This window comes from Crinia signifera, chromosome 5 (genome assembly GCF_055691185.1).
Source record: "Crinia signifera chromosome 5, ASM5569118v1, whole genome shotgun sequence".
Taxonomy (NCBI): domain Eukaryota; kingdom Metazoa; phylum Chordata; class Amphibia; order Anura; family Myobatrachidae; genus Crinia; species Crinia signifera.
The window spans coordinates 330,276,386-330,348,474 of NC_139221.1; the positions used below are offsets into that span (position 1 = coordinate 330,276,386).

At 49.4% G+C, this 72,089-nt stretch overlaps 2 protein-coding genes across 2 annotated transcripts in view; both read left to right on the plus strand.

Moving 5' to 3' along the window:
* Positions 1-2,177: 2,177 nt before the first annotated feature.
* On the plus strand, positions 2,178-33,951 carry LOC146005630 (fucolectin-like). The gene is made up of 3 exons (XM_083144987.1): positions 2,178-2,296; positions 9,923-10,205; positions 33,625-33,951. Exons 1-3 carry the CDS (start codon positions 2,221-2,223, stop codon positions 33,791-33,793), a joined length of 528 nt encoding a protein of 175 aa, XP_083001113.1. The 5' UTR covers positions 2,178-2,220; the 3' UTR covers positions 33,794-33,951.
* A 33,698-nt stretch (positions 33,952-67,649) lies between these two features.
* LOC146005632 (fucolectin-like) overlaps positions 67,650-72,089 on the plus strand; it is a 12,514-nt gene continuing 8,074 nt past the window's right edge. Inside the window, exons 1-2 of the mRNA XM_083144988.1 lie at positions 67,650-67,775; positions 69,025-69,307. Of these exons, the coding sequence (XP_083001114.1) occupies positions 67,703-67,775; positions 69,025-69,307 (356 nt within the window). The 5' untranslated portion in view covers positions 67,650-67,702. The remainder of the gene's footprint in view (positions 67,776-69,024; positions 69,308-72,089) is intronic.

Genomic DNA, 72,089 nt, shown 5'->3' on the forward strand with positions numbered 1-72,089 from the left:
CATAGGATGCACTGGGGGCAGACACAGTCACACTTTATAATATAATATAACGTCCTATCTGTCTGTAGCACTCAGAGCTGCCGGAGGTGCTGTTATACAGATGTGCTGTGTTATATATCCCATAGGATGCACAGGGGGGGGGAGACACAGTCACACTGTGTAATATAATATAACGTCCTGTCTGTCTGTAGTACACAGAGCTGCCATAGGTGCTGTTTTACAGATGCGCTGTGTTATATATCCAATAGGATGCACTGGGGGGAGAGACACAGTCAAACTGTATAATATAAAATAACGTCCTATCTGTCTGTAGTACACAGAGCTGCCGGAGGTGCTGTTATACAGATGCGCTGTGTTATATATCCCATAGGATGCACTGGAGGGGAGAGACACAGTCACACTGTATAATATAATATAACGTGCTATCTGTCTGTAGTACACAGAGCTGCCATAGGTGCTGTTATACAGATGTGCCGTGTTATATATCCCATAGGATGCACTGGGGGGGAGGGAGACACAGTCACACTGTATAATATAATATAACGTCCTGTCTGGCTGTAGTACACAGAGCTGCTGGAGGTGCTGTTATACAGATCTGCTGTGTTATATATCCCATAGGATGCACTGGGGGGGGGGAGAGACACTGTATAATATAATATAACGTCCTGTCTTGCTGTAGTACACAGAGATGCCGGAGGTGCTGCTATACAGACGTGCTGTGTTATATGTCCCATAGGATGCACTGGGGGGGGGGAGAGAGACACACAGTCATACTGTATAATATAACATCCTATCTGTCTGTAGTACACAGAGCTGCCAGAGGTGCTGTTATACAGATGTGCTGTGTTTTATATCCCATAGGATGCACTGGGGGGGGGGGAGACACAGTCACACTGTATAATATAATATAACGTCCTGTCTGTCTGAAGTACACAGAGCTGCCATAAGTGCTGTTATACAGATGCGCTGTGTTATATATACCATAGGATGCACTGGGTGGGAGAGACACAGTCACGCTGTATAATATAATATATCGTCCTGTCTGGCTGTAGTACACAGAGCTGCCGGAGGTGCTGTTATACAGATGTGCTGTGTTATATATCCCATAGGATGGACTGGGGGGGAGGGGAAATAGACACAGTCACACTGTATAATATAATTTAACGTCCTGTCTGTAGTACACAGAGCTGCCAGAGGTGCTGTTATACAGATGTGCTGTGTTATATATCCCATAGGATGGACTGGGGGGGGGGGGAATAGACACAGTCACACTGTATAATATAATATAACGTCCTGTCTGTAGTACACAGAGCTGCCATAGGTGCTGTTATACAGATGTGCTGTGTTATATATCCCACAGGATGCACTGGGGGGGGGGAGACGCAGTGACACTGTATAATATAATATATCGTCCTGTCTGTCTTTAGTACACAGAGCTGCCATAGGTGCTGTTATACAGATGTGCTGTGTTATATATCCCATAGGATGCACTGGGGGGAGAAACACAGTCACACTGTATAATATAATATAGCGTCCTGTCTGTCTGTAGTACACAGAGCTGCCATAGGTGCTGTTATACAGATGTGCTGTGTTATATATCCCATAGGATGCACTGGGGTGGAGAGACACAGTCACACTGTATAATATAATATAACGTCCTGTCTGTCTGTAGTACACAGAGCTGCCATAGGTGCTGTTATACAGATGCGCTGTGTTATATATACCATAGGATGCACTGGGTGGGAGAGACACAGTCACACTGTATAATATAATATAACGTCCTGTCTGTCTGTAGTACACAGAGCTGCCATAGGTGCTGTTATACAGATGTGCTGTGTTATATATCCCATAGGATGCACTGGGGTGGAGAGACACAGTCACACTGTATAATATAATATAACGTCCTGTCTGTCTGTAGTACACAGAGCTGCCATAGGTGCTGTTATACAGATGCGCTGTGTTATATATACCATAGGATGCACTGGGTGGGAGAGACACAGTCACACTGTATAATATAATATAACGTCCTGTCTGTCTGTAGTACACAGAGCTGCCATAGGTGCTATTATACAGATGTGCTGTGTTACATCCCATAGGATGCACTGGGGGGGAGAGACACAGTCACACTGTATAATATAATATATCGTCCTGTCTGTCTGTAGTACACAGAGCTGCCATAGGTGCTGTTATACAGATGTGCTGTGTTATATATCCCATAGGATGCAGATCTTCCTCCTGGCGATACTGATGGCTGGAGTGCTGAGGCAGAGCCAGTGCTGCAGTCCCAATCCTAAAGGTATTGTATCGTATCGTATTGTATTTGTAATTTATTTTTGGAAGTCTTGAATGGATTTGTTCAGAGCCGGCCCTAGCCTAAATTACGCCCTAGGCAAGATTTTGACTGTTGCCCCCTAGCACTGCCACTAGTTCCGTCTCCCCTTTCCCAGCACCATCAACCCTCATCATAGCAGTCATCATTTTGGTGTCCCTACCCGCAATATTTTAAATAGAACCAGCACACCCATTCGGTGCCTTTTTTGCTGAAAATTCGTCTTATTTGCATTGTTATGACAAGCACACACAAGGAGCTTCTGCTGATTAAAATGATATGCAGCATGACTATATTCTGTGTGCGACTGTGGCTGTACCTGCATACGGAATGCTATGTTACAGTGATTTCCATGAATACACTATTTCATATGCAGATACAGCGTCACTCACACACAGAATATAGGCATGCTGCATATCATTTTAATCAGCAGAAGCTGCTGATGCCCCTAGGCATTCCAAATGCCCTAGGCAATTGCCTAGTTGGCCTATGCCTAAGGCCGGCCCTGGATTTGTTACTGGAAAACGTTAATTTCAGTGCAAGGAATGTGCTAGAACCTGGGATGGCTGTGACACTGATGGTGTCTATTTGAGAGCCTGAAGTAGAGAGAGAGAGATGTGGGATTTATTATTATTTTATTTATAAGGCGCCACAAGTGTTTCGCAGCGCCGTACAAAGGAACAGTACAGGGAGACAAAACTTGGCATAACATTGAATAAATAACAAAAATACAGTACAAATAAAGAGCGCCACAGTACAATACACATTACAGCTTAAGGGTGACATTCTATGGGATGAGATAAATGCGCGTTTTTTTTATCGCACCACTTCACACTTTTTCAAATCGCAAGATTGCCCCGTTTTTCACATATTTAATGAGATGCGAAAAACGGGCCAAATAGTGCGAATAGGTGCGAGGTGGTGCGAAGTCTTTAGTCCTGAAAATGTGCGATTTTCATGTCTGAAAATCGCACGTTTGCAGGAAAGCGCAAATAAAATTTAAAAAAAACGAGCGCGGGGTCCCCCGCCAGAGCATAACCAGCCCCGGACTCATTGAGCCGGTGCTGGTGACATAAAATCAGGGTCCCCGACAAATAGGGGTCCCCTTGATTTCATGAAACCAGCACCAGGCTCAAGGTCCGGCGCTGGTTCCCAAAATACGGGGGACAAAATAACTAGGGGTCCCCCGTATTTTAAGAACCAGCACCGGACCCAACCAGCCAGCGGGGTAATGCCACAGCCGGGGGACACTTATTATATAAGGTCCCGCGGCCAAAGCATTATCCCCGTGGCTGGTCAGCATGGGCAGGGGTCCTGGGGAAGTGGGGACCCCCCCAATGAAGGGGTCCCCCCCCCTCCAGGACTTACCAGCCCATGCTGAAAGTCCGGGGCTGTCCCCGATGCCCCTGGGCGGTGGGCATCGGGCTGATGGATTGTGTAAAAAAAAAAAAGCAGAAAAACTATTGTTTTCTACTGGCGAACTATGAGTCCCAGCAAGCCTCCCCCGCATGCTGGGACTTGGAGAACCACAAGTGCCAGCATGCGGGGCATTAAAGGGCCCGCTGGCACTTGTAGTTCTACAGTACAAAAAATAGTGAAATAAAACACACTGACACCCTGAAAAATAAAAGTTTAATACACACATAACACACACACACTGATACTTACCTACCTTGAGCCCGTCGGTCGGTCCCTGGATCCTGGGTCCGGGCTCCGGGGCTCCAGGGCAGAAGAGTCCGGTTCCGGGGCCTTGGTCCTGGTTCTGGGGCTGGTCCTGGGGTTCCGGGGCTGGTCCGGGGTCCAGGATCCGATGAAGTCCACAGGGGTACCTGAGGAAGGAAATCCTACTCACCTGGTCCCCGGCGACGACAACGGCATCCTCTCCGGCAGACGCGCTGCTCCCGGCTGCTGTGGTACCCGCTCTCGGACTGAAGAGGCGAAGAGATTTTCATCTTCCGCGCCTATTTGTCGGGGACCCTGATTTTATGTCACCAGCAACCGGCTGGTTATGCTCTGGCGGGGGACCCTGCGCTCGTTTTTTTTTTTATTTTAACAGTTTTTTTATTTTTTTTTTTTCACCAGAAACCTGCACAGAACATTGCGATCTGTGCAGGTTTCTGGCTAATTCGCCCATCAGAACCTGGTCTGATTTTTGGGCGAATTATAGTCACACTTTATACAAATCGCATACCATTAAATATGCGATTTGTATACTTTTCCAGTGTGTCCAACTTGTTGGCAAAAATCGCATTTTTTTCACATTTTCGGACCTCATTAAATATGCGAAAATGTAAAAAAATGCGATTTCGGCCGTTTTTGCGAGAAAATCCGCAAAAGTCTATTTTTCGCATTCCATAGAATGTCACCCTAAATGTAAGTAGTGAGGACTCAATTAACATACAACTAAAGGCTTGAGGCCAATGATGGAGATGAGTATGCGGACAAAGATGGTCACTGAGTGTTGGAGTATAGGAGAGCTGTGAGTGACATGTGAAGAGAAGAGGGCTTGACAACAGGAGGGAAGAGGGCCCTGCTCGGAGGAGCTTACAATCTAGTAATTTTGCAGTAAAGCTACACTACCTAGGACACCTGTTAGCCGCTTGGGATATCCAGTCATGATTGCCTATTCCTTTATGGAGCAGGTTAGTTTCTAGGGCCAGGCAAGCCATGCAATCACAGGGGGCACAGTGGCCATTGGTACTGTTTCCTTCAGCCGGTCAGGCCAACACTATTGACAATGTCTTACCCAAAATGGCTGCCGCCTTAGAAGTGAAACTTCTGAAGGAAGCTAGAGTAGGTGGCATTTTGGAGATTACTACAAGAGGCCAGAGAGATGAGGAAGGCTGTGGCAGATGCAAAGGTGGGAAGGAGTAACAGCATGCTGAATCAGCCCCTGACCATGATCAGGTGTGTGTGTGTGTGGGGGGGGGGGGGGGGATAATAAGGTGCAGGGGGCATTAGTATGTGGGGCATAATAATGTGCAGGGGGCTTTATTATGTGGGGCATAACAAGGTGCAGCGGCATTATTATGTGGGGCATAACAAGGTGCAGGGGAAATTATTATATGGGGCATAATAATGTGCAGGGGGCTTTATTATGTGGGGCATAACAAGGTGCAGGGAGAATTATTATGTGGGGCATAATAATGTGCAGGGGGCATTATTATGTGGGGCATAACAAGGTGCAGGGGAAATTATTATATGGGGCACAATAATGTGCAGGGGGCTTTATTATGTGGGGCATAACAAGGTGCAGGGGGCTTTATTATATGGGGCATAATAAGGTGCAGGGAGAATTATTATATGGGGCATAACAAGGTGCAGAGGGCTTTATTATGTGGGGCATAACAAGGTGCAGGGGGCTTTATTATGTGGGGCATAACAAGGTGCAGGGAAAATTATTATACGGGGCATAATAATGTGCAGGGGGCTTTATTATGTGGGGCATAACAAGGTGCAGGGGAAATTATTATATGGGGCATAACAAGGTGCAGGGGAAATTATTATATGGGGCATAATAATGTGCAGGGGGCTTTATTATGTGGGGCATAACAAGGTGCAGGGGGAATTATTATATGGGACATAATAAGGTGCAAGGCACATTAATGTGTAATATTGTCCAGGGGCACTATGGTGTTGGAGTAAGTTAGTCTTTACAAGGCCACGCACATTGCAATAAGGCCACACCCCTTTTTGGAATCATTAATAATATTTTTACAATGTTGAGGGGTTGCCGGGGCACTTCTTCTTGTGTGTTCACACCAGGAACAGCCCAATATGGCAGCCAATCACCTGGGAGTGAGGCAGATTACCATTACACACATGCTACAGGGGAAAGAAATATCCCCTGTGCACCTGTCTCTCATCCCCTCTGTGCACCTGTCTCTGCTCCCTCTCTGTGCACCTGTCTCTGCTACCACTCTGTGCACCTGTCTCTCATCCCCTCTGTGCACCTGTCTCTGCTCCCACTCTGTGCACCTGTCTCTGCTACCACTCTGTGCACCTGTCTCTGCTCCCACTCTGTGCACCTGTCTCTTCTACCACTCTGTGCATCTGTTTCTCATCCCCTCTGTGCACCTGTTTCTTATCCCCTCTGTGCACCTGTCTCTGCTCCCACTCTGTGCACCTGTCTCTCATCCCCTCTGTGCACCTGTCTCTGCTCCCGCTCTGTGCACCTGTCTCTGCTACCACTCTGTGCACCTGTCTCTAATCCCCTCTGTGCACCTGTCTCTGCTCCCACTCTGTGCACCTGTCTCTGCTCCCACTCTGTGCACCTGTCTCTCATCTCCTCTGTGCACCTGTCTCTGCTCCTGCTCTATGCAGCTGTCTCTGCTCCTGCTCTATGCAGCTGTCTCTGCTCCCTCTCTGTGCACCTGTCTCTGCTCCCACTCTGTGCACCTGTCTCTGCTCCTGCTCTATGCAGCTGTCTCTGCTCCCACTCTGTGCACCTGTCTCTCATCCCGCTCTGTGCACCTGTCTCTTCTACCACTCTGTGCACCTGTCTCTAATCCCCTCTGTGCACCTGTTTCTTATCCCCTCTGTGCACCTGTCTCTGCTCCCACTCTGTGCACCTGTCTCTCATCCCCTCCGTGCACCTGTCTCTGCTCCCAGTCTGTGCACCTGTCTCTGCTCCCTCTCTGTGCACCTGTCTCTGCTCCCACTCTGTGCACCTGTCTCTGCTCCCACTCTGTGCACCTGTCTCTGCTCCCACTCTGTGCACCTGTCTCTGCTCCCTCTCTGTGCACCTGTCTCTGCTCCCACTCTGTGCACCTGTCTCTGCTCCCGCTCTATGCAGCTGTCTCTGCTCCCACTCTGTGCACCTGTCTCTGCTCCCTCTCTGTGCACCTGTCTCTGCTCCCACTCTGTGCACCTGTCTCTGCTCCCGCTCTATGCAGCTGTCTCTGCTCCCACTCTGTGAACCTGTCTCTGCTCCCTCTCTGTGCACCTGTCTCTGCTCCCACTCTGTGCACCTGTCTCTCATCCCCTCTGTGCACCTGTCTCTGCTCTCATTCTGTGCACCTGTCACTCATCCCCTCTGTAGCCCTGTCTCTGCTCCCACTCTGTGCACTTGTCTCTGATCCCCTCCGTGCACCTGTCTCTGCTCCCAGTCTGTGCACCTGTCTCTGCTCCCACTCTGTGCACCTGTCTCTGCTCCCACTCTGTGCACCTGTCTCTCATCCCCTCTGTGCACCTGTCTCTGCTCCCAGTCTGTGCACCTGTCTCTGCTCCCACTCTGTGCACCTGTCTCTGCTCCCACTCTGCGCACCTGTCTCTGATCCCCTCCGTGCACCTGTCTCTGCTCCCAGTCTGTGCACCTGTCTCTGCTCCCACTCTGTGCACCTGTCTCTGCTCCCACTCTGTGCACCTGTCTCTCATCCCCTCTGTGCACCTGTCTCTGCTCCTGCTCTATGCAGCTGTCTCTGCTCCCACTCTGTCCATGTCTCTGATACCACTCTATGCACCTGTCTCTCATCCCCTCTGTGCACCTATCTCTGATCCCACTCTGTGCACCTGTCTCTGCTCCCACTCTGTGCACCTGTCTCTGCTCCTGCTCTGTGCACCTGTCTCTCATCCCGCTCTGTGCACCTGTCTCTGCTCCCACTCTGTGCACCTGTCTCTGCTCCCACTCTGTGCACCTGTCTCTCATCCCGCTCTGTGCACCTGTCTCTGCTCCTGCTCTGTGCACCTGTCTCTCATCCCCTCTGTGCACCTGTCTCTGCTCCTGCTCTATGCAGCTGTCTCTGCTCCCACTCTGTGCACCTGTCTCTCATCCCGCTCTGTGCACCTGTCTCTGCTCCTGCTCTGTGCACCTGTCTCTCATCCCCTCTGTGCACCTGTCTCTGCTCCTGCTCTATGCAGCTGTCTCTGCTCCCACTCTGTGCACCTGTCTCTCATCCCGCTCTGTGCACCTGTCTCTGCTCCCACTCTGTGCACCTGTCTCTGCTCCCGCTCTATGCAGCTGTCTCTGCTCCCACTCTGTGCACCTGTCTCTGCTCCCACTCTGTGCACCTGTCTCCGCTCCCACTCTGTGCACCTGTCTCTGCTCCCATTCTTTACACCAGGCATCATTCATAGGGATGAGGAGGTAAGGGATGGCAGACAGAGAGAACCAGGCATGTCTCAGAGGGGTGAGGAGGTAAGGGATGGCAGAAAGCCAGGACCAGGCATGTCTCAGAGGGGTGAGGATGTAAGGGATGGCAGACAGCGAGAACCAGGCATGTCTCAGAGGGGCGAGGAGGTAAGGGATGGCAGACAGTGAGGACCAGGTATGTCTCAGAGGGGTGAGGAGGTAAGGGATGGGAGACAGCGAGGACCAGGTATGTCTCAGAGGGGTGAGGAGGTAAGGGATGGCAGACAGCGAGGACCAGGTATGTCTCAGAGGGGTGAGGAGGTAAGGGATGGCAGACAGTGAGGACCAGGTATGTCTCAGAGGGGTGAGGAGGTAAGGGATGGGAGACAGCGAGGACCAGGTATGTCTCAGAGGGGTGAGGAGGTAAGGGATGGCAGACAGTGAGGACCAGGTATGTCTCAGAGGGGTGAGGAGGTAAGGGATGGGAGACAGCGAGGACCAGGTATGTCTCAGAGGGGTGAGGAGGTAAGGGATGGGAGACAGCGAGGACCAGGTATGTCTCAGAGGGGTGAGGAGGTAAGGGATGGCAGACAGCGAGGACCAGGTATGTCTCAGAGGGGTGAGGAGGTAAGGGATGGCAGACAGTGAGGACCAGGTATGTCTCAGAGGGGTGAGGAGGTAAGGGATGGGAGACAGCGAGGACCAGGTATGTCTCAGAGGGGTGAGGAGGTAAGGGATGGCAGACAGCGAGGACCAGGTATGTCTCAGAGGGGTGAGGAGGTAAGGGATGGCAGACAGCGAGGACTAGGCATGTCTCAGATGGATGAGAAGGTAAGGGATGGCAGACAGCGAGGACCAGGTATGTCTCAGAGGGGTGAGGAGGTAAGGGATGGCAGACAGCGAGAACCAGGCATGTCTCAGAGGGGCGAGGAGGTAAGGGATGGCAGACAATGGGGACCAGGTATGTCTCTGAGGGGTGAGGAGGTAAGGGATGGCAGACAGCGAGGACCAGGTATGTCTCAGAGGGGTGAGGAGGTAAGGGATGGCAGACAGCGTGGACCAGGCATGTCTCAGAGGGGTGAGGAGGTAAGGGATGGAAGACAGCGAGGACCAGGCATGTCTCTGAGGGGTGAGGAGGTAAGGGATGGCAGACAGCGAGGACCAGGTATGTCTCTGAGGGGTGAGGAGGTAAGGGATGGCAGACAGCCAGGACCAGGTATGTCTCTGAGGGGTGGTAAGGGATGGCAGACAGCCAGGACTAGGTGATGAAGGTTGAAAGATTCTGGCAACTGAAACAGATGTTATAAACACTGCTGTATTATGTCTAGATAACACTATTAAATGGTGCATTATCGTTATTATCGGCAGCCTGGCACAGGAATGTGTGACTAAGATTCCATCTCTTGTGACCACCATCCCAACCATCTATATACATTGGCATACAGATGCCCGTGACTAATCATTACTCTGTTATACAGTATAATATTGTGTGACTCCTGACCACCTCTTCCATCTTGTTTCAGGCAGTAATTTAGCCAGGGATGGACAGGCCACACAGAGCTCTCTCTATGACTATCCCATAAAGGGTTACCCCAAAAACGCCATTGATGGCAATAGAAATGGGGATTTTAACAAAGGCTCATGCACTCACACCAAACATGAGAATAATCCCTGGTGGAGACTGGAACTCAGGAGAAGCTATAAGATTGGAACCATAATTGTGGCTAATCGGCAGGAATGCTGCGCTGCCCGGATTGTGGGGGCCGAGGTCCGTGTGGGGAACTCTCCTAGCAACAACAATCCTGTGTGAGTACCAATAGCAACAGAAGCATTAATAAAATCAGGTATATTCCGCTGCTCCTTACCACCCATAATGCAGGCACTGTGATCCACCACACCGCCCACTACCTCCCCATGTCACCCACGCCATCATCCTTCCACTTACTGCCTCCCTATTTCACCCACTCACCTTCTCCCTGCCTCCCCATGTTATCCTCTCCCTGCCTCCCCGTGCTATAATCTCCCTGCCTCCCCATGTTATCCTCTCCCTGCCTCCCCATGTTATGCCTCCCCGTGTTATCCTCTCCCTGCCTCCCCATGTTATCCTCTCCCTGCTTCCCCATGTTATGCCTCCCCGTGTTATCCTCTCCCTGCCTCCCCGTGTTATCCTCTCCCTGCCTCCCCGCGTTGTCCTCTCCCTGCCTCCCCGCGTTGTCCTCTCCCTGCCTCCCCGCGTTGTCCTCTCCCTGCCTCCCCGCGTTGTCCTCTCCCTGCCTCCCCGCGTTGTCCTCTCCCTGCCTCCCCGCGTTATCCTCTCCCTGCCTCCCCGCGTTATCCTCTCCCTGCCTCCCCTCGTTGTCCTCTCCCTGCCTCCCCTGTGTTATCCTCTCCCTGCCTCCCCGCGTTGTCCTCTCCCTGCCTCCCCGCGTTATCCTCTCCCTGCCTTCCCGCGTTGTCCTCTCCCTGCCTCCCCGCGTTGTCCTCTCCCTGCCTCCCCGCGTTGTCCTCTCCCTGCCTCCCCGCGTTATCCTCTCCCTGCCTCCCCGCGTTGTCCTCTCCCTGCCTCCCCGCGTTGTCCTCTCCCTGCCTCCCCGCGTTGTCCTCTCCCTGCCTCCCCGCGTTGTCCTCTCCCTGCCTCCCCGCGTTGTCCTCTCCCTGCCTCCCCGCGTTGTCCTCTCCCTGCCTCCCCGCGTTGTCCTCTCCCTGCCTCTCCGCGTTATCCTCTCCCTGCCTCCCCGCGTTGTCCTCTCCCTGCCTCCCCGCGTTGTCCTCTCCCTGCCTCCCCGCGTTGTCCTCTCCCTGCCTCCCCGCGTTGTCCTCTCCCTGCCTCCCCGCGTTATCCTCTCCCTGCCTCCCCGCGTTATCCTCTCCCTGCCTCCCCGCGTTATCCTCTCCCTGCCTCCTCGTGTTGTCCTCTCCCTGCCTCCCCGCGTTATCCTCTCCCTGCCTCCCCGCGTTATCCTCTCCCTGCCTCCCCGCGTTATCCTCTCCCTGCCTCCCCGTGTTATCCTCTCCCTGCCTCCCCGCGTTATCCTCTCCCTGCCTCCCCGCGTTGTCCTCTCCCTGCCTCCCCATGTTATGCCTCCCCGCGTTATCCTCTCCCTGCCTCCCCGCGTTATCCTCTCCCTGCCTCCCCGCGTTGTCCTCTCCCGTGTTGTCCTCTCCCTGCCTCCCCGCGTTATCCTCTCCCTGCCTCCCCACGTTGTCCTCTCCCGTGTTGTCCTCTCCCTGCCTCCCCGCGTTATCCTCTCCCTGCCTCCCCGCGTTATCCTCTCCCTGCCTCCCCGCGTTGTCCTCTCCCGTGTTGTCCTCTCCCTGCCTCCCCGCGTTGTCCTCTGTTAATGACGATTAAATATGACCAGAGAGACAATAAGTGAAAAGCGCTGGTTACGTAATAAGTCCGCAACCAACGTACCCTTTATACCTAACTACGTGCGAACAAAGCGTAGCGCAGCGTAGCGTACCTTTTATTGTATTATGTACACCAAGAACCAATACCTTAATCAGAGATTACTTCGCAGTACTTTGTCTCTAATCTGCGAATATACCTTATCGGACAGTGTCCGTAATATACCTTGTCGCTATTATGCGAATAAACAGACACGACCACTGTATAGAAATAAGGAGATAAGAACTCCTGAAAAAGGTTGTATTTAAGTCCCTAATGGACAAAAGGGGGTTACAGAAATAAGAATAAACAGGTATAACAAGTAATACAATATACTAACAATGAATACTAAACAGGCTCTGCTAAGGGGAAAGAATACAGATACAAGACACAACCAGCCAACTATACAATAAGTATAAATACCGTTAATGCAACCGTTACCCGTCTCATCAAATATGCGAAGTGCAGTCCGGTCAGAGCTCACTATCGTTCAGGGCTGAACTATAGTCCGGTAGAAAAGTCATGGGAAGGTAGATGTGCCGAAGAGACCCTGGCTGCTCTGGGTCGCCTATCTTATAGGGTCAGAAAGGGGAGGTCAAAGGCCGTTCTCATTGGTCAGAGATCATATGTCAGGTCCACTGTGATTGGGGGTTAGACGCTGCACCTGGTCTGAATAGGTGCAGGGGAGTGAACTTTAAGAGTCCTTTGTTTGATGGTTTCGGCGTCAGCAGGGATAAGAACTGGTTTCATCTAGTTTCCTTTGTTACCTACTTTCAACAGAAACTGTCTCTGGAATATGGATTATGTCCATAACTATCGGGCAGTGTATATTGCGAAATATTCGCAATGACCGGAATACTTCGCATAATGAACTGAACGGAACGGTACTAAACACGATACAGACAGACGGGTGCAGGGCTAACTAAGCTATGTGTGGCGTTCTAAACCTTTAACTATATTTCATTTCGTGTAAGTGTGTTATTATGAATTTATGTGTGATAGTATGTCTACTCTTCTGGTCCACTTTGTCACACATACTCGGGTATGGAAACTTTATTTGCGCAACTCTGCGAACCAAAATGGCGGCCATACTATCACAAAATGGCGTGTGTGCACCTAGACTTCCACAGTCCACCCTTTAACAGTAAATATAAAACTGTTACAATACAAAACATTTCACACGACAATACAGAAATTCATAATCCTAACAGAGAAATTGGGATACATGAATTAAACATATAAGGGGAGTAAACCATCTGCTCTCGGCCGATCCAGGATCATGGATAAACGATGGGCCGCATTTATCGAACAATCTACTCAGGGTCACGAAGGATAATGTACAGTTTTGGGATCAAAATAAAAACAGGGGTGGTTACAACATATACACGTTTTTCAGATATGGCATCCTTTGGTAGGTATTGTTTGTGACAACAGACCCTTGAACTCTTTGTTGTCTCTCTTTTTGGTATGCTTTTAAGTATGATGGTATTATCACTATCAAACATCCGGTCCTGGGTAATGTATCAAGTTTATAGATTCTACCTTGACCTAAACTGGGATGGGTAACACACTCTCAGAACTCTGTATCGTCCGTCCAATGCCTGGCAGCAGTGCGGCGGCGGTATCCTTGTGTGACGACCCCAGGCTCATAATGTGCATTACTTTTGCCTCATGTATTTTCCGCCTTGAGAAAGGCAGCGTTTAGAGCTTTGCACGGGTCCTGGGGCCACACACGATTCTGCGATCACACAGAAAGCACGCAATAGCAAGGTCCAACGGAACCTTTATTACATAGAGACTAAATAAACATGTAAACCGTAACCACACTATGTACATATATATACAGGTAGCATTAACATTAAACACAGTTATGAATAGACCAATATGACTAGAACCACACAAAGCAAGAACCCCTCCCCCAATACCGGGAATATCCACCTCAGGGAATACTTGCGTCTGCTGGATGTTGGTTGCTGGGAGGGCGATGATGGTGTCCTGCTGATCTTGGCCTGCGCCAATCACTACTCCTGGGAGTAGGGCACCCTGGAAAAGTCACCCAGCTCCTGCTGGCACACTTAAGCCCGGCACCTGTGATGCTCTGGTGGGGGCAGTACGCTTGGCTGTGTCCCCATCTACCAGCACCAGGCGGACAGGCTTGGTTCCTGGCAGCCGCCTCTCTCTGCAGTCTCTCAAACTCAACAACAACCCCCACCCCTGGTGCGTGCCCTCTTCAAAACTTCCATCCTCCCAGAATGCTCCGCTCCCCTGGTGACCTCACGGAGTGTCCTGATTGGAGGGATTTCAATCCTGCTCTTTAGAAGGTGTCTCAGAGCTATGTGGAGACCCCCTGTGGTTTTGGAGACATGTAGTCTGCAATGACTGCCCTTAGAACAAAGGCCAGGTAATTATGCTGATAAGGAAAATGTCCACTTTGGGATTGTATAATGAGCCATGTTAACCCCTTGTAGTCATTTGTGATGTCACAGCCCCCTCAGCTGATTGCTGCTTCCTGTGCAGGGGGGTTGTGAGCGCAGGGGGAGAGGGGGGGTCAGTCCTGGCTTTCCCATGTATCACTCACACACTGGATGGCAGGAAATTGCACACATGCAATAAACAGTACATTACGGAGACAGACATCTATCAGGCTCAGGGGTATATGCCCTGATAGGCACAACACTTATAAGAACAAGGGACTACTTCCCGAAATAACTGGTATCTAATAAAGTCACATTTTATTACTATAGAACACACAGTCCTGTGGATAGCTCCATTAGGGTGAGAGGCACGGCTCCCAGGAGGTTGCAGTCTATGAATTCAGCTAAGAGGGTGTCTGTGTCTCTGGGCTGTATTTAGGAATTTTGGGGTGTCTACCCCCTCATGATCCAGGTGCGGGGGTGCCCAAATGATGGTTCATGACACACCTCCCCCTTCCTAAATCCGGTCAGAGGGGCTAGCTCCGCGATCGGAGCCAGTCAGGATGACCGGGCCCAGAGATCGCATGCGGGCATGATCCCGCTCATCCTGTCGGGACAACCCACAACCCTTTGGGCGTTCCTTCTTCCTCTTGGGTTTGGCGAATCGTCCCAGGGACTGCGGGTCAGGTATAACCACTACCCCTGTGGCCTGGGCCGACATCACCCCTTTCCCGCCTGGGTCACCCCAAGGTGTGCATATGTTACCTTTGGGGAGGACCGGCTCCTGGTCCGGGTGAGTGGGGTCTGAGGTCAGCAGTTTACCATTTGTAACACACCTTCCCGCATCCCCGTGACCGGGTTTTCCCCTGTCATGTGGAAAGCTTTCCTCCTCGCCTTCCCTTTTGGTTGTTCCTCCTCCCTCCGCCTCTGGCGCAACTGGGAGGGGCTTGATCTGCACACTCAGACCAGCATCATGGAACCTGGCCGCTCTCAACAACAGTGCTGATGTTGGCTGTAGAGGAGTGGTAGGTACCGACAATGTTCCTCCCTCCAACGCCTTCACATCCACCCCACTTGGGTCGGAAACCTCCCCCAGCCCCGGAAACTGTTGGGCCTCCACTGGGCAACCTTCCATCCCTGTCTGTTCATCCACCTCGCAGGGCCTCAGCACACTCTGCCCCCACCTGCCCCTAGCAATAGGCAGTGGCCCAGGGAATTCTCCTCCACCCCATGGCTGCAGAAGAGCAGGGGGTATCTGCAATCCTTCTCCTGCTCTTCCCTCAAAAGCTTCCCCCTTTGGGTCGAACACCTCCCCCAGCCCTTGGAACAACAACTGCTGGGCCTCCCCTGGGCAAACTTCCATCTTCCCCAGGGTGCACTGCTTCCCCAGCCTGGCTATGAGAGGGACTGGTGGGGTGGCATTGTACGGCAGCACTGCTGGCATCTCCCTTACAGCCCCAGGTGCAAACTCACAATCTCTTGCTCGTGCCATGCTGGGTGGTGAGGTGTCTTCCTCTGAGGCGCAGGGGGGTGATGAGCTATGCCTCTGACCATCCCCTCCATGTTTGCTTGCTTGGCTGCCTGTTGGCTGCAGCGGCTCCCCGGGCACATAATTACAGTTAGTCACTCTTGCAGGGGACTCACAGTAGCGCTGCACCCCAGCCTCTACTCCCTGCTCTGGCACCCCGGTCACGTACCTGCCTTTTAACTTCAGATCCTCCTGGCTCTGATGGCTAAGTGGGAACAGTCCTGGATAATCCTTCTGGGGGGGTGGAGCGGCGGAGCACACACCAGACCCATTTTCTTCCATCTCCCCCTGCTGAATATGCTGGGGATCCTGTGGCAAGATGCCCTCATTCGCTGGGCCGCTGGTGGTCCTGTAAGGGAGAATTACTGCCCCCTCAGCTGGGGCACAATCATTGCAGACCCCCTGGCCGCTAGTTTCAAAGTCTCCATCTCCCACATCTGCAAAAGGGAAGATGTACTGCCATTCTTCCTGGGGTGCCATTTTTGGGTGCACCCCCATCCTTTGGCTAGCTGCTTGGAGCAGTGGCTGACCACTGCTTTGTACCTCCTGTGGCGAGGACTCAGCAATCACAGCCCCAGCCTCCGAGGTCTGCTCTGCTCTGGGGCTATTCTCTGGGGCAGCCCCTGCACTGTATACTGGCACTGCTCCATCTATCACGGGCTCCGTGTGCACCAGTCCATCATCACCATGTGGGGCCACAGTGCCCAGCTCTGCCACACTACTTGGCACAATGCAGGGGGAATAAATATCCTCTTCCCGATATCCATCTGCCACAATCACAGTCCATGATGATAGGGCTCCTTTAGAGTCCCAGGTCCCTGGTGCGATATCGCAGGGACACTCCACAGCTCGTTCCTCATTTCCCAACTCGCTGAATGGGAACAGTTCTGTGATTTCTCCCGGTGTCAGAGGGGAATTTAGGTCAGTGTCTCTGTGCGGATGCACAAGCTGCAGCAGCCGACGTTCCTCTGCCTCTACCCTCTGACACTGGTCCAGCCACTCTGGAGAATTCAGCTGCCCCTGTGCTAGGGCGACTCTCTCTGCATTCTCATAGCAATGCAGGAGACACTGCAACTGCTCCTGGACACTTCTCAGTTCCCCTGGACACAGGACCCAGTTTCTATACGCGCTGAACGCATGTAGCGGGTCCTCTTGCTGCTCGTACACCCATCGAATAAGAGTGCAGTGTGAGCGGCCTTCAGGGGGTGTGCTGCATCGTAGCCTCCATTCCGCAATTAGGTCCTCCAGACTCATTCTTGCTAATGGAGCTCCAGATTCTGCAGGCCACAGATCCTCCGCCTCCCCCCCTGGGATCTCGGTAGTGGACCCCTCGGTCATCCACCCCGGTGGCACCATCAACTCCTCCTCCCTTTGAGTTCTCTTCGCGGGCTCCTTCCCAGGACCCACTTTACCCGGTGCTGGCACGCTGGCCTCAGCGACCCGGCTTCTGTGCATTAGCTGATGCGTGGCGTTACTTACTTCTGTGACAAAAGCCTTCCACGCCACCGTATGCAGCAGGTTCCATGCAGCAGCCTCAAATACATACTGCTCAAATTCATCGGTCAGGTAAGCTGCTTTCTCCTCTGTAGTAGCTCCTGTCCATACATTAATCCACCGATATGCTGCTTCCCAATCCTCCCAGAGGGGCTGCATCAGCGTGGATGGACTGCTCAGGTCCCATTCCTCAGCCAGACGACTCCATGACGATTCCTCATCTATGAGCCTCACTGCTCTGGGCAACTGTGGGCACCTCTTGCCTCTCTTTAGACGTTTCTGTCCTTTTCCTGGCCCCATTCTCCAAACGTGCTGCACTAGTAGGGCTTGGCCAGCGTCACTTGCTGAACCCCCTCACTTCAGCTTCCGTTTCTGGGCCACGGCACACTCCACCATTCTCACGCTTGCAGGGAAAGTCCCCTGGACAAGCAGGCACTTAAGCGGAATTCTTCCCTCGCGTAATGCCCTCGCACAGGAACCTTTTTCTTCCTCCCCGGTGTTCCAGCTAGGTTTATAAGAGCTCTGCTCTGTGTGGTTCTATACTACTGGGTTACGGACTATTGCGCCTTTAGAGCTTGGCCGCATACCGATACGGACCCCTGGCTCTGCCCGGACGTCGGGCCTGTGTGATCCCCACTGCTTGCCACCAATTGTGACGACCCCAGGCTCATAATGTGCATTACTTTTGCCTCATGTATTTTCCGCCTTGAGAAAGGCAGCGTTTAGAGCTTTGCACGGGTCCTGGGGCCACACACGATTCTGCGATCACACAGAAAGCACGCAATAGCAAGGTCCAACGGAACCTTTATTACATAGAGACTAAATAAACATGTAAACCGTAACCACACTATGTACATATATATACAGGTAGCATTAACATTAAACACAGTTATGAATAGACCAATATGACTAGAACCACACAAAGCAAGAACCCCTCCCCCAATACCGGGAATATCCACCTCAGGGAATACTTGCGTCTGCTGGATGTTGGTTGCTGGGAGGGCGATGATGGTGTCCTGCTGATCTTGGCCTGCGCCAATCACTACTCCTGGGAGTAGGGCACCCTGGAAAAGTCACCCAGCTCCTGCTGGCACACTTAAGCCCGGCACCTGTGATGCTCTGGTGGGGGCAGTACGCTTGGCTGTGTCCCCATCTACCAGCACCAGGCGGACAGGCTTGGTTCCTGGCAGCCGCCTCTCTCTGCAGTCTCTCAAACTCAACAACAACCCCCACCCCTGGTGCGTGCCCTCTTCAAAACTTCCATCCTCCCAGAATGCTCCGCTCCCCTGGTGACCTCACGGAGTGTCCTGATTGGAGGGATTTCAATCCTGCTCTTTAGAAGGTGTCTCAGAGCTATGTGGAGACCCCCTGTGGTTTTGGAGACATGTAGTCTGCAATGACTGCCCTTAGAACAAAGGCCAGGTAATTATGCTGATAAGGAAAATGTCCACTTTGGGATTGTATAATGAGCCATGTTAACCCCTTGTAGTCATCTGTGATGTCACAGCCCCCTCAGCTGATTGCTGCTTCCTGTGCAGGGGGGTTGTGAGCGCAGGGGGAGAGGGGGGGTCAGTCCTGGCTTTCCCATGTATCACTCACACACTGGATGGCAGGAAATTGCACACATGCAATAAACAGTACATTACGGAGACAGACATCTATCAGGCTCAGGGGTATATGCCCTGATAGGCACAACACTTATAAGAACAAGGGACTACTTCCCGAAATAACTGGTATCTAATAAAGTCACATTTTATTACTATAGAACACACAGTCCTGTGGATAGCTCCATTAGGGTGAGAGGCACGGCTCCCAGGAGGTTGCAGTCTATGAATTCAGCTAAGAGGGTGTCTGTGTCTCGGGGCTGTATTTAGGAATTTTGGGGTGTCTACCCCCTCATGATCCAGGTGCGGGGGTGCCCAAATGATGGTTCATGACACCTTGATTTTGAAGATAACGGATAGTGGGGGGGAGACAAGAATAGGACCCACAACAATAGAGAAAACTGAGAAAGGAAAAATTTGGTTAGTGATCCTTCCAACCTGTTACCAGTGGGGTGTGTCACAGTCCCTTTTGTAGCTTGTACAGGTTGCTTGACCTTAGCTGCTCTCCAGTCCTCCCGAAATGGTGCCTCTTAGCGATTTCTTTCTTTCGCCCTCGAGTGTAAGGACCTTTTGGTTTTCTGTTCCTTTGACAGTAGGACGAACGTACCCGAATCTCTCTCTCTGCGACTTTGTTATTGAGGTAGTGCTGGTCAACAAGATCTGGGGTGGTCCTTTCCAAAGGTCTATCAAGCAACCTGTATATGGCAAAGCAAGGGAAACAACAACAACATCCCCTGGTTCATGGTTATGACAGTTCACAACAGGTGTCAACAAAGTCCTTTTTCTGCAGTTTTCCAGGTGTGGATACATCACTTGCATTTGTGGTCTAGGATCTCCTTGTGGGATTACCATAACCTGTGGCTGCCCGCCAAGCAATGTTTCGATGGGGACCAATGAGGTGGAGTTCTGAGAGTGATTCTACTACTACAAAAGAGATTATGGGGTGTACCATCAGTCCCTGAAGGTTCATACATGACTTAAACCTTTCATATATATAAATATACTTGCATACTCAAGGGTGCTTCTGGGCTGCTATATCTATACACACAAACGTCAACACATTTAAGCTGTCATGTGTATTGAACTGTGGTGCTCTTTATTTGTACTGTATTTTTGTTATTTATTCAATGTTATGCCAAGTTTTTGTCTCCCTGTATTGTTCCTTTGTACGGCGCTGCGAAACACTTGTGGCGCCTTATAAATAAAATTATAATAATAATAATAATAATATATATATAAAAAAAAATAAAAATAAATAAATAAATAAATAAATGCTTCTAGAGTGGACTGTACGAAGCCAATTTTGTATTACCTGCAGAGGATCCTGCTGGAGGAGGGATGTGGAGATGGCTCTGTGGGAACAACCGTTGCAGTTTCTTTCCCCCAAGACAAGTAAGGCATGATCCTGTCGTCTTACCTGTCTGTGGGCACGCCAGAAATTTCGGACTAATTTTCCACATACCTCCCTTGTCAAGACAAGTCAGGCCATGGGCTATCTCTGTCCTGACAGTTTGGCATGTTCTCAGAGTCACTGGTTTTCCTTGTCCATCTTTCTATTCCTGTCCACATCCCTTCGGCTTCCAGACTGCTTCTCCTGCAGGGGACACAAATCTTGTATTTCTATGTGAATATACTGACATTTACAGGGGGGGACACAAACATTATCCGCAGAGCGCATGGCTCACCCAGCTGCCTTGCCAGCATGTTCATTATCAAGTGACACTGAATCCTCATCGAAGATGTGGCCTTTACACTTGATAACAGCCACTCTGTCCGGCAGCTGTGTGACTGTCAGAAATCTTTTAAACTTACAACGCTTGCGCCACTGGAGTGCCAGCTACTGAAACAAAACATCTGAGGCGCCATAGGGCCTAAGATCTTCTGTATTACCCCAACAAACATACTTGGAGTCGGCATGAATATTGGCTGTTTTTCTCTCAGTTCGCAGTACTATTAATGAGACTGCTGTTGCTGAGTGAGACGTCCAATGGGTTCAGCCTCTACTATGCCTTTTCCATCTATTACGGTATAGCCAGTGTACAATATTCCCTCTCGGTGTTGTGAATTACCTCTTCCAATGGGTTGTTACCACCCTTTGGGGGCATGCTGCAAAAGGTCTGACTCAAACATGTCATGCAATCATATTCGTCTCGGCTCCCACTAAATTCCACCATTCCAGCAACCTCAGCACCAATCCACCCTTTGTGCCTTTGGCGGGCACACCTGGTAAGAGTGTTGCTGGGTTTACAATATTACCCATTTTACATGGTAACATCAATGCAAGTTCCCATTTAGTGAACTTGGCTGATGAATATTTTTCACATGTTTAGGCAGAATTTTAGGAGTGTCCAGACTATATGAGGAGCATAAATAATTAAAACACACCCCAACACCACATTCTCAGTTTTGTTTACCAGTAGTGCTATGGCAACTACACTGTGTAGACAAGTAGGAAGTGCTCAAATAATAGGGTTTAATTGCACACTGCAGTACGACATTGGTCAGGCTGGCATCACCAGGTTTCTTACGTCACTATATCTGTCGCCCCCTCAGCAGGTCTAATATTCTAAATCACATGGTCTCTTGTGTCAGTTTTACCCATGGCAAAAGCTGTAATCAGGCCTGTTTCTCCTTCTTTATCCACATCTGTCTGTGAAGACATGGGTATTGTGATTGCACCTATTTATATGTAAATGAGTTTTACAACCCTTTTCATTCTTTGTAGAAGGGGAATGCTTTGTGCATTACTTGGACTGCTTTTCACAAGATGGTGGCTGTGGTTGCCCTGGGTAACATTAGGAGTAATGCTTAAAGTTATTGGGACTTTGTTCAAGTTTTACTGAAAAATATCTATATTGCGACTACTCGCTTTACAGGGTACCGCATATTCACAATGGTATTTCTCTGCTGGGAGTGCGACAGATTCTTTGAACTATTTATCTATGATTTGTGGGTTTCTGGAACAAAAGAGTAGGGGAAGGAGAAAAAAATTGGAAAAAAAAAAAAAAAGAGAGAGAGAAAAACTCAAAAAGGGTAGAAAATATTAATGACAGTAATGTGTACATTTATTTTCAACCGAAAAATTTTTCTTTTATTTTGATGACACCAGGATTTTGCACTATGGGGGAATTGGCTCTCAACTATTTGGTTCTTACCCTTTTCAACTCCTGTTCTGATTTGTAAGCCCTCCCTTTCTTTCTGTTTCCCAGTGTGGTTGTGACTATGGGCTGTGTCTAGGGGTATTTAGCTAAAAGTTCTCTTTTGGGAACCTTGTTATTTCACTGGGTATTTTTCCAGCTCAATCTCAGATTTCGAATGGTGAGGCTGTACTTTGGGGCGCTATACTTTCTGTTTTTAACAGGGTTTCTATTGAAGCTATGGTTGCCCTTGATCCTGTGTCCTTCCCATCTTTAGTTCAAAGGGAACTCGGTATTTGTGCTGTAGTTTTTAGCTACCTTAGATGGATTTGACTCTATAACAGTGGAATACAACATTAGCCTCTGAGGACTGTCCAGCATATCTTGCACTTCTTGTGTAAGATTTCTAGGAGTGTCCAGAAATACCCCATCAGGGGTGCAATAGATGACACATCCCATTTTACATAGTAAATCTCTACCCAGGAGGTTAGTCGGGCCGCTGCAGCCAACAGAAAAGAGTGTTTGGTATGCAGAGGCCCGCTTGTAACATCTGCTGGTTTCGTCAGTGGGTAATGCTGTATTTTTCCTGTTACCCCAATTGCTGCTACTAATTTGCTTGACACAACCTAGACCAGGAGGGAATGTTGTTAACGGGTTTGGTACAAAAAAACTTTATATTTAAACTATTCCACTTACTCATATCTGAGGCTCCTCCCTCAGATATTGTCTTATGTTACCTGGATGTGGGGTGTATGTGTGTCCTACTCCCTGATTGCATATATGTGTCATGCTTAGGGCGGCGTTGGCTACTAGGTGGGGCTATGGCTATGTGTTGAGACCTACCTGTCTTCTCCCATTGTGTCTCTCAGTTACTTACATATGTGTTATGTTTTCTATGGTTACTTACCCTGCAATGTCTGGCTATGTGTCCATTGTTTCCACATTTGAAACATACTATTTGGTTTTGTCTTTCTGTCATAAATCGTTTGTCCAGATCAACAGCAGATTTCTTTAAAGTGTGTATTGACATCTGTCTGCAGTTGGGGTGAATGGTTTCTATGTTGGTTCTCAGATTTTCCCTAAGACCTTGTATCAGCACAGAGACAATCCCTCCCTTAAGATGTATGCTGTCCCTGGGGCTGGGGATACCAGAGTGTTTTGGCAACACCTGTAAAGCACGGTTGAAATATCCGCTGGTGGACTCACCATCTTTCTGTGTGATGGTGACCCCTAGGGTATTTTCAACTGTCGCTGGGAAATATACACCCAATTGTATATTTATTAGGCGTATATTTTCCTGGTTGCCCTGTTCAGTTAAAATCTTATCGCCCTCCACACCACTGTCTCGAATGAACTTCTGGACATCTATGTGTGAAGGGAGGCAAGCTCTCAACATGTATCGCCAATCCTTATTGGTGGGCTCATCTTAATTTCCTCGCTCCCTTACAAATTTCTGACACTTTGCCAGATCTTTGCTGGGATCAGGGAAATTTTTGATGATTGAATGACGTTCCAATCGTGTCCATGTATTGTGCATGTCACTATCCTTTACAGGCATTACCTCATCCCCGCCTCCCCGTCCACAAGGAGGTTCCACTGTGTGCAGAGGGTGGATCTGTATCCCCCCTGCACCATTGGACAACATCCCAGGAGCAACTATCTCTGTGCTGTGTTGTGTGTACTTACCTGTGTCTCCAATCGTGTTCCTGGCATCAGCCATCTCCTCGACCAGAATGGCAGCAGCAGCTTGGGCTGTCTCAGCCTCTCTCTCCTTTCCGCTAGCTTCGCAAGGGATGGCTGATGTCAGGAATCTCCCTTGTGGATCTGTATCTTGCTTATAGGGGGTAAAAACAGGGTACAAGTTAGCAATGGATACATTATTACTCATGTCTTTCTTATGAGTCATTAACCCCTTCGGCACATATGGGGGCGGGGGAGCTGATTCTATTGTGGCAGCGGTTGTAACGGTTGCATTTTTATTGTGGCTGATTGCGTCAAGTATTGCCAGACCTCTGGTTCCCCATTGTTCCTGTCCTTCCTTCTGCCACAATTTAAGAATATCTATATGCTTCACTCTCTCCTTACGACTGGAGAGTAGGCATATTTCATCTTTTACTGCTGTCACAAGAAAAAGGGGGGGTGACTAGCACTAACACTCATTCAATTATCACAATTATGTTAACCAACATATTTCTAATAGCTGGACCATTTGGTCCTATCAATGCCTCTCGTTGGTGGTGCTCCCATGAGTCATAGGTAGTTACAATATTATGCAAGAAGAAAAAGGATGACTCTTTTTTTGGGGCACAACTTATAGTGATCTATTATGATCTTTCAATTATACATGAAAAAAACCCTTACTCTTATTACAACAAAAGTCACTGCTGCATGAGAGGAGTATTACAAGAATTACAATTTTTATACGATTTTTTGATGCATATGGGTAAGGGGGTGGGAACACCAAATAAAATATAATATGCTGGTACAAAAAAATATCCCTGCAAAAATTGCTGCAAAAATTGGTTAAGTGTTACAGCCTTGGTTTAAGATGATCTCAATGTTGGGATAGTATCCCATGAGGCATTGATATAACCAGACTGTGGTTTATATGAAGTGACAAATGGTGCAAAAAATATAAAAAATATATATAGAAATAATAAAGAAACAATTATATACAGTAGAAATGAAAAAAATATTTATATTAAATATTAAAATTGGCGAAATATCGTTGTTTGTCAGGTGACAGTCACAAATGGGTTACCAAGGCTTATGGTCCTATGGTAATTTCCGACGCAGTGCCTAAACTGTAATTAATTAGTCTGGCGGAGCTATAAATATAGTTATTACAATTATAGGAGGGCAGATAGAGAATGCAAGCTGATCTCCTGATTCTCAAACCATTCCTGCTTTCCGGCCGTGTGCCACTGGGGCAGTGAACGGACCGGATGAGGGGGTGTGGTATTGTATGAGATCAGTTTGAGATCAGTGGAAGAAAGAGAATAGGGATCTGCTGTTGCAGCCCGGGTCCAGTATCACCCCTGTTAGAAGATCCAGCGCAGGGGGTCAATCTGTAACCAGGTGCAATGAGAGTCCCTTAGATATTAAGATTGCAGGAAAACCCCTTTAGTGAGGAGGGGTTTGTAAGTACATATACTCAACATTTCTCTATACACAATTAATTTGCTTAAATACGCCAGGTCCTATAAAGTATCTCCAAAGATTGCACGTATATGTTTTTTCCTTTAGTGCAGATAAATTCTGCAGTCCATATCTATAGCAGATCGTTAGCTAGTGAATGACTGGAAACAAAGTTCTTTTCTGATAGATACACATTTAGCATAACACAGTTATCACAGATGGTGAGACATATCTATCCTTGCTACTCTGTATTTAGCTGTATACCATATATGGCTCTACCTCTATGCCACAGTGAATACGTGTGTGTGTCTCTTGATTCCTTACTGTGTGTTCGTAAGAATCAAAAAGAGCTGCTGCCCCAGGCCAGTGTGAAATTATTTGCCTCAAAATACAGACACAAATGCTCTGCTAAGTGTGCCACAAAAATAAATTAAAGTGGACTCATCAGTTAAATCCTGATAATAGGGCTCTGCAGCTCAATTTAAATGCCACAATCGCAAAAAAAGAGAGAAGAAAAGAACAAATACATAGCCGTGCCACATATATGGAGTATCAACAAGGGATAGAGCAGATCACTTAGCGTGCACGTTTTCTAAGTCCCATTCTCCAGCGTCAATCTAGCCCATCTGCTCCTGTCACCCGTCTCTGGACGCGCGTTTCGCCTGAGCTTGTTCACCTGTGTTTGCTGTGAATACAGCAGCGTGTTTTGTACCCTTTACTTTTCGCGGGTGTCTTGTCCCCTCCTATTATTGGGCATGTGTATAAGGCATACTGACTGTATAATAGGTTTACCCCGCTGTCAATCTATTTCCCCGTTCATTTATTCCCTCCCTCCCCACGCCCCGTCTCCAAGCTCCGTGCTACTCAATCACATATTACCTGGGGCTTCCCTCTGTCACGTGGTACTCAGTGCGTGTCGCGTCATTGCGAGTGATCGGCTCATGTGAAACCATGGTTGCCGTCAGCGTGTGTCTCGCGTCATCCTAAGGGGGAGCGGTTAGTACCTGATGTTACTAAGGTTACCATCGGCATGTATGGCACGTCATCTGGAGGGGAGTGTTGTTGCTATGATCTTTGTTTATGACATATCATACGGAGGGGAGTATTATCACTATGATCTGTGTTTACGTCTGTCAATCACTGCGTTGTTAGCCATAATGGCTGTTTTAGTCTGGGGAGTGAGTACGGCTATATTGCTAGCCAAAATAACAATTTTGATCTATTCACCTTTTTCGTATTTTTTGGCATGTTTTGGTATATCTGAGGAGGAGAAGGTGGAATAAAGGGGAAGCGGGGAGAGAGAAAGAAAGAAGGGGGAGAGAGATTTTCTATTTCACATTGTGGACATTTTATTGCCACTGATATTTCCTCCTATCAGGAGATTGAATATCAGACACTCTCCCACCCAATATGTAGAAGGGATGCCTATACATATCTCATGTTATCCTTGTTATTCTGTCCCACGTTGAGCCTCAAGGAATTTGTTTATATCCACTGTTCCTAGCTACAAAATAATTCAGTCATCTCCAAAGAGTTTTTTAGATATAAGTTTGTTAAATTGTTACCATGCATACATATAATAAAAGTAGAAAATTAAAAGAAGGAAATTAGTGTCTTGTGTGTGTACTTGTATCTATATACAAAGGGTAAGTGACAAAAAAAAAAAAAAAGGGGGCAGTGAAAAAATATATTAATTAAACATACAAAGTTGGTGCTGAACAAACCATGTGAACAAGGAAGAATTGATGGTGAGGTGATTGTTGTGTTATCTGGTGACTTATTTATAAGATATCATTCTTATAGGGGAAGTGATAAATAGATATATACTTGTGTGGGGTGTTTATAAATCAATTGGTTAGGTGATGCTAAATATGGTATTAAAATATACTAGACATGTGAGTGCTGTTTAATAAAATTGTGAGGGTGTAAGTAACCATTATAGGTAGTTGCTGTATGCAGCTATGGTATATGTTCTATACATATTATTCCGTCCTTATTGAAACTTATTTGATCCTCTTTATTATTCTATCAGGATCCTTGATTGGAGTTTCTGTTCGTTCTGAGTGTCCTGTCTGGTAGGTATTTTTTACATCTCTGGGTATATCAAATAGTTATCTCATCCACATCTTTCTATAAGAACACTTGGTAGTTTATGTACTCATTAAGTCCCTTGGGAGTAAGGGCATTGAGTAGAAAGGTCCATTCGCTTTCTCTTTGTAAGAGGGTTTTCTGAAGATCGCCCCCTCTGATCCCAAGTTTGACTCTTTCCAAACCAATAATTTTAGATCCCTTGAAGGAATTTTGATGATGATAATGGTAGTGGCGAGCAACTGATGTCAGCTTTTTGAACTTCGTTAGATCGGAAATAGAATTCCTGACTGATCCCACATGTTCCAAGATCCTTTGTTTTAATGCCCTGGTCGTCATTCCTACATATCTCATTTTGCAGGGGCATGTAATGCAGTATATAACCCCTGTTGAGTTGCAATTTATAAATTGTCGTATCTTCTTCACATTGCCGTACCGATCCTCCACTTCTCCACATTTCTGCATGTATTCACATGCTTTACAGCTTCCGCATGCAAAAGATCCCTCTGCTATGTCTGATTTTTGGGGTCTCCTCACAAAGTGACTATGGACCAGTTCATCTTTCAGATTTTTAGAGCGACGCCAGCTCATGGCTACTCTATGATCCAAGACATCCGAGAGATCTTCATCTAGGAGAAGTACTGGCCAGTGTTTCTGGATTGTTTCTTGTATGTCCTTCCACTCCCTGCAGTAATTTCCTACAAATCTTATCTTGTTAGGCTCCTCCTTCTCTTTCTTTTTTGAGAAGATAAGAGCTTCTCTATTCGTGAGGGTTACTGCTTTTTTAGCCTTCTTAATTGATCTCAAACTATACCCTCTTTCCCTTAGTCTCATAGTAAGATCTTTGCTTTGTTCCTCAAAAATTCCATGGTCTGAGCAGTTCCTCCGTAGCCTTAAGAATTCCCCCTTGGGGAGATTCTCCACTGTAGGAGGAAAATGGGAGCTAGTTTGATGCAGTATGGAATTTGTCGATGTTTCTTTACGATACAGTTGTGTTTGAATAATTCCATCTTTCCCTCTATATATCTTCAGATCAAGAAAGGGAACTGAATCAGGACTCAGGTAGTGGGTAAGTTTGATATTAAGTTGGTTGAGATTCTTTTACTGCTGATAAGATTTCTGGATCGAAGCTACCAACACTGGGAAATTCTAACTTGCTGCCTTGTGTCATTTTTCTCCATTTATTTTGGTAAACAACTGCGAGTTCACCGTGCTTCCTGCACATAATAAAAGCAGCCGATCCTTTTGGCCGGCTTGCTTCCTCCCTAACATGCACGTTATCACAGCGTGACCCGTTATTACCCATAATTACAGGAATAAACGTTCACAGCTTAATAGATATCGGTGGGTTATTAATTATCTGAGAGCTCCCCAAACACTCACTTCTACAGCTTCCTAGAACATCCCACAGTCAAGCAGGTGCGAAGGATACGAGGTACGATACTCAATCACCAAGTCTTTCAACTAGCAGCAAACTTCTAGCCAACTTGCTTGGTGCGGCACAATTTTTCCAGGGTATAACAAACTTGTTTTCCTATACCCCCAAAAATTGGATTTCTAAAGTAGCTAATCGGAAACAAGTGCGTTCCGATGTATCTTCTTGTACCCTCCTAGCGGAATCAATTCCACTGAAGGGGCAGTTCCTATGGGCACGTCGTCACGTGAACCCTGTCCTACCCGGACTGTCCTACACTGGACTACACTGCGCTTGAGTCGTGTCGTCACACACCCGTTCGCCTCAGTTATTTTTCACACTGGGCGCTGGTTACACCTTGGTCTTATGCATATATTTGAAATATTTCTGTACAGAAAATCTTCCCAGGCTGGTAGCTTTTCACTAGATACTTATGCAGGTATAAATCCCTTATAATACGCTATAGGAATCTATTAAAATAATGCTTGAGTTGCTTGCTTAATGAGAAAATGAACAAAAAGAAAAAAAAACTTATTTTCTCCTTATTTAATCACCACCTTATCCACAGTATATTGCTATACTGTTTAAATAAAGCTAGTGGTTCAATACTGTTCACCTTTGAGTTCCTATGTGTGCTGCATGTGCAGTACCAATGAACAGCCACGTGTGTACATGCGCTGTTCACAGGCCGCCGATGAATCGGCCACCCACGTGTTCTATAGTATATTTGCAAGGTTGCACTCGGGTTTCGCTATACGCAGTAATTGCGCCTAAATGTGGAATAAATCCCTTAACTCCGTCCGAAAGTTACGTATCAAGATGCGAAATAAATCCCGCACTTAATCCGTAAATCACGTACAAAGATGCGAAAATTTCCCGATATGGGCACGTGCGCGCGCACCTTGCGTAATACACAATAGACGCTTTACGTTACTGCAAAAAGGCCCAGGGCTTGTCGCCACGTGGCGGAGTCTCTGGTTTTGCAGTAACTAACAATAAAAGTTATAGTTTTGCACAGAGGGGATCCTCTATGTACTATAATAAACACAGACTCCACGTGTGCGAACCTTATCGCACGTGGTACATATACTATAATAAACAAGCAGCCCAAGACACTATACCCCGTTAAACTACTTGTGGCAGGCAGAAGTACAGTTTACTAAACACGTAGGTATGATATGCTTTAAACACGTGGCTTTCACTTATTGTGCTCCGGGTTCGACGCTAGCACTTCCCGAACCCCGCACCGCCGCGGACCCGGCCTATCCAGCAATGGATAATACTTCCACCCTTTTGCTGGTATAGGTCGGGTCGCACGCCTGGTACTGAGTTCTGGAATGTGGAGCGGACGGACGCGCCCCCAATTGTTAATGACGATTAAATATGACCAGAGAGACAATAAGTGAAAAGCGCTGGTTACGTAATAAGTCCGCAACCAACGTACCCTTTATACCTAACTACGTGCGAACAAAGCGTAGCGCAGCGTAGCGTACCTTTTATTGTATTATGTACACCAAGAACCAATACCTTAATCAGAGATTCCTTCGCAGTACTTTGTCTCTAATCTGCGAATATACCTTATAGGACAGTGTCCGTAATATACCTTGTCGCTATTATGCGAATAAACAGACACGACCACTGTATAGAAATAAGGAGATAAGAACTCCTGAAAAAGGTTGTATTTAAGTCCCTAATGGACAAAAGGGGGTTACAGAAATAAGAATAAACAGGTATAACAAGTAATACAATATACTAACAATGAATACTAAACAGGCTCTGCTAAGGGGAAAGAATACAGATACAAGACACAACCAGCCAACTATACAATAAGTATAAATACCGTTAATGCAACCGTTACCCGTCTCATCAAATATGCGAAGTGCAGTCCGGTCAGAGCTCACTATCGTTCAGGGCTGAACTATAGTCCGGTAGAAAAGTCATGGGAAGGTAGATGTGCCGAAGAGACCCTGGCTGCTCTGGGTCGCCTATCTTATAGGGTCAGAAAGGGGAGGTCAAAGGCCGTTCTCATTGGTCAGAGATCATATGTCAGGTCCACTGTGATTGGGGGTTAGACGCTGCACCTGGTCTGAATAGGTGCAGGGGAGTGAACTTTAAGAGTCCTTTGTTTGATGGTTTCGGCGTCAGCAGGGATAAGAACTGGTTTCATCTAGTTTCCTTTGTTACCTACTTTCAACAGAAACTGTCTCTGGAATATGGATTATGTCCATAACTATCGGGCAGTGTATATTGCGAAATATTCGCAATGACCGGAATACTTCGCATAATGAACTGAACGGAACGGTACTAAACACGATACAGACAGACGGGTGCAGGGCTAACTAAGCTATGTGTGGCGTTCTAAACCTTTAACTATATTTCATTTCGTGTAAGTGTGTTATTATGAATTTATGTGTGATAGTATGTCTACTCTTCTGGTCCACTTTGTCACACATACTCGGGTATGGAAACTTTATTTGCGCAACTCTGCGAACCAAAATGGCGGCCATACTATCACAAAATGGCGTGTGTGCACCTAGACTTCCACACCTCTCCCTGCCTCCCCGTGTTGTCCTCTCCCTGCCTCCCCGCGTTGTCCTCTCCCTGCCTCCCCGCGTTGTCCTCTCCCGTGTTGTCCTCTCCCTGCCTCCCCGCGTTGTCCTCTCCCTGCCTCTCCGCGTTATCCTCTCCCTGCCTCCCCGTGTTATCCTCTCCCTGCCTCCCCGCGTTATCCTCTCCCTGCCTCCCCGCGTTATCCTCTCCCTGCCACCACAGGTCACAGTTATAAACTTAAAAGTTGTACCCTTCCGTGTGATGTGTGAGAAATGAAGTGATCGCATCTTGTGGGGTTCTGTGCTCATTTTCAGGACCAGATTTGTTACTAGGCCTTGAGGCACACACCTAGGGGTGGCACCTATTACGGGCAGCAGTTGTCAGTCTGAGGGGGTATATTCAATCCTGGGTCACGACTGTCCCGAAAGCCGTCACCCTGGCTCATTTTCGTTTTGTTCAACAGCATATAACCAGGCGGGATTCAATGTCACACCTGCCGATCGGTGAAAAGGGGGCGATTGTTGAGATTCGCCCGTTATCGGGACAATTCCCGGCCGTTATAGTCAAACCCGTTCTGTCGTTCTGCCTCTTCAATGCTATCAGGAAAGACAGCATTGAATATGCGCCCGCCCCTATTTTCCCTGTCGAAAATAGCAACAAGGATTGAATACCCCCTGAGTCACTGACTCTTTTATTATGTGCATGGCCGAGTGGGCAGTGGGGAGTGATTAGCAGTGCCACCACCGGCATGGTTCATGATGGCGGCAGTACAGCACGTCACTCGCTGCTGCCCACTCGGCCAGGCACATAATAAAATAGTCACATGAATCACGGTCCCGCGTCCCGGAGGCTGCTGTGTATAGAATGGGTGTGCAGGGGCGGGAACAGCTGAGCTGGGTCCAATACAAACTAATGTGTGTGACATCATCACACCACACGCCTAATAATCATCACACCACATGCCTAATAATCATCACACCACATGCCTAATATGGGAGGCAGCCAAATATGTTGTGCCTAAGGGCGGCCTGACCCCTAAATCCGGCCCTGCTCATTTTACTGTCGGGAGTGGTCCCATAGTATAATAGTATGAGAGTCCCTGTTATAATTGTATGACACAGACTGACTGGGCTCCGCCACCATCTCCTCCTCTTCTGCCTCACAGGTAGCAAGTCTACCATCCCCATTACCATAGTGGTGATCTGGACCTGGACAACTGTAACAATGAAACGTTTCGCTGGAGAAAATAACTTGGAGAACATCCTCTCCAAGTTATTTCCTCCAGCGAAACGTTTCATTGTTACAGTTGTTTGAATATTGACCCAGTATGACATTTATATCGGCATCACCAATGGTGACCTCCTACTGTGACCTTTGTGAATGTCGACATATCGGTCAGGGTCATAACGTCGGCAAACTCTATTTAATATTGACATAAATTCATGAGGCTCTTCATCCAGAAGGAAGCGGCAGACATGTCTGAGTAATTACCTGCCAAGTCACAAGGGAGGCATTACCAAGGATGCGACAGCTTAAATGACCAATCTCATGTACTGTACAAGCAGCTGCTGATACTGATTTGCTGCTGGCTAGGACAAAGCTCTGCTAAAGGGGAGAAGGAAGCTGGAATGGTGGCTCTCTTTAATGCTAGTTGAGTGTAAGAGCTGGGCAGCAGGGGCTAAGGGAAAATGGCCACCCTCTTGGCAGGCTACAAAAAGATGGCTGCCATCAACCAATGGGAAATCAAGGCTCTGTTCATAGGAATTAACAGTGGGGAAGATGTATTGAGCCCGGTGTGGAGATAATGTGGAAGGAAATGACGCACCAGCCAATCAGCTTTGTTGGAAATATGACAGTTGTTAGTTGATTGACTGGTGCGTTATCTCCTCCCACTTTATCTCCAGTTTATCTCTTCACCAGGCTTAATACATCTGCCCCAGTGCAGGTTGTGTACAGTACATTATACTTTCTAAGGATGGCCATCGTTGCCCTTGACATCGATGTTTGCCAAAAGTGCAACTGGCCATCGATGGTGTATAACTATGCAATGGATGACCATCGATGTTTCTATATATAGATGGTCATCCATTATCTTTGACTGATTGGCATGTGGACCAATCAGAATGCAGGGGTGGGGCTTCACGGGTGTCCTGGGCGCTCCGCCCAGGAAAAAAACAAAACAAAACTATTAATTTAAGCTTGACATCGATGGTGGGAAACCATCTGGTTCTCCCCATCAATGTCATAACTATTCGACATCGGCCATAAACCATCAATGTTTTCTAAACATCGATGGCCATCCCTAAACTTACCCACTCTATGAGTAGCAGCTGGGCACTATGGGAGGTCGGGCCAGCTTCACGCCATCAGGCCACACCCCTGCCACGGGTGATAATAGTTGTATAACGGGTGCTGTGGAGGGATCTCCAGCCAGTCACACTACAACTCTCCTCTTCTCCTTTATCCGCAGCTGTGGAGTCATCTCCGGGGCCGGTCACATCGCCACGCTCTGCTGTAACGGGATGGAAGGTCGCTACGTCAGCGTAGTCGTTCCTGGCGCGGGGAAGTACCTGCACATATGTGAGGTGGAGGTGTATGAACACGAGCAGGAGCCGCTGCCCAATCACGTCTGCTGGTAGCCGTCGGCCATTATACCCTGATATGTGCTGAGAAACAGGGACTGGTCAGACGGTACTCGGCCTGTATAGTGTATGCTGCACTGCATTGTGTATATAGGGAGGACGCACTGCATTGTGTATATAGGGAGGACGCACTGCATTGTGTAAATCCTTTGTCACATTGTTCAGCATTAATAAAGTTTCCTGTGTCATCCCTGAAGGCTGCCTGACTGATTTATCCATGGACTCAGTAAATCTCTATGCTCTAATGATCTGTCTATGGACATTTTGTGTCGGCATCTTGGTGTCCCCTGCACTGAGGTAGTGACACATGTCAGGGGAGCTGATACCACATGCAGTAAGTAATGATGATAGGTATATGTACTCTGTGCCTGATCCTGTGGTAAAGGTACTGAGGCTGCAGTTGCCAGATGGCACAGAACCATGATGTACAACCACCGGCTAAGTATTGGAGTGACCTGGAGCGTGAGCGGCCGATTTACTAACAAGATTTTCACTAAGATGTTTTCATACCCATATCATGTTATTTTAGATAGAGAGGAGCTGTTTGGATCTCCTGAAATGCATACCCGCTCGAATATCGGGAACCCGAGGTGATCCGAGCCGCAGCTCAGATCTCCCCTCTGCCTTACATCTCCATCTGAGCCAATATCTGGAGATCCCACTGTCTGGCCTTGTGGTTTTGGCTCAGCCAGATCCAAAGGTCCCATAAAAATCAATGAAAATCAATGGGCTGGTGCTGAAGATGGAGCCACACTAAGGACGCTGCCAGTACATCTGGCACCCCCAAATCTTTACACACTATCGGCACCTCCACACTGCCGACACAGCCGGCACACCGCCATCCCCTCACTGCCGATAATGCCGGCACCCCTCCCTCTGAGGACCCCACACTGCTGACTGGAGTGGGAATGGAGCAGTGACATGCTATAAAATCACTAAACTGTATGTAATGGGAGCTAGTCACCTGTCCAAAAGATTATAGATCTGAGAGATGAAGAAGAAAGAACTGAGAGATGAAGAAGAGAGAACCCGAAGGTGGAAGAAGAGAACTGAGAGATGAAGAAGAGAGAACCCGAAGGAGGAAGAAGAGAACTGAGAGATGAAGAAGAGAGAACTGAAGGAGGAAGAAGAGAATTGAAGGAGGAAGAAGAGAACTGAAGGAGGAAGAAGAGAACTGAAGGAGGAAGTAGAGAACTGAGAGATGAAGAAGAGATAACTGAAGGAGGAAGTAGAGAAAACTGAAGGAGGAAGAAAAGAGAACTGAGATGAAGGAGAGATCAGAGAGATGAAGGAGAGATCTGAGAGATACAGTAGAGAAAACTGAGGAAGGAAGAAGATAGAACTGAAGGAGGAAGAATAGAACTGAGAGAAGAATAAGAGAGAACTGAGAGATCTGAGAGGTGAAGAAAAGAGAACTGAGAGATGAATAAGAGAGAACCTGAAGGAGGAAGAAGAGAGAACTGAAGGAGTAAAAAGAGAACTGAGAGATGAAGAGAGAACTGAGAGGAAGATTTATTAAGCTCAGTAAAGTGATAAAGTGTCTGGTTTTTATCACGACCTGTCATTTTTCAAACCAAGCCTGCAACTTCACAGTCAGGAGCTGATTGGCCGGTGATAAAAACCAGACACTTTATCACTTCACCGAGCTTAATTAATCTGCCCCTGAGAGATGAAGAAGAGAACTGAGAGAAGAAGGAGAGAGAGAAATAACAAATGAAGAAGAGAAAAACTGCAATTAATTATGGGATTAACTAAGGGGTGAAGGAGAGAGAATTGAGGGAATAAACATGAGAAAATCGAGATTTAGGAGAGAGAAACAAATGATAAATTACTGAGAGGTGAAGGAGATAGAACTGGGAGAGGAATGAGACTACTGAGAAAGGGATAAAGAGACAACTGAGAGAGAAAAGGGAGACCTGAGAGAGGATGGAGAGTTTACTGAGGAAGGTTAGAGAAGTGAGAAATAAAAGAGAGATCATTGAGGAATAAATGGGAAACAATAGATATATTAGAGAGGATGTGAAGTGGAGTGAAAGAGAGAACTGAGAGAGGAAGGAGAGAGAACTGAGGAGTGAGAGAGAACTGAGAGAGGAAGGAGAGATGAAAAAGAGCATAATATAGGATGAAGGAGAGAGAACTGGAAAAGATACATGAGAGATAACTGATATATGAAAGGAAAAAGAACAGAGGGATTAAGGAGTGACCTAAAGGAGGAGACAGACTTTATTGAGGAAGGATAGAGAACTGAGGAATGAAGGATAGAGAACTGAGGAATGACCTTAGGGGCAGATTTATTAAGCTCGTTGAAGTGATAAAGTGTCTGGTTTTTATCACCGGCCAATCAGCTCTTAGCTGTGTAGTTACAGGCTTGGTTTGAAAAATGACAGGTAGGAGCTGATTGGCCGGTGATAAAAACCAGACTCTTTATCACTTCACCGAGCTTAATAAATCTACCCCAGAATGAAAAAAAACAGAGATGAAGGAGAGAGAACTAGGAGAGGTAGGAGTAATTACGGAGGGAGGGAGGGAGGGAGGAGAAACAACTGGGCATAATGGAGAGAACAGAAATGAAGGAGAGAGAACTGAGAGATAAAGGAAATATTGTTGAGAAAGCAGAGAGAACTGAGATAAGGAGAGATAACTGATAGATTAAATAGAAGAAATAACTGAGAGCTGAAGAGCCCTTGGGAATGAAGGAGAGAGAACTCAGGGATGAAGGAGAGAAAACAGATATTAAGGATAGATAACTGAGGGATGAAGAAGAGAAAACTGTGAATAAGGAGAGAGATTTGAGAGGTGAAGGAGAAAAAAAGAGATGAAAGAGGGAGAACTGGAAGAAGGAGAAATGACTGGGGAAGGGAGGAAGACGAGAGAAGTGAGTACTGAAGGAGAGAGAACTGAGGAAAGGATAGAGACCTGAGAGATCCAAGAGAAAAAACACAGATGAAGGAGATATTACTGAGGGAGGTGGAAAGAGAGAGAAATGATGGATGGAGGAGATGAAACTGATGGATAAAGGAGGGAGAACTGAAGGAGAGAGAATTGGAGGATGATAGAGATGGAAATGAGAGAGCGGAGAGCACTCCTATATTATAGGATAGAGCTCTGGAGCAGTTTGAGCGGGACAGTGGGAGAGACTCCTTGGTCAGCGCTGACAGTTCCTATGTGCTGGAAACAATATGGCGAGAGACCTGCAGAGGAAGTTCCAGCAGACAGTCTTGCGGTTACTTTGCGTCTGTGCGCCTGTATTGAGAACCTTAATATTAATGCTTACATAAACACAGCTGGGATAAGTGTGTGGGTCACCTCCTGACCATACTAGAAGGTGCTGACAGAACCCTCAGGACATCTGAATGATGTTCCTGTTGCAGGAAATCACCATATGTCAGCACTTGGGCAAAGCAGAAGGATCTTGGGCAAGATTTAATTTCACCTTATCATGTGCACCCCATGAACTCTGACCATTCATACCTATGAAGGCAAGGTAATACTAGTCCAACATGTCCCTGTAGAAGTATAATCCACTATAAATAAGAATATACTACCAACAAGACCCTGACCCGTCCAAATAATTCTGGGTGGTGGACAGTAGATATTCCTCCATAAAAAAATCTAAAATTTGTAGCATGTGAAATATCCCCTCCTGTGTCATACAAACCACTTATATTCATGTACCTCAAACATAGAGGAGGCACCACATAGAGTATTGTTATTAGAGTAAGCGTATAAACACATGAAACCTAGACAAACGCTTACAGCTCACCGAACTACGAGGTAACAGTACACGCCATAGACAGAGAGTCCCCCCGATGTGCCAGGAGGGTGTGGTATAGCTCTCCAACAGTCTGGATTATGACAGTTGGTGGTCCAACAGGGGGGGCGAGTGCAACGCTGCGGGCTCGGTGGCTCACTGCACTCGCCACAGGTTGTATTCTCACTCTATGGGGGTCGTGGACCCCCACGAGGCAGAATAGAACTTGTAAGTCGGGATCCCGACTGTCAGGCATTCAACAGTTGGCATTATGACATCGGTCAAGAGGGCATTCGGCACCCTGCCAGGATGTAGGACTCCTCTAGCAATGACAGCTGCAACGTTAGGTAATGTTCCGATGGTCATGGATTTCCACAACCACGCCAACACTGCTGCCTGTTTGGCCCATCTGAGTCCCCCGACTGTCTGCCTCCACCCTCCACTGGTGTCTTTGGGCTCCACCAGTGAAGGCTGATGTCCCTGTAGGTACCCCAGCGACTGCCTGTTCGTGTGTCTGTCCCTGGCAGAGCGTCTGGCCCGCCTTCTGTATGGCTCTCTCCACGTCTGCTGGTTCCATTTGGCTTGGATTATAGAAATCGGACATTAGTCCCACATTGGGAGTTTGGCAGGGCCTCCAAGCCTCTAGTTAGTAACACCACAGGAAGTGACTGCTATCTGCCTAAGAATTCACCGGAGACTTTACCGGCCTCTGCCGCTGTTTCATAGGTCCCATGAGTGTCCTTATAGATGAATGTCAGTTCTTATACGACAGGGCATAGCTGCAGCATACATGGAGTATTCATTGCACCAGAAACCACCCATACTATGAACTCTGACGCCAGGGTTGTAGAATTGCAGCCTCTAGAACAGTGTTTTTCAACCACTGTGCCATGGTACACTAGTGTGCCTTGAGCTGTTCTCAAGTGCGCCCCCAGATCTAGAGATGCCCAAACCGGTTTACAGCCACCATCAGTTCAACTGTTATTTACTGGTGTCGTCCTTTCATATAAAGGGCCAATGTATTTTATTTCTGTTACCTGTGGGGACCAGTGTGATTGTTTTTTTTTCTGGGGCCAATAGGTTTGTATTTTTTCCTGTAGGAGCCAATGTGTTTTGCCCTGTGTGGGTCTCAAGGTGTGCCTTGGCAATTTAACTTTAACTTATTTAGTGTGCCGCAAGGTAAAAAGGTTGAAAATCACTGATCTAGAATCATGAATCACAGGTTCAACTCTACAACCGGATGCAGCTGGTCTAAGCCAATGTCTGTAAGATCTGGATCTGGTATTTATTTATGGCTATCCTCGGACAATGACCTGGAACCACATAAGGCTGAGCCAGTGATCCCAGGAGAACATTGTGGGTGGGAAATACTAACCTCGTGCGATACGTCCCACCACACAGCACGCTTAGACTAATGGCATACATTCTAACATATGCGATTAGTACCGCAAAGGACAGACCTCGCCATAAGAGCCGCCTGTGTGATCAGCGCCAGTCACTGGACTCCCAGGTTTATGACCCATGAGTACATCTGTGCACGTACAGAAGGAGGAGATGGCTGCTGGGGATGCTGGGAGGATCTATTGCCAGGCTTAGTACATAATGAAATGTGAAAAAAATGAAGAAAACTGAATTCTTACTGCATTTTTCCTTCAGTGTATATATATATATATATATATATATATACTAGGTGATTCATCACGCCCTACGGGCGCTCTTCACACCGTCGTAAGGGGCTGCGCCTAGGGTGGCCAATCCCGGGATCGGGATCGGCGGGATCCCGGGATTTGGCCTAAAAAACGCCGGGATTTGAATCCCGGGATTGGATCTTCCAATCCCGGGATTTCGGGATTATATGCGCATGCGCATATCTAATGCCGGGCAGCGTCTGAGCGAGTGCTCAGACGCTACCCAGGAGTTCCTGATCCCCAGACTGCAGTCTGTAACTGGTATGGGCAGTCCGACCTGCGCAGCGTGACCTCTGACCATCACGCTGCGCAGGTCGGACTGCCCATACCTGCTCCAGAATCATCTCTGACCTGGAACTGGTCCTGGCAGCGTCGGCCGCCCGCTCTGCTGCCCGCCCGCTGGACCGGACCTGGCAGCGTCGGCCGCCCGCTCTGCTGCCCGCCCGCCCGCTGGACCGGACCTGGCAGTGTCAGCCGTCGGCTCTGCTGCTGCTGCTACCGCCGCCGACGCCTCCCGCTCCTGTCTGCCCTGCTCCTGGCCGCCGGTGTAAGTAAATGAATGTGCGGGGCGGCTGAAGCAGGGGGTGGACTGGGCTTCTTGTTTTATTGTAGCGTGTTTTTTGGCCTAAACTGAGTTAGAGATGCCAATCCCGGGATCCCGGGAATCCCGGGATTGAGCATTTTTCAATCCCGATTCCCGGGATTGAAAAAATGCCCCGGGATTGGCATCCCTAGCTGCGCCCCCTTAATTTGTGAACATTTGTATGTGAGAAATATGGTTAGAATTGTATGTAAGATGCCTGTATTGCAACTTGAGTTATAGGTGAAATGTGTTACATAGAGAGCATATGATGTGGAAGGGGTGTGTATTGTTTTGTTTAATTAAAAAGCGGTTACAGAGTAAGATGTACATTGATAGTGTGGATGGTACAGTGACATTTGTGGGTGTGGGGGGGGGCTGTGTGTGCATGTTGTTTAGGTGTGTGTGTGCAATAGTATAGTAGGGTAATTCTGAGTCAGTGGCTCCCTACTGGCGGAGGTCACGACACAGGAAAACAGGAGGCTGGGTAGTGATAGGGGTGTGTGGGCATAAGGGGGACTAAAGAGGAGGGTGGGAGATACTGTGCAGCTTCTGCCAGTGGGTGAGGGTCCAGCGTGGCAGTACAGGAGTACAGGATGGTGGCCCTTAGTCAGTGTCTCCTCCTACTGGGTGGGAGTTCGGGTGCATGAGAGCAGGAGGCTGGGCTATGAGGCATGATAGGGGCATGTGGGCAAAACAGCGTCAGCGACTCCCCAGTGGTGGAAGTTACGGTTCAGGAGAGCAGGAAGCTGGGTAGTGATAGGGGTGTGTGAGTATACGGGGGACTAAAGAGGGGCTTAGGGGTGCCGTGAATTGCGGAAGGGGCGCGGGGGTGCCGTGAATCAAGGGAGGGAGGGGGCGCAGGTGTCGGTGAATCGCGGGAGAGGGCGGGGGTCCGCAAAGCGTGGGAGGGGGCGTGAATTGCGCAAGGGGGGGTTGCGAATCGCGGGAGGGGGGGTGCGCGGGGGGTCCGTGAATTGCGGTAGGGGGGGGGGGCACGGGGCGCGATGAATTACCTAGTTGGTTATATATTCTTGTAGAAGGATGGTAGGATGTTGCTGTCATTCAGAAGCATTTACATAAACAGTAATAGTAGCAGTAAAAGGTCTGAATTAAAACACCTACAGTAAAACAGAACAGGTGTTATATATTATACAAAGAATTGGTTGATGATGTGTAGGTTGACGTGCACATAGTTCATAGTTGTCACTGGAAAAAAATTGCTACAAGAAAAAATCAACACAGAAAGTTCAACACATGTAAATGTTGACATAAGTGTGGCACTTCATCGGTGTCCATGTCGACACATGAGAATGAATATGAAAACATTCAAAAAAAGAAAAATAAATCTTCAAAAACTCATGTCAACCTTTTTCATTGTCGACCATAGCCGTGCCAGTGTTTTGCATGTGCCATTTAATCCTGGGGTTGCTGTGAATCACACGCGGGGGTGGGAGGGAGGAGGTGAGGGGTGTCCGCGAATTACGGGAGGAGGGGTCCTGGGTGGATGCCGTGAATTGCGGGAGGGGGGGTCGCGGGGGGGGGGGGTGTGGGTGCCGCGAATCGTGGGATGGGGGGGCGCGGGGGGGTTGCAGTGAATCGCGAGAGGGTGGGTCGCGGGGGCGGGGGGGTTGCCGCAATGACAGGAGGGGGGGTCAGGGGTGGGGAATCGCGGTAGGGGGGGTCGTGGGGGCACCGTGAACCGCGGGAGGGGGGGCCCGGGGGGTTGGCGCGAATCGTGGGAGGGGGGGTCACGGGGTGCCGTGAATTGCAGGAGGGGGGGTGTCACGGGGTGGGGCCGCGAATCGCGGGAGTCACCGGGCGTGCTGCGAATTGCGGGGGGTGTGCTGCAAATCGCGGGAGGGGGGTCGCGGGGGGTGCTGCGAATCGCCACAAGAAAAAAATCAACACAGAAAGGTCAACACATGTAAGTGTGGCACTTCATTGGTGTCCATGTCGACACATGAGAATGAATATGAAAACATCTTGTCAACCTTTTTCATTGTCGACCATAGCCATGTCAGTGTTTTGCATGTGCCATTTAATCGTGGGGATGCCGTAAATGGGGTGGGGGGGGGAGGGAGGGAGGTGCATACCCAACATGACCCTCTCCAGGAGGGACACATTGCTCTGTTTCTGGACTTTCTTCTTAATTTATGGATTACCATCACCTGTGCTTAAACACCTTTCTTATCAATTACCCTGTTTAAAATGACAGGTGATGACAATCATAAATTAAGATGGAAGTCCACAAACATAGCATTCTGTCCCTCCTGGAGAGGGTCATGTTGGGAGGTATGGAGGTGTGGGGCGCTCACCTGGTGTGTCTGGTGTGTAGCTGTGTCTTTGCTGTGTAACATGGAGAGGCAGAGGGTGTCTGGCACTGTCTGTGGGCTCACTGGGCTGGTTCTCTGTCATGTGAGTCAGTCATGTGAGTCAGAGGCTCCACCCAGCGTTATAGCTCCAGACACACTTTGAGTGACAGATGTAGCCAAATATATAAGAGATATATATATATATATATATATATATATACATATATATATATATATATATATATATATATATATATATATATATATATATATATATAGGGTGACATTCTATGTGCTGCGATTTGCTTTTTTTTGCGTTAATTAGTCCAAAAAATGGCGATATCGCATTTGTCCTTCAAAACGCATATTTAATAGGATGCGCTAAGGGACAGAAATCGCATATTATGTGCGTTAATGCATGCTGACCAAAAGTGCAAGATTAATTCGCATTTTTATCGCATCCAGATGTTTTCGTACAGAACAGTATACAACTCGCTTATTTAATGCAATGCGCATTTGCAAATCGCACTTTTTAGGTGTCTAATTAGCGCACTTATTTCAGACCAGGTTCTGTTTGGCGAAACAGCCAGAACCCTGCACAGATCGCAATGTTCTGTGAAGGGTTCTGGTGTTAAAAAAAAAACAAAAAATGGTTAAAATGAAAAAAAAAAAAAACGAGCGCGGGGTCCCCCGCCAGAGCATATCCAGCCCCGGGCTCATTGAGCCGGTGCTGGTGACATAAAATCAGGGTCCCCGACAAATAGGGGTCCCCTTGATTTAATGAAACCAGCACCAGGCTCAAGGTCCGGCGCTGGTTCCCAAAATACGGGGGACAAAATGACTAGGGGTCCCCCGTATTTTAAGAACCAGCACCGGACCCAACCAGCCAGCAGGGTAATGCCACAGCCGGGGGACACTTATTATATAAGGTCCCGCGGCCAAAGCATTAACCCCCTGGCTGGTCAGCATGGGCAGGGGTCCTGGGGAAGTGGGGACCCCCCCAATGAAGGGGTCCCCCCCCTCCAGGACTTACCAGCCCATGCTGATAGTCCGGGGCTGTCCCCGATGCCCCTGGGCGGTGGGCATCGGGCTGATGAATTGTGTAAAAAAAATAGAAGTAAAACTATTGTTTTCTACTGGCGAACTATGAGTCCCAGCAAGCCTACCCCGCATGCTGGGACTTGGAGAACCACAAGTCCCAGCATGCGGGGCATTAAAGGGCCCGCTGGCACTTGTAGTTCTACAGTACAAAAAATAGTTAAAGAAAACACACTGACACCCTGAAAAATAAAAGTTTAATACACACATAACACACACACACTGATACTTACCTACCTTGAGCCCGTAGGTCGGTCCCTGGATCCTGGGTCCGGGCTCCGGGGCTCCAGGGCAGAAGAGTCCGGTTCCGGGGCCTTGGTCCTGGTTCCGGGGCTGGTCCTGGGGCTCCGGGGCTCCTGGGCTGAAGAATCCGGGGTCCAGGATCCGAGGTAGTCCCCAGGGGTACCTAAGGAAGGAAATCCTACTCACCTGGTCCCCGGCGACGACCTCGGCATCCTCTCCGGCTGAAGCGCTGCTCCCATCTGGTACCCGGCTTACAGGACTTTCACCGGCGCAGAGATGTTTCTTCCTCAGCGTCTCTAGACAGAATGATTTCTGGCCAATCAGGAGCCGAGAAAGTCGGCTCCTGATTGGCCAGAAATCATTCTGAATACAGACTCCGAGGAAGAAACATCTCTGCGCATCTAGAGCAGAGATGTTTCTTCCTCGGCGTCTCTAGTCAGAATGATTTCTGGCCAATCAGGAGCCGACTTTCTCGGCTCCTGATTGGCCAGAAATCATTCTGTCTAGAGACGCCGAGGAAGAAACATCTCTGCGCCGGTGAAAGTCCTGTAAGCCGGGTACAAGATGGGAGCAGCGCTTCAGCCGGAGAGGATGCCGAGGTCGTCGCCGGGGACCAGGTGAGTAGGATTTCCTTCCTTAGGTACCCCTGGGGACTACCTCGGATCCTGGACCCCGGATTCTTCAGCCCAGGAGCCCCGGAGCCCCAGGACCAGCCCCGGAACCAGGACCAAGGCCCCGGAACCGGACTCTTCTGCCCTGGAGCCCGGACCCAGGATCCAGGGACCGACCTACGGGCTCAAGGTAGGTAAGTATCAGTGTGTGTGTGTATTAAACTTTTATTTTTCAGGGTGTCAGTGTGTTTTCTTTAACTATTTTTTGTACTGTAGAACTACAAGTGCCAGCGGGCCCTTTAATGCCCCGCATGCTGGGACTTGTGGTTCTCCAAGTCCCAGCATGCGGGGTAGGCTTGCTGGGACTCATAGTTCGCCAGTAGAAAACAATAGTTTTACTTCTTTTTTTTACACAATTCATCAGCCCGATGCCCACCGCCCAGGGGCATCGGGGACAGCCCCGGACTATCAGCATGGGCTGGTAAGTCCTGGAGGGGGGGGACCCCTTCATTGGGGGGGTCCCCACTTCCCCAGGACCCCTGCCCATGCTGACCAGCCAGGGGGTTAATGCTTTGGCCGCGTGACCTTATATAATAAGTGTCCCCCGGCTGTGGCATTACCCTGCTGGCTGGTTGGGTCCGGTGCTGGTTCTTAAAATACGGGGGACCCCTAGTCATTTTGTCCCCCGTATTTTGGGAACCAGCGCCGGACCTTGAGCCTGGTGCTGGTTTCATGAAATCAAGGGGACCCCTATTTGTCGGGGACCCTGATTTTATGTCACCAGCACCGGCTCAATGAGCCCGGGGCTGGTTATGCTCTGGCGGGGGACCCCGCGCGCGTTTTTTTTTTTTTACTTTGCGCTTTCCTGCAAACGTGCGATTTTCAGACATGAAAATCGCACATTTTCAGGACTAAAGACAGTGCACCAATTCGCCGTAAATCGCACCACTTCGCACTTTTCAGCCTCCAAAACGCATCACATTAAATATGCGAATTTTGACTGAAAAATGCGATTTGAAAAAGTGCGATTTGCGGCGATGTGGTGCGCTAAAAAAACATGCGCATTTATCTCAAAGCATAGAATGTCACCCATAATGTTTGTTTACCCCTCTGGAAATCTCTTTGAAGCAGTTTTTCCTCTGAAGGCATAAGGGTATAGAAGCTGGAATATGGGGCTGTACCCCTGCTGCTGAGGGGACAGATGTACACACACATCCTGTTGTGTATGTTTTAGTGGATACTATGTGTGGCAGTGTTCCACCTGTATTTTTAGGCCCTTTCACAACCAGGAACAGTAGGGCAACATCCAACTAGTGTTCCATCAGCACCAGCCGACCTCCAGTGTTCCATCAGCACCAGTCGACCTCCAGTGTTCCATCAGCACCAGCCGACCTCCAGTGTTCCATCAGCACCAGCCGACCTCCAGTGTTCCATCAGCACCAGCTGACCTCCAGTGTTCCATCAGCACCAGCCGACCTCCAGTGTTCCATCAGCACCAGCCGACCTCCAGTGTTCCATCAGCACCAGCCGACCTCCAGTGTTCCATCAGCACCAGCCGACCTCCAGTGTTCCATCAGCCCCAGCCGACCTCCAGTGTTCCATCAGCACCAGCCGACCTCCAGTGTTCCATCAGCACCAGCCGACCTCCAGTGTTCCATCAGCACCAGCCGGCCTCCAGTGTTCCATCAGCACCAGCCGACCCCCAGTGTTCCATCAGCACCAGCCGACCTCCAGTGTTCCATCAGCACCAGCCGACCTCCAGTGTTCCATCAACACCAGCCGACCTCCAGTGTTCCATCAGCACCAGCCGACCTCCAGTGTTCCATCAGCACCAGCCAACGACCTCCAGTGTTCCATCAGTTCCAGCCAACGACCTCCAGTGTTCCATCAGTTCCAGCCAACGACCTCCAGTGTTGCATCAGTTCCAGCCAACGACCTCCAGTGTTCCATCAGTTCCAGCCAACGACCTCCAGTGTTCCATCAGTTCCAGCCAACGACCTCCTGTGTTGCATCAGTTCCAGCCGACCTCCAGTGTTCCATCAGTTCCAGCCGACCTCCAGTGTTCCATCACTTCCAGCCGACTTCCAGTGTTCCATCAGCACCAGCCGACCTCCAGTGTTCCATCAGCACCAGCCGACCTCCAGTGTTCCATCAGTTCCAGCCAACGACCTCCAGTGTTCCATCAGTTCCAGCCAACGACCTCCAGTGTTGCATCAGTTCCAGCCAACGACCTCCAGTGTTCCATCAGTTCCAGCCAACGACCTCCAGTGTTCCATCAGTTCCAGCCAACGACCTCCTGTGTTGCATCAGTTCCAGCCGACCTCCAGTGTTCCATCAGTTCCAGCCGACCTCCAGTGTTCCATCACTTCCAGCCGACTTCCAGTGTTCCATCCGTTCCAGCTAACCTCCGGTGTTCCATCAGTTCCAGCTAACCTCCGGTGTTCCATCAGTTCTAGACGACCTCCAGTGTCTCATCAGTTCCAGCCGACCTCCGGTGTGTCGTCGTTTCCAGTCAACCTCCAGTGTTCCATCAGTTCCCCCAGACCTCCAGTGTTCCAACAGTTCCAGCTGACCTCCAGTGTTCCATTAGTTTCAGTCGACGTCCAGTGATCCATCAGATCCACCAGACTTTCAGTGTTTCATAAGTTGCAGCAGACCTCCAGTGCTGTACAGAGAATATTTGAACATTCACATCAGTCCCTGCCCCAGTGGAGAAAGATGGTTGACAGCCATTAGGCCGACACCACTAGGTCGACATACTGGAAGGTCAACAGGGGTCTAGGTCGACATTACACAAGGTCGACAGGTCTTTGGGTCAACACAAGCATTAGGTCGACATGGTGTAGGTCAACAGACAAAGGTCGACATGGGGTTTTTCACTGTTTTTTGAGCTGACATGTGCCGACATGCAGTATTTGATGCCCGATCATCCACTAGGGCGTGATGGGAGAAAAAATAGTGTGCCAAGCGCAGCAAGGCACCGCGCCCAAAGCATGGTGAGCACAGCGAGCCATGCCAGGGGATGTGGTGCACTTAAAACTGTTTCCATGTTGACTGTGTCGTCATTCGGGTAAGAAAAAACAGTGAAAAACCCCATGTCGACCTTTTGACTGTTGATCTAATGCTTGTATCGACCTAACGACCTGTCTACCTTGTGCCATGTCAACCTAGACCCTTGTTGACCTTCCAGTATGTCGACCTAGTGGTGTTGACCTAATGACTGTCGACCATCTATAGGTCGACCATATAATCCATACCCCTTACAATCTATGGGGGGTGATTCTGGTTGGTTTGCAAAAGCAAAATCCTTCTTTAAGCGACAAAACTGTGTGCACTGCAGGTGGGGCAGATGTAACAGGTGCAGAGAAAGTTATATTTGGGTGAGTTATTTTGTTTCTGTGCAGGGTAAATAAGGACTGCTCTATTCTTACGCTGCAATTTTTATTTCAGTTTGATCACACACCCCCCCCCCCCTACCCAAATCTAACTTTCTCTGCACGTTACATCTGCCCCACCTGCAGTGCAGAATGGTTTTGTCCATTAAAGAAGGATTTTGTTTTTGAAAAACAACCAGAACCAGGCCCCATATTCCCTACCACATGTACACGCACACACACTCTAGGGTCAATTGTTGTTGGGAGCCAAATAACCTACCAGTATATTGTGGGAGGAAACCGGAGTCCCCTGAGGAAACTCACGCAAGCACGGGGAGAACATACAAAGCCCACACCGTTAGGGCCAAGGTAACCATTACACCGTGTGCGCTGGGTCCCCGCACACGCTCAGTACAGATCAGAGCATAGATTGTACATCTGTGTGCGACTGAGTCTGACTACCACCCAACTGTCCTGGTTTTAGCAGGATTCCCAATATTCTGAGACTGTTCCACTGTCCCATCTGTGGGCCACACTGTCCTTTGGTGGTAGGAAAGTTGGTAGGCCAATATGAATAGATGCTGTACCCTTATCCATAGGGAGAGGGACAGGTGGCATGGCCAGTAGCTCCCAAAGCAATGGCCATGCCTCTGCAGTGGCAGAATATGGAAGGCACGATTCACAAGCAGAGCAACATCCCTTTTACAGAGACCACAACCCTTTTTCTGGCACGCCTATGGTAGGATGGCTGCCCATACCCCCAGAGAGGAGGACAGGCAAACCTAGTCCCAGTCAGCTGGGCCCCGGCATCTGCGCAAGGGATCTGAAATCTGCAAAGTCTCACGCATGCGCACAAGTGGTGGTCCAGTGGCACATGCGCAAAACATCCCCCCCCCTTTTGTGCTGATCAGTAGATCTGTGCTGATCAGCAACTTTTTGGGGGTGCAGGGTTTTTTTTTTATATATATATATACCTGTCAGTTGCACCAAAGGTTGTGCTGCCTGTGCAACTGACTGCTGCCCCCCCTGCTGCCCCCCCTTTTGTGCTGATCAGTATAAATTAACTGATCAGCAACTTTTTGGGGGTGCAGTTTTTTTTTTTATATATATATACCCTGTCAGGTTGCACCCACAGTTGTGTGCCTGCTGCCCCTCACTGCTAATCAGTGTTGCATCACTGCATCACTGATCTGCAGTTGTTTTTTTTTGGAGAGTGCAGTGGGGTTTTGTTTTTACACCCACGTTGCTTTTGTGGGTGTCCTGTGGCCGCTGAGCGCTGATCAGTGACGTACATCACTGAACAGCATTTTTGGCACAGGGTTGATATAATTTTTTTTCTGCAGTTTTTTTAAATTTTTTTTTTTTTTTGGAGAGTGCTGTGGTTTATTTTTTTTAAATTGTTTTTACACCCACATTGCTTTTGTGGGTGTCCTGTGGCCGCTGAGCGCTGATCAGTGACGTACATCACTGATCAGCATTTTTGGCACAGGGTTGATCTAATTTTTTTTTTTTTTTATTGGGATCAAATTCCTGTATAAAGTATTTTGTTTTCTGCACTACATACACACTACACACTACATACCCCCCATGTTGAAATAAAGTTTGTACCCCCCCTACACTATACACGTGTTGAAACATTACACTTACAGAAACACAAAAATAAAAATGGCATCCCAAATGTCATCCCAGTCATCCAGAAGAATGTATTCAGCGGAGGAGGAATATGCCATGCTTGCCTCTGACTCTGACACAGCCAGTGATGCAAGCGGGGAATTTGAAGGATTCGTCTTAAGCTCCTCTTCCTCCTCTAGTGATGAGGGACCCCCTCAAAGACGCCCCCGTAGAGCAGATAACTTTTACACTAGCATCCCCCTGTTTAAGGCCCTTGGTTCAAGAGGTACAGCAGCTTGCGGTACTGTGCGCAAGAACCAAAGAGGCCTCCCAAAAACGCACATTGCCCAAGTACTGAGAAGGGGTGAAAGTAGGGCACAATCCACCGAAAATATGTTGTTGGTCAAATATAAGGACAAGAGGGATGTCCTTATACTGACAACAATTCACGGAGACAGTACCACCTCCGTCCCTGTACGAGGTACCAGTACCCACACCTCAAAACCTAATTGTATCCTAGATTACAATAGGTACATGGGCGGAGTGGATCTTTCAGATCAGGTACTGAAGCCGTACAGTGCCCTGCGGAAAACAAAAATCTGGTACAAGAAGCTGGCCGTGTATATCATCCAGATGGCACTGTATAACGCTTACGTGCTATTCCGTTCTACCAGCCATTTATGCACTTTCAAGAGGAAGTCATAAAGGGCCTAATATTTGGGAACCAGCAGGCAGAGGGCCCCAGTACTTCTAGTACTGGCCCCCGTATTGTACCAGGGCAGCATTTTCCTAACGAAATCCCCTCCACTGCAAAAAAGGGCAGGACACAAAAAAGGTGCAAAGTTTGCTATAAAAAGGGAATAAGAAAGGATACTATTTTCCACTGTGAAACTTGCCCCGACAAACCCGGCCTATGTATAAAGGAGTGTTTTAAAATATACCACACATCTATGCATTATTAGGTTCATCATTTCACCGTGCTTCGGGGGTCTTGCTAATGCCACATAGCACCCACCATTCATTCCACCAGAATCTGAGCTGCAAAATCCAAAAATCACTCCTTCCCTTCTGAGTCCTGCCATGCACCCAACTGGTATTTTTTGGTCACATATGAGGCATTGCCATACTCGGGAGAAATTGGGGCACAGATTTTGGGGTGCTTTTTCTCCTTCATACCTTATGAAAATGAAAAATTTTGAGCCAGAACTGCATTTTTGTGTAAAAAATTTAATTTTTCATTTGCACAGCCCAGTTGTATCAAAATTGGTGAAACCCCTGGGGGTTTGAAATGTACACTATACCCCTAGTTGAATTCCCTGAGGGGTGTAGTTTGCAAAATGGGGTCACTTGTGGGGGGGTTCCACTGTATTGGTGCTTCGGGGGTCTTGCTAATGCGACATAGCACCCACCAACATTCCACCAGAATCTGTGCTTCAAAATCCAAATATCACTCCTTCCCTTCTGAGTCCTGCCATTTTTTGGTCACACATGAGGCATTGCCGTACTCGGGAGAAATTGGGGCACAGATTTTGGGGTGCTTTGTCTCCTTCATTCCTTGTGAAAATGAAAAATTTTGAGCCAGAACTGCATTTTTGTGTACAAAATTTAATTTTTCATTTGCACAGCCCAGTTGTATCAAAATTGGTGAAACCCCTGGGGGTTTGAAATGTACACTATACCCCTAGTTGAATTCCCTGAGGGGTGTAGTTTGCAAAATGGGGTCACTTGTGGGGGGGTTCCACTGTATTGGTGCTTCGGGGGTCTTGCTAATGCGACATAGCACCCACCAACGTTCCACCAGAATCTGTGCTGCAAAATTCAAATATCACTCCTTCCCTTCTGAGTCCTGCCATGCACCCAAATGGTATTTTTTGGTCACATGTGAGGCATTGCCATACTCAGGAGAAATTGGGGCACAGATTTTGGGGTGCATTGTCTCCTTCATTCCTTGTGAAAATGAAACATTTTGAGCCAGAACTGCATTTTTGTGTAAAAAATGTAATTTTTCATTTTCACAGCCCAGTTGTACCACAATTGGTGAAACCCCTGGGGGTTTGAAATGTACACTATACCCCTAGATGAATTCCCTGAGGGGTGTAGTTTGCAAAATGGGGTCACTTGTGGGGGGGTTCCTAACTTTTAGCATCTTATGGTGCCTAGAAACCTACATTGTGCCTAAAAAATAATCTCATAAAAAGGAGGCTCCAAAATCAAGTAGGTGCTCCTTCTATTATGAAGCCTGTGGTTTGGTCAACGTGCACACTAGGGCCACATATAGGATATTTATGAAAACAAAAGAATTGGGGGAATCAATTTTTAGTCACATTTCTCTAGTAAAATCTACTGTGTTCCTTAGAAAAATGTATTAAAATTGAAAATCTGCAAAAAAAAATGAAATTTTGAAATTTTGAAATTTCACCTACACTTTTAATTCCTGTGAAACACCTAAAGGGTTAACAAACTTCCAAAATGCTGTTTTGAATACTGCGAGGGGTGCAGTTTTTGAAATGGCATCATTTATGGGGGTGTCTCACATACAAGTCCCTCAAAGTCACATCAGAACTGAACTGGTCCCTAAAAAAATCAGTGTTTGAAATTTTCTTGAAAATTTGAGAATTTGCTATTCATATTTTAAGCCTCTTGGGGCGAAATGTAATAGGGTGCGATTTTTAGACATGTGCGATTTTTGGTCAAAAAACGGCCGAAATCGCACATTTTCCGAAAATCGCACATTTAATAGGTTAAAAATCGCGGTAAAAAAATCGCACTTTTTACCGCGAAATCGCACTTTTAGAAGTGCGAATTTTAGTCACGTTTCAATTCGCATCCAGATGTTTTCCCATTATAAAGTATACAACTCGCAAATGTAATAGGGTGCGATTTTTGGTAAATGTTACCAAAAATCGCAAAAAAAATAGACCAGGTTCTGACAGGCGAATTTGACAGAACCATGCACAGATCATTGAGATCTGTGCATGGTTCTGTTAATAAAAATGTGTAAAAGTGTTTTTATAAAAAAAAAAACGGCGTGGGGTCCCCCCTCCTAAGCATAACCAGCCCCGGGCTCATTGAGCCGGACCTGGTTCCAAAAATACGGGGGGACAAAAAGCATAGGGGTCCCCCGTATTTCTGAAACCAGCCCCGGACTCTTGGACCGGTCCTGGTTCCAAAAATACGGGGGACAAAAAATCTGGGGGTCCCCCGTATTTTGAAACCAGCACCGGGCTCCAACAGCCCGCGGTGTCATGCCACAGCCGGGGGACACTTTTTATACAAGGTCCCCCGGCCGAAACATGAGCACCGTGGCTGGTCAGCCTTGGACGGGGTACCTGGAGGAGTGGGGACCCCCCCAATAAAGGGGTCCCCCCCCCAGGCTTCACCCGTCCAGGGCTGAAGCCCGGGGCTGTCACCGGCGTCCGTGGCCAGTGGACGCCGGCCTGATAGGGTTAAATCCATCATACATATCATTACATTGCTTTTTACCGGCGAACTACAAGTGCCAGCAGACCTCCCCCGCATGCTGGGACTTGGAGAACCACAAGTCCCAGCATGCGGGGCATTAATGGGCCCGCTGGGACTTGTAGTCCACCTGTAAAAAGAATGTTTATAAAAAACACACACACAGAGAAGTAAAAGTTTATTACACACACACACCTCACTTTTACACCAGCGTTACTTACCATTCCTGGATCCAGCGCTGGTCTGGCTGCTTTACAGCCGGCTCCCCCCGAACTGACAGGCAGCGGGGAGAACCGGCTTTCTCCGTTGCTTCTAACAGCTTCTGTAGCGCTGTCCGAGTGCTACAGAGGCTGAGAGCGTGATTGGCTGAGCTACAGTATGCGTCTCCATGGAGACGCATAGCTCAGCCGATCGCGCTCTCAGCCTCTGTAGCACTCGGACAGCGCTACAGAAGCTGTTAGAAGCAACGGAGAAAGCCGGTTCTCCCCGCTGCCTGTCAGTTCGGGGGGAGCCGGCTGTAAAGCAGTCAGACCAGCGCTGGATCCAGGAATGGTAAGTAACGCTGGTGTAAAAGTGAGGTGTGTGTGTGTAATAAACTTTTACTTCTCTGTGTGTGTGTTTTTTATAAACATTCTTTTTACAGGTGGACTACAAGTCCCAGCGGGCCCATTAATGCCCCGCATGCTGGGACTTGTGGTTCTCCAAGTCCCAGCATGCGGGGGAGGTCTGCTGGCACTTGTAGTTCGCCGGTAAAAAGCAATGTAATGATATGTATGATGGATTTAACCCTATCAGGCCGGCGTCCACTGGCCACGGACGCCGGTGACAGCCCCGGGCTTCAGCCCTGGACGGGTGAAGCCTGGGGGGGGGGACCCCTTTATTGGGGGGGTCCCCACTCCTCCAGGTACCCCGTCCAAGGCTGACCAGCCACGGTGCTCATGTTTCGGCCGGGGGACCTTGTATAAAAAGTGTCCCCCGGCTGTGGTATGACACCGCGGGCTGTTGGAGCCCGGTGCTGGTTTCAAAATACGGGGGACCCCCAGATTTTTTGTCCCCCGTATTTTTGGAACCAGGACCGGTCCAAGAGTCCGGGGCTGGTTTCAGAAATACGGGGGACCCTATGCTTTTTGTCCCCCCGTATTTTTGGAACCAGGTCCGGCTCAATGAGCCCGGGGCTGGTTATGCTTAGGAGGGGGGACCCCACGCCGTTTTTTTTAAACTTTTTTTTTTTTGCACAAAATCGCATTAATGAAAATGCGCACATTTTCATGACTGAAAATGCGCACATTTTCATGACTAAAAATCGCGGCAAATCGCGGCAAATCGCATTTTTTGCCGCTAATTCGCATCTCATTACATATGCGAATTCGCTGCAAAAAACGCGATTTTTAAAGGTGCGATTTCTGGCGAGTTTGGAACTCGTCCAAAAATCGCACCCTATTACATTTCGCCCCTAGTGTCCAAAAAATTAAAAGGAGGTTGAAATAATGATGAAAACATAAAGTAGACATATGGTCTATGTTAGTTATTAACTATTTTGAGTGGTATGATTATTTGTCTCACAAGCAGAAAATTTAACATTTTGAAAATTGCTAAATTTTCCATTTTTTTACGACATTTTGTTATTTTTCACAAAAAAACACAGACTGTATCGACCCAAATTTACCACTAACTTGAAGTACAATGTGTCACGAGAAAACAATCTCAAAATCACTGATATAAGTAAAAGCAAAAAAAAGTTATCCCCACTTAAGTGATACATGTCAGATTTGAAAAAAAGGGCTCTGTCAGGAAGGCAAAAACAGGCTGCGGCGGGAAGGGGTTAATCAGAATTACTCAGGTACTAATTAAGTCACCTGTGCTCAAGCCTGGATATCACTAAAACCTGCACTGTTGGTGTGCCTTGAGGACCGTGGTTGGGAAAGTCTGGTGTAGCCAATGCAGTCAATGACACTGACCAGGGTGGTGGATTTTACAGGGGGGGGGGGGGTGAATAATGCTGAATAATATTTACAAGATGTTGGGGGTACGCTATTGGCCTGATTCACAACCATCAGCATCTATTGGCAATCACCCATTTTTTTAATAGAAACATGGTACAGTACGCTACTCCTTATGGACCACCTGAGTCGGGCTGGGGGTCTTGCACCATATGGGGTAGTGGTACAGATGATACGAGGACAAATCTGTAATGATCGGACTGTCGCTGGTAAATATGATAATGACTCATCAGTCCGGTGTCACATTATACAGGTGGTAACCGGTATAGTAAGTTTCCTGTGTCACCTGCAGGCAGAACCGCCCCTGGCCTCGTACTAATACTCTGCAGGTGAGGAATCTCACCCATCCTGTGCTTCAGTATTTCCAGAATCCTGTATAACCTGCATGGTGGCAGATATTGTCTGGTCAGTATGTGGTGTCACAGACCTGTGTGATAAATCGCTGCTGGCGCAAACCTCAGCCATTACTGCGGCCCCTGGGCAGGTGGAAACGCAGAGTATAGCGAGATGGCATCAGACGATGTCACATGCCAATGGGGGATTACTGTATATCAGGCATGTCAAACTCAAAATGCCAACTGGGCCAAATAACACTTTGCGACTATGCCCAGCGGGGAAAGCCGCTCAGTGCATACATACTGAGCAGCTTTCCCTCTGCCCGGCCCAGACGGAGGTGGGAGGACGGCGTTGCATAGCACAGAGCTATGCAAAGCCGTACTAAAAGCCGCTCAACCGACCAGCACACCCCATCCCACCCATAGTAAGTCTTACTATTTTGCAGCACCGTCCGCCCCCCCCCCCGCCTTCAGCAGCAAGACACCAGCGCCATCCGCCCCTCTGCCTTCAGCAGCAAGACACCAGCGTCGTCCGCCCCTCTGCCTTCAGCAGCAAGACACCAGCGCTGTCCACCCCTCTGCCTTCAGCAGCAAGACACCAGCGCTGTCCACCCCTCTGCCTTCAGCAGCAAGACACCAGCGCTGTCCGCCCCTCTGCCTTCAGCAGCAAGACACCAGCGCTGTCCGCCCCTCTGCCTTCAGCAGCAAGACACCAGCGCCGTCCGCCCCTCTGCCTTCAGCAGCAAGACACCAGCGTCGTCCGCCCCTCTGCCACCAGAAATCCTTCCCTCCCTATGGCCGACTGCCCGCCTCCACCGACTGACGGCATGTAAGTGCTGTACGCCAATGCGCAGGTGCGTGGTGACATCACCCGTGCACTTCCACAAAGGACTGTTGGGACTGGGCTTCAGAAGAAACTTTAAGCCCCACCAGCAGCCCTTGAAGCCCGTTCCCAGCAGCATTTTTGCAGGTACAAGCACTGTGGGCCACAAATGTAGGCAGCTGGGGCTGCATGCAGCCCGCGGGCTGCGAGTTTGACATGCCTGCTGTACATGGGGTTTCAGGCTCATTTCCACGGGGGTTTACATGCTTGTTGCCAGTGGGGGGGGGGGTTTCAGGCTCATCTATGTCTGTATGTGGACAGCGTCTCTGAGCCCCTGATGCATCGCTCAAAAACCCCACACACACGCACACACACGCACACACACCACCCCCATCACCTCTAGCAGCTCCTGGATCCTGGGCAGGCGGATGCAGCTGGGGGATATCCGGTGAAGGAGGAGCGAGTCTCTGGCTTGGCGCCTCCCCTGACAGAAAGAAGAAATGTCCCGTGTAATATGCTGCATCCATCCGCAGATAACGGAACGTTGTAGAGCACCTTCCACCTGAACGGGTCTGACTGAGCAGCTCTGAGGGCGCTGCCACTAAACTGAGACTGACACAGACTGGAAGTGGTCAGCGCTGACGTAAGAGACCCTCCCCAAATACAACCAGGAACCCTCCCCAAATACGTCTGAGCACGTCTCCCAATGCCATGTGTGCCTCCAGAAATGCCATGTGTGCCCCCAGAAATGCCGGCTTGCTCTCAGTCATGCTGCTTTCCCACTGCAGACCAGTTTAAAGTACTGGTAATCTTAAATGGTATTTAAAACGGTATAGTGGGCTGGGTTTTAAATCGACCCTTATTTGCCCCTATAATAGGAACCGCCGATGGGCCTAGCTTTGAGAAAGCCTTGTAAATAGGTGAAACACGTGTCGGACCCCTAGACCCCCCAGAACCTATGCTAATGTCTGTGTTGAGATACAAGTTTGCAAAAATTAGAAATTAATAATTGAACTGTGAAGAAAATGTACTTGAAGTTCTGGAGGCAGTGAGAACTGAATAGGGTCCCCTATTAAAGGGGCAAATAAGGGTCGATTAAAACCCAGCCCACTATTAGTATACTGACAGACAACATTATCGGTCTGCTCAGCCACTGCACAATACTCCAGAGAATACTGCTAACTGCAACAATTGTGTCAAAATAACTGGATGTAACATCATCATAATTGTAACTATTCCTTCCTTTTGAGAAAAGCCTGTGTACACACAATGTACTCACAATCTGTCCTACAATCCATCTGCTGCATGATTGTATGATTGAAGCTTCATTTAAATAGGGGGCTGGTTTACTAGGATCAATAGGATAGGTGTACCAAAAATCCATTTTCTTATTTATTATTTTAATTTAAAGGTTGCCAGCAACTACCGATCTGATCACATCTGCTGCGCTACGCCATTATTAAATAGCCCTAATGCAGCAATCCTCTGAAAACTGTTTTCAAAGTAGTGACAGAATTGTGCAAAAGGACGTCCACCGCTCTCTTCAGCCGCCCGTCTATCTGCCACTGGAAACTTCTGCTGCTTCCAGTGTCTTCATTGCCACAGGACGTCCAGAAGCTGCACCACTCTTCTCTGCTAGTCAGGGAGGGAGGGTCACATGACTGGTTGTATGAGCCATCTAAAGACAGATTGCTTGTGCTTAAAAGCACATGCAATCTGCTCGAAATCCCAATTGATCTGCATGTCAGATCAATTGGGATTGCGAGCAGATTGCATGTGCTTTTAAGCACATGCAATCTGTCTTTAGATGGCTCATACAACCAGAGTCATGTGACACTCCCTGACTAGCAGAGAAGATAGGTGTAGCTCAGATCAGAGAACCAATCCTCCAATCTCCCGGGACCAGTATGATTGTGTACACATGATGTGCACACAATCTGCATACAATCCATCTTACAATCAATTGAGATTGTATGATTGGGTACAATATCTTTCTGATGTATGGCTACCTTTAATCAGGTTCCCAGGTCCGTCGCATTCGCAGTATCGTCAGCGGTACTGCACATGTGCACAGGGCCGTTTCTAGACAATTTAGCTCCCAGGGCGAAGAAATAAAAATGCGCCCCCCCCCCCCCCCCAATACATAGCATGGTATTATAGTAATTTCGCGCGCAGAAGGCACGCGCCGAAATAGGGGGTGTGGCTTGATATTAAAAGGGGTGTGGCTTAATGTAAGGCGTGGTCTAGCAGGAAAACAATTACCTTATATCACACTTTTGCAACCTGCAAGACCAGACATTGGTTGCTGCAGGAATTGTTATTGTCCTCCCGCACTTAAGTTGGCTGGCTGAAGGCCACACAATGACCTAGTACGCCTCACAATGACCGGCTACTTAAATCATTATACACTATTTATCTGTGATGCCAATTACACATTACGCCGTACACTGTGATGACGATTACATATTACGCCGCACACCGTGATGACAATTACACATTACACCGCACACCAAGATGCCCATTAGACCACACACTGTGATGGCAATTACACAATACTCCCCACATCGTAATGCCCATTACACATTATGCCCCATGTGCCGCTGCCGCACAACCGATGCTGTTTACTAATATGCCCCCACAGTGCCAGATATGCCCCCACAGCGCCACAAATATATACCCCACAGTGCCACATATATGCCCCCACAGTGCCACACATATGCCCCCACAGTGACACAAATATATGCCCCCACAGTGACACAAATATATGCCCCCACAGTCCCACAAATATATGCCCCCACAGTGCCACACATATGCCCCCAGTGCCACAAATATATGCCCCCACAGTGCCACAATTATGCCCCACAGTGCCACACATATGCCCCACAGTGCCACACATATGCCCCACAGTGCCACAGATATATGCCCCCAGTGCCACAGATATATGCCCCCAGTGCCACAGATATATGCCCCCAGTGCCACAGATATATGCCCCCCAGTGCCACAGATATATGCCCCCCAGTGTCACAAACATATGCCCCCAGTGCCACAGATATATGCCCCCAGTGCCACAGATATATGCCCCCAGTGCCACAGATATATGCCCCCAGTGCCACAGATATATGCCCCCCAGTGCCACAGATATATGCCCCCCAGTGTCACAAACATATGCCCCCAGTGCCACAGACATATGCCCCCAGTGCCACAGATATATGCCCCCAGTGCCACAGATATATGCCCCCCAGTGCCACAGATATATGCCCCCCAGTGCCACAGATATATGCCCCACAGTGTCACAAACATATGCCCCCAGTGCCACAGATATATGCCCCCAGTGCCACAGATATATGCCCCCAGTGCCACAGATATATGCCCCCCAGTGCCACAGATATATGCCCCCCAGTGTCACAAACATATGCCCCCAGTAACAAACTTACTTGGAGAGGGGAGGGGAGCGCATCGTGCTTCTCTCCTATCCCGCGCCCGAGCTCCTATTGGCTGACAGCGGCAGCCCAGTGACGTGGGCGAGGGGACGGAGAAACGCACGATGCGTTCCCCTCCCCTCTCCAGCGTGGAGTCGGGCGGCCGGGGAGACAGCGGCAGCGGCTGCGGCTGCGGGCGGGGGGGTTAGACTGCCGGGCGCCCTGGCTGTTTCAGAGGCGGACAAGCCGTGCGGCGCCCCGGGCTGCTGCACGGCTTGTCCGCCTCTAGAAACGGCCCTGCATGTGCAGAACCCGTTTTGGGGGCTGCCGCGCATTTGCACACAGAGGCATCCCGGAGGGAGGGAACATCTCCCAATGGGACTGCCATGAGTGATTGGCAGGTCAGACTTCCAATAGGAAGTCACTGCCAGTCACAGTGAAACCAGTGCAGTCTCACATCTGGCTTCACAGAGTGGTGGATATTACCTGGAAGGGGGGGGGGGGGGGCTGCAGCCCTGAAGTCCATAGGTAAAAACCACCACTTATTAGGATGCCCTAAAAGAGCATCCTAATAACAATCTCCCAGATACCTCCCCTTAAATACATACTAATACCCACCTCACAATCACCATCCTATAATGCTGCTTTCAGACCGCATAACTGGCTTTGACCCTGTATTTGGAAACGTTTCCAAAAACGGGTCTGCCAGATAAAACCCCTTTCACACCGCAGCACTTAAACGGTATATTACCGTTTAAGTGCCGATTTTTTGACACTGGCAGACCCGTTTTTGGAAACTTTCCAAATACAGGGTCAAAGCCAGTGCAGCCTTCAGCCCTCCCCTCCGTGCAGCTCCCCCCCCCCCCCCTCGCGTGTCGACCGAGAGCATGTCGACGCCCCCCCGCGCATGTCGACGCCCCCCGCGCATGTCGACGCCCCCCGCGCATGTCGACGCCCCCCCCACCCCACCCCGCGTGTCGGCGCCCCCCCCGTGTCGACTTACCCCGTGCCGGTACCTCCGTTGTGGACTGCAGCTCAGTATGCTCGGAAAGCACTTATGAAAAAAGTGTCTTCCAGAAAATGGCTGCCCCATAGGAAACCCTGTTTAAAAAAACTGTCTTCCGTATGGGGGGCAGCCATTTTCTGAAAGACACTTTTTTCATAAGTGCTTTCCGAGCATACTGAGCTGCAGTGCCGGGAACCACAACGGAGATACCGGCACGGGGTAAGTCGACACGGGGGGGGGGCGCCGACACGCGCGGGGGGTCGACACGCTGGGGGCCCGTCGACACGCGCGGGGGGGCGTCGACACGCGCGCGGGGGGTGTCGACACGCGCGGGGGGGGGCTCCAGTGCTGTGAATACTTAATGAGCGCTCATTAAGTATTCACTGTGCTGAATTTAGGACCCAGCTCATTGGCTGGGTCCTAAATACCGTTTCTGAGCCGATTTTTGCGCTAAAATACCGGTTCAGAAACGGGTAGGACCCTGCATTTTAACCGGTTAGAAAAAACGGCATTTTCTAACCGGTTAAGTGGGACTGGACCTTTCAGACCGCACACATTACCGTTTTAAAACGGTAAAAAAACGGCAATTTACCGTTTTAAAAGTGCGGTCTGAAAGGGGCATAAGTGTATCCTAATAACCACCTCCCAGTTACCACCCAGGAGCACCCAGTACATTTTCAAGACATTTATACTTCTCATCATCACCATTGCACCGTTGTGTGTTCAGACTTTGGGCTGCATTTATTAAGTAATATTTGCGACTAAATCCCCGGTTAACCGCAAATATTAAGTATCCCCCGAATGTATCACAGGGGACCGCAGCAGGAATCTCCGATCCCTGCTGCGATCCCCCCCTGCAGCGCCGCCGGCCGCATCCCCCATGTTTCTATGGGGGATGCGAAGCTTCCCGATGTATCAACATAGGGCAGCGCAGCTTCGCAGCCCTGGGCTATCGCCATTCTGATATGGCGATAGCCCATTGTAGCCTATGGCTACACATCGCACTGCCCGAGCGGCAGTGTGGTCCGCGGGGTCGCGGGGGGGGGGGCTCAGCGGGTAACCGCGCATGCGCAGACCCCCCGATAATATTCCGCCCAGATCGCATTGTAAATGCGATCAATGATAAATGGGGCCCTTTGCACCTTAGATGCAGGGGGGAAAAGACGCTCAGCTGCATCTGACACCCACATTGTTTGCGGGGTGTACCAACCAATGGCGATACATCTCCCAAGATAAGAGCTGCCCTTTGTGATCCCCGCCGCTGCCTGGACTTCCAGGTCTGTGACCCGCATGTGCGGAGATGCTGGCGACCACGGAGCATGCTGGAGGGGGATCAGTGCTAGATCCCTCACACAGAAGCGCTGCGGAGAGAAGTATAGTTTTGTAACTGCCGCAACGAAGCTTCGCTTTAGTACAGTAAATAATGTGGAAAAACACAGAAAACAGGGCAGTTTGTACTTGGTACATCCTGCCCCCAATCTGATGAAAGTGCTGCAGAAGTTTTGCACTGTATATTATTATATATATACCAGTTTGGAAGATGAAAGTTGCACTTGTTAGCGATGCTCAGCGGTGTGTAGGGGTCTCACCCTTGTATACATGCAGTGTAGGGACACCATTAGTAGTCATGTTATAAATCCCCCCCTCTCAGTGATGCTGCCCAGGCCCAACTGGTACCAAGGGGCGTAACTAGATATTCGTAGGCCCCATAGCAAAAGTTTGTAAGGGCCCACTTACTGAGCAACTAATGCGATAAATGTATGTAAAACATGTTGCTTAGACAGTAAAGATGGGCCCCCTTCAGCTCTGGGCCCCATAGCAGCTGCACCCGCTGCACCTATGGTAGTTACGCCCTTGCTGGTACCCCTTACTGATGGGTATTATTTCCCACGTTGGTGTAGGGGAAGGTGGGTCCAGGCACCGCCTGTAATGTACAGTATGTCAGTGATAGATGGAGTAATGTCACATTGTGCTGCAGACAAGCTTGTCCAGAAGGTGTTCTACCTGTTATGTCAGAGTTACCCCTTCAGCTAATGAGGGAGGTGACATGGAACAGCCCCTACCTGCATTCCCCGTGTACTGAGGGAGGGGAGAGGGGGACATGCGCTATAAATGGGCAGCTCTCAGACGGTTAGTTACAGAGGTGCAGGACGTCTCACATGTAAGTACCTATATATAATAACACAATCTATACCTCCCCTTGTATCTATATACCTCCACCTGTATCTATATCTCCATCTGTAAAACATTTCTCTTTCCCACCCTCCAACTACAAAGATATATGTGAATGAAGGTGAAAAAAAAACCTTTGTTTGCAAATGGGCAAAACCATGCTGCGCTGCAGGGGGGCAGATGTTACACGTGCAGAGAGAGTTAGACTTATTTCTGTGCAGGGTGAATACCGGCTGCAATATTTTTACACTGCAATTTAGATTTCAGTTTGCACACACCCCACCCAAATCTAACTCTCTCTGCACATGTTACATCTGACCCCTGCAGGGCAGCACGGTTTTGTCCATTTGCAAACAAAATGTGCCCTGCAATCAGGTCTGAATTAGGCTGTGCGTGACCATCCCGAATCTGTACCCGGACCGGACCATTGGCATTTGCCAGAGGTGTCAGATGTCCAGTCAGGGCCGGTGCCAGGTACGGCAGCACCCCAGGCAGGGGGGAGCGCCCCAACACCTGCCCGCCGCTCACCTGCTCCGGGGGACAAGGGGGTGATGCGGCCGCTGAGTCGCTCCACGACAGGGGGGAGAAGAGGAGAGTTGCGGCGGAGGAAGGGTAAGGGGATGCGGCCGCCGCTCACCAGACTCCACGGGGGCTGGGGACGGTGTGGGCGCCGCTGCGCTCACCTGGCTCCAAGGGGGCTGGGGACGGTGTGGGAGCCGCTGCGCTCACCTGGCTCCAAGGGGGTTGGGGACGGTGCGGGCGCCGCTGTGGCACTAACTCTCAACTGGCTCCATGAGGGGAAGCTCCCTAGTGCCGCCCTCCAGTGGCCGGGCTTTCTACAAGGGAATCGGGAGGTCCGGGAACCAGCTGCTAGTGCTTCACACTGTATACACGGCACATGGTGGTGTGCTTGCCTCCCACTGTGGGCACACATGCTGCAAGGGGAGGGTGGTGTGTGTACAGGGAGAGCACACATTGGGCAGTACTGTATGTATGCTGTTCATCTTGTGTGTGCGGGTACGCATGCGCCAGCCACATGTCCCAGGCAGCAGGTTCGGCGGTGTGGCTGCAGCGGATGTGGCCTGCATAGTGGGTGCGCATAGTTTTTTGTGGGTGCTCGGGCCCTTGAGCACCCACAGAATCGGCACCTATGGTTTGAACAATGACAGTTGGAAGCTGATGGCCTGCTGCGCTATCACCTGTCACTTCACCAGGCTTAATACATCTGACACCCAGGCGAGTGTAGCGTAAATGGGATATAAAGCCCCTAAGGCAATACATACTGCTGAGTGCATGGTAGGAATGGATGAGGGCAGGGACAGCCCTGGGACTCAGAATGTCACAGGGGCCAACAGCTGAGCCGCAGGGTTAGGAGGGTGACACTGAATAATGGGGGAACATGTAGGAATGGAGGGGTTTGTACCATACTTGCCTACCTGACCCTCTCCATGCGGGAGAAAATGCTCTGTTCCTGGACTTCTCTGGTAATGTAGGATTGCCATCACCTGTGGGGAGCTAGGTAACTGATAAGAAAGGTGTCACCACAGGTGCTGGTAATCATACATTACCAGGGAAGCCCAGGAACAGAGCATTGTGTCCTCCTGGAGAGGGGCATGCTGGGAGGTATGGATAATGTAGGATTGCCATCACCTGTGGGGAGCCAGGTAACTGATAAGAAAGGTGTCACCACAGGTGATGGCAATCATACATTACCAGGGAAGTCCAGGAGCAGAGCATTGTGTCCTCCTGCAGAGGGGCATGCTGGGAGGTATGGATAATGTATGATTGCCAGCACCTGTGGGGAGCTAGGTAACTGATAAGAAAGGTGTCACCACAGGTGCTGGTAATCATACATTACCAGGGAAGGCCAGGAACAGAGCATTGTGTCCTCCTGGAGAGGGGCATGCTGGGAGGTATGGATAATGTAGGATTGCCAGCACCTGTGGGGAGCTAGGTAACTGATAAGAAAGGTGTCACCACAGGTGATGGCAATCATACATTACCAGGCAAGCCCAGGAACAGAGCATTGTGTCCTCCTGGAGAGGGACATGCTGGGAGGTATGGATAATGTATGATTGCCAGCACCTGTGGGGAGCTAGGTAACTGATAAGAAAGGTGTCACCACAGGTGCTGGCAATCATACATTACCAGGGAAGCCCAGGAGCAGAGCATTGTGTCCTCCTGGAGAGGGGCATGCTGGGAGGTATGGATAATGTATGATTGCCAGCACCTGTGGGGAGCTAGGTAACTGATAAGAAAGGTGTCACCACAGGTGCTGGCAATCATACATTACCAGGGAAGCCCAGGAACAGAGCATTGTGTCCTCCTGGAGAGGGGCATGCTGGGAGATATGGATAATGTAGGATTGCCAGCACCTGTGGGGAGCTAGGTAACTGATAAGAAAGGTGTCACCACAGGTGCTGGCAATCATACATTACCAGGGAAGCCCAGGAACAGAGCATTGTGTCCTCCTGGAGAGGGGCATGCTGGGAGGTATGGATAATGTAGGATTGCCAGCACCTGTGGGGAGCTAGGTAACTGATAAGAAAGGTGTCACCACAGGTGCTGGCAATCATACATTACCAGGGAAGCCCAGGAACAGAGCATTGTGTCCTCCTGGAGAGGGGCATGCTGGAAGGTATGGATAATGTATGATTGCCAGCACCTGTGGGGAGCTAGGTAACTGATAAGAAAGGTGTCACCACAGGTGCTGGCAATCATACATTACCAGGGAAGCCCAGGAACAGAGCATTGTGTCCTCCTGGAGAAGGGCATGCTGGGAGGTATGGACAATGTATGATTGCCAGCACCTGTGGGGAGCTAGGTAACTGATAAGAAAGGTGTCACCACAGGTGCTGGCAATCATACATTACCAGGGAAGCCCAGGAACAGAGCATTGTGTCCTCCTGGAGAAGGGCATGCTGGGAGGTATGGACAATGTATGATTGCCAGCACCTGTGGGGAGCTAGGTAACTGATAAGAAAGGTGTCACCACAGGTGATGCATACTTGCCTACTTCTGAAAAGTAGTTTCAGGGAGATTATGGTTGGTAGCAGAATTTTGCACAGCGCCCCATTAAGGGGGCGTGTCATGCTCCACCCAAAGGGCGTGGCTACTTCCATATATGGAGAAATTGTGGAATAAGATTGTGAACGTGGCACCTAGAAGCATGGGTGTGTAATTTAAAATTACATATCCAAATGTAGATGAGCCCCAAAGCAGTTAGTAACAGCTACTATACTTGGTAAAGTGCTGGGAAATGGTGCTGATGATTCAATGTAAATGTATCTATTTCTCATTCCTTTTTTCCCCAAAAATGTAACAGTGTAATGTGGGCTAGGTGAAATGAGGGAGATTGCTAGACTAATGAGGGAGAGAGGGAGATTGCTGCTAATTCAGGGAGTCTAATGCAGAATGCAGGAGGGTAGGCAACTATGAGGTGATGGTAATCCTACATTACCAGGGAAGTCCAGGAGCAGAGCACTGTGTCCTCCTGGAGAGGAGCATGCTGGGAGGTATGGATAATGTATGATTGCCAGCACCTTTGAGGAGCTAGGTAACTGATAAGAAAGGTGTCACCACAGGTGCTGGCAATCATACATTACCAGGGAAGCCCAGGAACAGAGCATTGTCTCCTGCATGGAGAGGGGCATGCTGGGAGATATGGATAATGTAGGATTGCCAGCACCTGTGGGGAGCTAGGTAACTGATAAGAAAGGTGTCACCACAGGTGCTGGCAATCATACATTACCAGGGAAGTCCAGGAACAGAGCATTGTGTCCTCCTGGAGAGGGGCATGCTGGGAGGTATGGATGATGTATGATTGCCAGCACCTGTGGGGAGCTAGGTAACTGATAAGAAAGGTGTCACCACAGGTGCTGGCAATCATACATTACCAGGGAAGTCCAGGAACAGAGCATTGTGTCCTCCTGGAGAGGGGCATGCTGGGAGGTATGGATAATGTAGGATTGCCAGCACCTGTGGGGAGCTAGGTAACTGATAAGAAAGGTGTCACCACAGGTGCTGGGCAGGGGCGGGCTGGGCCGGGGGGCAGGGTGCCATCTGCCCCCCAGGCCACTCTGGCAGGTGCGCTGTGGGCCGCGGCCGCCTTACCGTTTTTGAACTGCCGGCGGCCATGTTCCTGAAGTCTTTTAAAAGATGTCTGAGTCTGCGGCCACAGGAACATGGCCGCCGGCCTCCACGGCTACGTGGAGGAGGGCCCGGGCGGCAGTGGCAGAGCAGACGCTGGGTGTGGACGTCATGACCCGCAGAAAGCAGTGTCCAGCATCACACCCGCAGATAAAAATATCCAGCGTCCCACCCGCAGCGAGCAGTGTCCAGCGTCCCACCCGCAGCGAGCAGTGTCCAGCGTCCCACCCGCAGCGAGCAGTGTCCAGCGTCCCAACCGCAGCAAGCAGTGTCCAGCGTCCCACCCGCAGAGAGCAGTGTCCAGCGTCCCACCCGCAGAGAGCATTGAGGGGGTGGGGGAGATCAGAGTACCTGTGTCACTCACTGCTTTGCTTAGCAGAGACATGGTGAATAAACCCTGTACTGCCCCCCCCCCCCCCCCCCCATGACCTGGAGTCCGATCTGGATCACGCACAAGCTGACTCGGAGGGATCTAATTGGGACCTACTAAGTGGGGAAATGCAAATTCAGCCCATAGGCTACTAAAGGGCAACACCATTTAAAGATGGCGCTTACTCTTGGTGCCACTGTCAAAACCTGGCACATGCTGGGAGCTTTGACTGACAAGTGTCATTCCGCCAGTGCCCATCAATCATCCTCTCCTGTAACCCATCCTGCCAGTCCTCTTCCCTTCATATTATCCATCACTAGACAATGGGCCTTATTCTGGTTCTTACGCTCAGATACGTGCACGCAGCCTTGCCAATGACCCAAACCCAGCCTTGCGAATAGTTATCCCGCACCGCACAAGGCTTGCGCACGACTGTTTTACATGAACATCCATTCGCATTCCAGTGAGAACCTCCCCCCCCTCCCCCTTTGCTGTCCGCATATGTAAGGGTGGCCCAGACCACTGGTACATACTGTGCAAGCGAAGAAATGCCGGTGACATGCGGTTATGCCGCTGTCCGCCCCCTGCACGCGCGTCACGACCACATTAGCCTATGTATACCCAGTGGTTTAATGGGAACGTCCATGAAAAACAGGGCGTACACATATGCTAATGCCCCAGCCCAGCACCCCACGCCCCCTCTCCATCCCCCGCTCGCAAGGCTGGGAACATTCACTCAGCGACCAGACTTCTCGTGGAGTTTGCACGCACCCAGCGCATACACGTGCACATACGCAAAACATCGGTCCCTGTGCGAATTCACGTTGGAGTCAATGACTTAGAATTAGGCCCATTATTCTGGAATTAATCCCTTCGTTCTCTGCATTACTCTATCTTCCAGGATGCATCTGCCGGTGACGTTGACTCTGTTGGGACTCCTTGGTCTGGCTCGGAGCTGTAGCATAGAGGATGGAGGTGAGAATACAGACAGGGAATCACTGAGCAGATATTTATTTATTTATAGTGTCTTATATAGCAGCATATTCCATCGCCCTTTACAACTAGAAACAACAGTGATAAAACAAACCAACATAGAGGTAGGAGGGCCCTGCTCGCAAGCATACAATCTATAGATACAGTATGCAAGAACGCAGTCATACGAGGACCAGGTATGTGTCAGGGGTGAGGAGGTAAGGGATGGCAGACAGCGAGGACCAGGTATGTCTCAGAGGGATGTGGAGGTAAGGGATGGCAGACAGCGAGGACCAGGCATGTCTCAGAAAGGTGAGGAGGTAAGGGATGGAGGACAGCGAGGACCAGGTATGTCTCAGAGGGGTGAGGAGGTAAGGGATAGCAGACAGCGAGGACCAGGTATGTCTCAGAGGGGTGAGGAGGTAAGGGATGGCAGACAGCGAGGACCAGGTATGTCTCAGAGGGGTGAGGAGGTAAGGGATGGCAGACAGCGAGGACCAGGTATGTCTCAGAGGGGTGAGGAGGTAAGGGATAGCAGACAGCGAGGACCAGGTATGTGTCAGAGGGGTGAGGAGGTAAGGGATGGCAGACAGCGAGGAACAGGTATGTCTCAGAAAGGTGAGGAGGTAAGGGATGGAGGACAGCGAGGACCAGGTATGTCTCAGAGGGGTGAGGAGGTAAGGGCAGGCAGAAAGCGAGGACCAGGTATGTCTCAGAGGGGTGAGGAGGTAAGGGATGGCAGACAGCGAGGACCAGGTTTGTGTCAGAGGGGTGAGGAGGTAAGGGATGGCAGACAGCGAGGACCAGGTATGTCTCAGAGGGGTGAGGGGGTAAGGGATGGCAGACAGCGAGGACCAGGTATGTATCAGGGGGGTGAGGAGGTAAGGGATGGCAGACAGCGAGGACCAGGCATGTCTCAGAGGGGTGAGGGGGTAAGGGATGGCAGACAGCGAGGACCAGGCATGTCTCAGAGGGGTGAGGGGGTAAGGGATGGCAGACAGCGAGGACCAGGTATGTATCAGGGGGGTGAGGAGGTAAGGGATGGCAGACAGCGAGGACCAGGCATGTCTCAGAGGGGTGAGGCGGTAAGGGATGGCAGACAGCGAGGACCAGGCATGTCTCAGAGGGGTGAGGAGGTAAGGGATGGCAGACAGTGAGGACCAGGTGAAGGTTAGATGATAGCCGCCTGTGACTGATTATTACTCTGTGTATTATTGTGTGACTCCTGACCACCTCTTCCATCTTGTTTCAGCCATTAATTTAGCCAAGAATGGAAAGGCCACTCAGAGCTCTCTCTATGACTTTCGCGTGAAGGGTTACCCTGAGAACGCCATTGATGGAAACAGAGATGGGAATTTCTTCGCAGGCTCATGTACTCACACCAACAGTGAGCCCAATCCCTGGTGGAACCTTGACCTCAAAACAACTTATAAGATTGATACAATTGTTGTGGCCAATCGGCAGGAATGCTGCCCTGAGCGTCTCGTGGGGGCAGAGGTCCGGGTGGGGAACTCTCCGGACAACAACAATCCTGTGTGAGTGTCGATAGCAACAGTCACATGATTATCACTTAATGGCGTACAGGACAGGCATTATCCATCAGTGGCATAGTACAGGACGGGGGTTATCCATCAGTGGCATAGTACAGGACGGGGGTTATCCATCAGTGACGTACAGGACGGGGGTTATCCATCAGTGGCATAGTACAGGACGGGGGTTATCCATCAGTGGCATAGTACAGGACGGGGGTTATCCATCAGTGGCATAGTACAGGACGGGGGTTATCCATCAGTGGCATAGTACAGGACAGGGGTTTTCCATCAGTGGCATAGTACAGGACGGGGGTTATCCATCAGTGGCATAGTACAGGACGGGGGTTATCTATCAGTGGCATAGTACAGGACGGGGGTTATCTATCAGTGGCATAGTACAGGACAGGGGTTTTCCATCAGTGGCATAGTACAGGACGGGGGTTATCCATCAGTGGCATAGTACAGGACGGGGGTTATCCATCAGTGACGTACAGGACGGGGGTTATCCATCAGTGGCATAGTACAGGACGGGGGTTATCTATCAGTGGCATAGTACAGGACGGGGGTTATCTATCAGTGGCATAGTACAGGACGGGGGTTATCCATCAGTGGCATAGTACAGGACGGGGGTTATCCATCAGTGGCATAGTACAGGACGGGGGTTATCCATCAGTGGCATAGTACAGGACAGGGGTTTTCCATCAGTGGCATAGTACAGGACGGGGGTTATCCATCAGTGGCATAGTACAGGACGGGGGTTATCTATCAGTGGCATAGTACAGGACGGGGGTTATCTATAGGTGGCATAGTACAGGACGGGGGTTATCTATCAGTGGCATAGTACAGGACAGGGGTTATCTATCAGTGGCATAGTACAGGACGGGGGTTATCTATCAGTGGCATAGTACAGGACGGGGGTTATCTATAGGTGGCATAGTACAGGACGGGGGTTATCTATCAGTGGCATAGTACAGGACGGGGGTTATCTATCAGTGGCATAGTACAGGACGGGGGTTATCTATCAGTGGCATAGTACAGGACGGGGGTTATCCATCAGTGGCATAGTACAGGACGGGGGTTATCTATCAGTGGCATAGTACAGGACGGGGGTTATCTATAGGTGGCATAGTACAGGACGGGGGTTATCTATCAGTGGCATAGTACAGGACGGGGGTTATCTATCAGTGGCATAGTACAGGACGGGGGTTATCTATCAGTGGCATAGTACAGGACGGGGGTTATCTATAGGTGGCATAGTACAGGACGGGGGTTATCTATCAGTGGCATAGTACAGGACGGGGGTTATCTATCAGTGGCATAGTACAGGACGGGGGTTATCTATAGGTGGCATAGTACAGGACGGGGGTTATCTATCAGTGGCATAGTACAGGACGGGGGTTATCTATAGGTGGCATAGTACAGGACGGGGGTTATCTATCAGTGGCATAGTACAGGACGGGGGTTATCTATCAGTGGCATAGTACAGGACGGGGGTTATCTATAGGTGGCATAGTACAGGACGGGGGTTATCTATCAGTGGCATAGTACAGGACAGGGGTTATCTATCAGTGGCATAGTACAGGACGGGGGTTATCTATCAGTGGCATAGTACAGGACGGGGGTTATCTATCAGTGGCATAGTACAGGACGGGGGTTATCTATCAGTGGCATAGTACAGGACAGGGGTTATCTATCGGTGGCATAGTACAGGACAGGGGTTATCCATCGGTGGCATAGTACAGGACGGGGGTTATCTATCAGTGACGTACAGGACGGGGGTTATCTATCAGTGGCATAGTACAGGACGGGGGTTATCCATCAGTGGCATAGTACAGGACAGGGGTTTTCCATCAGTGGCATAGTACAGGACGGGGGTTATCCATCAGTGGCATAGTACAGGACGGGGGTTATCTATCAGTGGCATAGTACAGGACGGGGGTTATCTATAGGTGGCATAGTACAGGACGGGGGTTATCTATCAGTGGCATAGTACAGGACAGGGGTTATCTATCAGTGGCATAGTACAGGACGGGGGTTATCTATCAGTGGCATAGTACAGGACGGGGGTTATCTATAGGTGGCATAGTACAGGACGGGGGTTATCTATCAGTGGCATAGTACAGGACAGGGGTTATCTATCAGTGGCATAGTACAGGACGGGGGTTATCTATCAGTGGCATAGTACAGGACGGGGGTTATCCATCAGTTTCATAGTACAGGACGGGGGTTATCTATCAGTGGCATAGTACAGGACGGGGGTTATCTATAGGTGGCATAGTACAGGACGGGGGTTATCTATCAGTGGCATAGTACAGGACAGGGGTTATCTATCAGTGGCATAGTACAGGACGGGGGTTATCTATCAGTGGCATAGTACAGGACGGGGGTTATCTATAGGTGGCATAGTACAGGACGGGGGTTATCTATCAGTGGCATAGTACAGGACAGGGGTTATCTATCAGTGGCATAGTACAGGACGGGGGTTATCTATAGGTGGCATAGTACAGGACGGGGGTTATCTATCAGTGGCATAGTACAGGACGGGGGTTATCTATAGGTGGCATAGTACAGGACGGGGGTTATCTATCAGTGGCATAGTACAGGACAGGGGTTATCTATCAGTGGCATAGTACAGGACGGGGGTTATCTATAGGTGGCATAGTACAGGACGGGGGTTATCTATCAGTGGCATAGTACAGGACAGGGGTTATCTATCAGTGGCATAGTACAGGACGGGGGTTATCTATCAGTGGCATAGTACAGGACGGGGGTTATCTATAGGTGG

Excerpts from the sequence above, each read along its gene's own strand:
- LOC146005630 (XM_083144987.1), top strand. The coding sequence starts at position 2,221 with ATGCAGATCTTCCTCCTGGCGATACTGATGGCTGGAGTGCTGAGGCAG. Across the intron at positions 2,297-9,922 it reads CTGCAGTCCCAATCCTAAAG|GCAGTAATTTAGCCAGGGAT; the intron begins GTATTGTATCGT and ends ATCTTGTTTCAG. Across the intron at positions 10,206-33,624 it reads CCTAGCAACAACAATCCTGT|CTGTGGAGTCATCTCCGGGG; the intron begins GTGAGTACCAAT and ends CTTTATCCGCAG.